The sequence below is a fragment of the Lycium barbarum genome, chromosome 4 (assembly GCF_019175385.1).
Source record: "Lycium barbarum isolate Lr01 chromosome 4, ASM1917538v2, whole genome shotgun sequence".
Lineage (NCBI taxonomy): Eukaryota > Viridiplantae > Streptophyta > Magnoliopsida > Solanales > Solanaceae > Lycium > Lycium barbarum.
The window spans coordinates 26,182,135-26,254,223 of NC_083340.1; the positions used below are offsets into that span (position 1 = coordinate 26,182,135).

The following is a 72,089-nucleotide window of genomic DNA, read 5'->3' on the forward strand; positions in this document are numbered from 1 at the left end:
TTGTTGTACGACTGCCATGGTGGACTCTCCGCCCGTCTTAGATCCTACTATTACACCTCGTAGTCTTGTACGTGAAATTTATTAGGCGTTAGTTGTTTAAGTCTAGACGTGGAGCATTTCCTAGGATATGAGAGATTGTATGCATCTATCTTATGGTTACGAGGGTTTAAGTTCATATAATAAGCTATGGAAGACGCTGGGACCAAGAAAATCAAGGAAAATAAGTTTGTCAAAAATTTGAAATAGAATTTTGAGTCAACTTTGGAGGGGTATATCTCCATGTGTATTAGGAGTTTTAAGGTGTTTCAAAATCCTAAAATGAAGTTCGTCGAGTCTAGTTTCTAATGCAAAAAACCGCTCGGCGATAGGACATCGGAGTAGAGAATTATAGACGTTACAAACTGAGCTGACAAAGCAGAAATAGAGCCGCTACAGTACCGCTACAGTACTGCCGACCCTAGCCACTATAAAAGGGGTAAAAACCCCATTTTTCTTCATCATAACTCTCCAAAATATTCCAGAAATTTCAGCCAACAAGAGGGCTCTTGTGTCACATAGAAGTGAGGATTTTGAGCAAATTTCAAGCTACGGAATATTAATCGAGGTCCGGACAACGTGTAGTCTCGATTATAATTTCATTCTTTGTTGGAGTTGGCTTGGAAACGAAGAAAATATTGAAGATCTTGCTACTTTAGTAATTATAAGGTATGAATCATTGAATCTCTTTCTTTATCAACATTGATTAATGAATATTTGCAAGAATAAAGGTTATAGTTTGTTGTGTTGATGTTGTTGGCTTATGGATTGATGTTTGAAGACAATTTTGGATAAAAATATATATATTTATCTTGTAGAATATTGACGATGTTGTTGTTGATATTGTTGGTATTGTTTGGGATTTGTTTTGGTATTTGGAGGAAGTCGATGATATAGGGGAGATGCTGCCCAAATTAGTCTTCCATAATTAGTGCTTATAAGTTGATGGAAATATGATGAAAGTGTGATTAAAGATGTGTTTCTCGATATATAGGTTCGGGTGAAGGGCAAGCATCGGGGTAAGGAACTCTTTAAGTGGTGGCTTGACAGAGAAGGTATGTAAGGTGTTCGTTTCCCTTTTTCTTTGGCACGAATCCAACTAGAACATAAACATGAGCGTTCCATAACAAATTCACTCCATTCCCATGCTTTGTATTTCAAATCTTAATGTCTCGTTATTTGATTGATTCTTAAAATATTATTTTACTCATCATTAATTACTTCTTTGGACTCGATACGAATTCCATAAGTTATTCGGAGGCTACCGACTTTATGTCACTCCGAAGGACCAAGGTCAGATTATTGACTTCTCATGCATTGTATATATATAAATGTATTGCACTATTTTACTACACTGTGCCGCGCTATAGTCAGCCGGCATGACGCGTATATGCGCACACCACTGCAGTGGGCATGTTATGATATTGCCCCGGACGCGGGCTAATGATGATAACACCGAGCCTTAATGGTCGGGCATGATTTTACACATATAACACCGAGCCTTACGGCCGGGCATGGATACTATCTATTACGTATATATATATATATATATATATATATATATATATATATATATATATATATATATGTAAACATACCAATGATTTTATCATGCATAGTATCTTGTGCTACTGCCAGATGTTCGGTTTTCTTTTGCATTTATTAATGTTACATTATATCTTAATTATGTTGTTACCCTCCCGCCTTACATACTCAGTACTTTTATCCGTACTGACGTCCCATTGCACGGGACGCTGCATTTCGTGTTGCAGGCTCAGACAGAGTTATCGAGGAGCAACTGCAGTAGGATTTTCCCGCTTCAGTGGGTGTTAGCAAGTACCACTACTCCGGGCTTGCTATCTTTTGGTACTTTCTGTTAGTATAATATATGTTCATAAGTGTACTCTTAGAGGCTCATGGACATTGTGGGATATGTAAATATTATGTAAGGCCTTGTCGGTCATACGGGTCGGAGCCTGTCATACTCCTCTTTGGAGGTGTGACAAATTGGTATCAGAGCGGTTCAGTCCTAGGGATGTCCATGAGCCGTGTCCAGTAGAGTCGTGGTTATCGATATGTCGTGCACCATATCTATAGCTAGGATGCTACAAGACATTTAGGAAGATACTTTTCTTCATGATCTAGATCGTGTGATAGAGCCAAGTTAAGAATACAACTATCTAGTTGTCACGACCCAACCCCGTAGGCCGTGACTAGTGTCCGAATTGGACACTCAAATCACCTGTTAACTATAATCATCTACAGCTAGCATGTCGTGATCTTATTCGTATAAAAGGCAAGACGTTATTTTAAAGCTGTCATATATATATGCATATCATAGCCACCTGTCTGCTGAGGAGTTACAACTTTCATATCAATTATATATATATATGTCTATGCAAGCCGACAAGGCTGCCACTACGCACAACATCCCAAAACATATGTATATATATATATATATATACGTAAGCCGACAAGGCTGCCACTACGCACAACATTCCAAAACATATGTATATACACGCAAGTCGACAAGGCTGCCACTACGAATGGGTACGCCCCAAAACATAAGTCATATCCATACAACGAAACAACCACTATGTACAGACCCACAAAAATGTCCACAGACCTCTAAGAGTGCTAACAGTATCATATGACGGGACAGGGCCCCGCCGTACCCCGAATAAACACATACATATACAACAAAAGGGAGTTATACCACAAGCTAGGCTCCGGAACAAAGAAGCACTCCAAAGTAGCTGAATAGATATCCTAGGCTGGCGGATCTCCGAAACGAGCGTCTGTACTTGCGGGCATGAACGTAGCCCCCCGAAGAAAGGGGGTCAGTACGGAATATGTACTGAGCATGTAAAGCATGAAATGTAGTAAATAGAATCATACTGAGACAAGGTGTGTAGGACTCAATGCAACAAACGAAAATCCATAAAACTTACCTTTGAACATTTTTCATATGTATCCACCTCACATCAATACCAATATAGAGTTTAGTAGTCAAAGTTGAATAATCATTCTGTATATAACATATATAACGTGTCCCGGACCTCTAGCGAAGGGTTCGGTAATTAAAAATCATAGCATCAAAAACATGTACATATACGTGTCCCGGCCCTCTAGTGAGGGACTCGGTAAATAATGAACATATGCCCTCCTGGCCGCCATCCCCGTATCATCATGTCATCATATCATCATATCATCATATTATCATATCATCATATCATCATATATATATAACGTGTCCCGGCCCTCTAGTGAGGGACTCGGTGAATAATGTAATAAATATGCGCACGAAAACATGTCCTGGCCCGGGACTCGGTGAAGGATATAGCGGTAAGCACGAGCAGAATAATAAGCAACCACATACATGCAAATCGTCTTTTGAGACTCAATAGATAAGTAACTAACCAGCTCTCAAGTGTCAGGATAATAATCATGTTCAGTTCTTTCTAAATCTCATTACAAACTATAACAAGGAACGTTTCAGGATTCATATACATGTAAAAATTTAACATGATGTAGCTTTTGAAAGTCAAGTATGCCTCTAATTATGCCATTCTTTAAGAGTAGTAGCTTCTATACATCATTTATTAGCCAACCATATAGTAGGCTCGTGACAATGACATTAAGGAATGAATAGAATCATAAGTCATGCTTGGAACTAGAGAGTAGAATTTACCCCAAGGTTCATATCATTTCTTACTTACGTCTAGGACATGCCAAGAAAAGAAGGAATATGCTTTACATACCTTTAGCGTTTAGTCGTATTATAACTTGTACTTGCTGCCCATAATACCTTATCCTATATCAAGATATCAAGAGCTACGATTAGTCTACGAGGGAATTCAATATGTATGTTAACGTTAATAATCCCTTTCTAACATTTAGACGACGTTTCGTTCGTATTCAAACCAACTAGTACTACAAACTAATATTGCTAATCATACTTTCAAGTATCAATCCGAACTTGGTTAAACATGACTTAAGGGAACTTTGGACAGTCCGTACATCATGCAAAACATTCCCCTATTCACGGCCAAACAACACGCACAGCATTACCATTTTCAATTCGCAATTTTCCAACTTCAACTACAACAACTACAACACGTTTACAACATTACTTATACGATTATTGGAACTGTTTTAGCATCATATTTATTCTTACAACAGCCCACAAACCATTTTAATTTCAACTTGAATCATTAAACTTCACTTTCACTATACGTTCATAACAACAATCAACCTTCAAAACGCACTAATCTACTTCTATCATTAAAACAGTCCACGGTTTGGACTGTTTTCCCACTTCAACATAATTCATTTCTTTTACACCTCAATTCATATATTCATAATGCATAAAATACACCACAATGTCCATAACAACAACAATTAAAACATGACACAAAAAAGTCCATAACTTCTCCTAAAGCAGTCCCCTACACGGCTCCAACACAACTACAACAACTTCATGATTTTCATCTATTTATCCATACTACAACACATTCAATTCATTCCCAATACATGTACAAGAAGATTAAGCATCATTTCACCTAGGTATATAGCACACGACCCACTTCAACTTCAAGAAAAACAGTCCAATACCAACATGCACAATCATAAACATTCAATTCACCGTAAAACACATGAGAAGAGATCAATTCTTACCTTGTAACTAAACCCTTCAATCGGCTAGCCCTTCACTTTCACTTCTTGAATTTTAACACTTGTTCTTGCTATACCAATGAATGCTACACGTTATTGTACACCTATAAGGGAGTTAAATTGCTTGAGAAACTGAAATTTTTGGATCAATTTCACTTCACCATTCTCGGCTAGCTCTAGCCGAGAGCCTCTCTTTCTATCACTAAGTTTTCTACTTTGTAAAGATGCAAATGACTTGTTTAGTTGATAATGAATCAGAATTCTTACATATGTATGAGTTGCATGGGTTGGACAAGTGTCCCACTCAATATTTGGGTCAATTATCTTTGACCATTCCATTATAACTTACACGGCCACTATGGCTTATTTAATGGAATGATTTGGTTTTTTAATCCCACTTAATAATCTAATTATGGTTAATTTAATCCCAATTTTCCATTAATGCTTCTATACCAAACGAAATTTATAGGCATTTTGTGACTTGAAACAAAATCGGAAGTTAAAGTCTCTACTTCGTACCTTAAAATAGTCTCGTCTTTAACTTGTCGCGTTTAGTTTAAAAATGTCCCAATGTATAAAAATACGAGATATAACATCCTCCCCCCCTTTAGAACATTCGTCCTTGAATGTTAAATTAATCCCGTCGGGTTTTATAAAAGTCTTGGGAAAGGTTTTCTTTATTTGCCAACATACAGATTGATCAGACAATTAACACAACCAAGCAAAGGGGTTTAGATTACCTGTAGGCGTGGGAAACAAGTGAGGATATTTCTTTTTCATCTCCTCTTCGGCTTCCCAAGTCATCTCCTCCCTGTTATTGTTCCGCCATAACACTTTAACCGAAGCCACGTCTTTAGTTCGCAACCTCCGGATTTGTCGATCAAGTATGGCTATAGGTTGTTCTTCGTATGCTAGCTCCTCTGTTACTTGGATATCATCTGCAGGAAACACCCTGGAAGGATCACCTATATACTTCCGAAGCATTGACACATAGAAGACCGGATGTACCGCTTCTAAATCAGCTGGTAGGTCTAACTCGTAGGCAACTCAGCCTACCTTACGGATAACCTGATAAGGTCCAATGTATCTCGGGCTCAACTTCCCTTTCCTGCCGAATCTCATAACACCCTTCATGGGTGATACCTTCAAGAACACCCAGTCGCCAACTTGAAATTCCAAGTGTCGACGTCGATTATCTGCATATGACTTCTGCCGACTCTGGGCTGCCAGTAATCTTTCCTGAATAAGCTTCACCTTATCGACAGCCTGCTGAACCATATCTGGACCTACTAGCTTAGTCTCACCAATGTCAAACCAGCCTATAGGTGATCTGCCCTTCCTGCCATATAGAGCCTCGTACGGTGCCATCTGAATGCTAGAATGGTAGCTGTTATTATAAGCAAACTCGATAAGCGACAAGTGATCATCCCAGCTGCCCCTGAAATCGATGACACAGGCCCGTAACATATCTTGTAGTGTCTGAATGGTACGCTCGGCCTGTCCGTCAGTCTGAGGGTGAAATGCTGTGCTGAGGCTCACCTGTGTCCCCAATCCCTCCTGGAAGGATCTCCAGAAATTAGCTGTAAACTGGGCCCCTCTATCCGAGATAATAGCTGTGGGAACCCCATGAAGTTTCACTATCTCCTTAAGATATAATCTGGCATAATCCTCAGCTGAATACGTAGTCCTGACTGGAAGAAAGTGGGCTGATTTTGTCAATCTATCAACAATAACCCAGACAGAGTCATATTTTCGTGGAGTGCGAGGTAGACCTGTGACGAAGTCCATTTTGATTACCTCCCATTTCCAGGTCGAAATTTCCATCTCCTGCAATGGTCCCCCAGGCTTCTAGTGCTCTATCTTGACCTGTTGGCAATTCGGACACTGGGCCACGAATTCTCCTATGTCCTTTTTCATACCATCCCGCCAATACAAACACCTAAGGTCGTGATACATCTTTGTTGATCCTGGGTGAACAGAATAACGAGCATAGTGTGCTTCCCCCATTACCTGTTGCCGTAATCCTGCAACCTCAAGTACACATAATCTGTCTCTGTATCGTAGTACTCCATCAGACGACATCTTGAATGGGGTCTCATCCTTCTGAAGTGTTGTATCCCTGTAATGTACAAGAATAGGATCCTCATATTGACGTCTCTTTACCTCTTCTACAATAGAGGATTCAGCAACACCTCGCACAAAAATTCTGCCATCATCAGAATTAGCCAAACGAATTCCAAGACTAGCTAGTTGATGAACCTCACGGACTATCTCCTTCCTTCCTGGCTGTACGCCTGCCAAAATACCCATAGATTTACGGCTGAGTGCATCTGCTACCACGTTAGCCTTTCCTGGGTGATATAGAATATCGACATCATAATCTTTCAGCAACTCTAGCCACCTCCTTTGCCGCAAATTCAGCTCCTTCTGCTTAAAGATATACTGGAGACTCTTATGATCTGTATAAATATCAACATGCACGCCATATAGATAATGTCTCCATATCTTCAAAACGTGTATCACCGCCGCCAACTCCAGGTCATGTGTAGGATAATTTCTTTCGTGCTTCTTGAGCTGTCGGGAGGCATAGGCTATAACTCTGTCGTGCTGCATCAACACGCAACCCAACCCAATACCGGAAGCATCACAGTAAATAACATAGCCATCTGGCCCTTCAGGAAGGGTTAGGACTGGAGCTGTAGTCAACTTATCCTTCAATAATTGGAAACTTCGTTCACAAGCATCGGTCCACTGGAATTTAGCTGTCTTCTGTGTTAGCCTTGTTAAAGGCGCTGAAATTGAAGCAAACTTTTCTACAAATCTCCTGTAATATCCTGCTAGCCACAGAAAGCTACGTACCTCAGTAGGCGTCGTAGGTCTAGGCCAAGTCTTGACTGTCTCAATCTTTTGCGAGTCTACCCGAATACCGTCTGCTCCAACAATATGCCCCAGAAATGCTACTGAAGTCAACCAGAATTCACATTTAGAGAACTTAGCATATAATTTCTGATGCTGGAGGACCTTAAGTACTGTCCTCAAGTGATATGCATGCTCTTCTTTCGATCGTGAATAGACCAGAATATCATCAATGAATACAATCACAAACAAGTCAAGGAATGGCTTGAATACCCTGTTCATCAAGTCCATAAACACTGCTGGAGCATTGGTCAGCCCAAAAGACATCACTTTAAACTCGTAATGCCCGTATCGGGTCCTGAATGCAGTCTTCGGAATGTCTGCTTCCTTTACCCGCACATGGTGATAACCTGACCGCAAGTCTATCTTTGAAAAACATTTAGCACCCTGCAACTGGTCAAATAAATCATCAATCCTGGGGAGGGGATATCTGTTCTTTATTGTTACTTTGTTCAGCTGCCTATAATCAATACCCATCCGCAGCGACCCATCCTTCTTTCTTACAAATAATACTGGTGCGCCCCAAGGTGATGTACTGGGCCTAATGAAGCCCTTCTATAATAGATCTCTCAGTTTCTCCTTCAATTCTTTCAATTCTGCAGGTGCCATTCTGTAAGGAGGAATAGATATAGGCTGAGTGTCTAGCAATACATCTATAGTGAACTATATCTCACGCTCAGGAGGAAGGCCTGGAAGTTCATCTGGAAATACATCTGGAAATTCATTAACCACCAGGACTGTCTGAAAAGTCGGTGCCTCCGCTTTCAAGTCACGCGCACGAACCAGATGATAAATATAGCCCTTTCTAACCATCTTTCTTGCCTTGAGGTATGAAATAAACTTACCCCTCGGCGATGCTGTATTCCCCCTCCATTCTATAATTGGTTCCCCTGGGAACTGAAACCGAACTACTTTGCCTCTGCAATCAACGTTAGCATAACAAGAAGCTAACCAGTCCATCCCCATAATAACATCGAACTCATTCATGTCTAGTTCAATCAAGTCTGCCTTGGTGCAGCGATTACACATGACCACCGAACAATCTTTATACACTAGTCTTGCTAAAACAAAATCCCCTACTGGTGTAGCTACCTCGAATGGTTCTATAGATTCAGATTTTATCCCAATTTTACTAGCAACAAAAGGGGAAATATATGATAATGTGGAGCCTGGGTCTATCAATGCATATACATCTCGGGAGAAAATCGATAGTATACCTGTGACCACATTTGGCGACGCCTCCTGATCCTGTCTGCTGGCTAAAGCATATATGCGGTTTGAAGGACCGCCAGAACTGAAAGCCCCTCCACGGCCTCTGCCACGGCCTGCTGGTGTCGGAATACCTTGCCCCATAGGGCGCATAGCCACCGAAGAGGAAGAACCAGCAACTGATCCGGTAGGCTGAGCTGCGCCACCTGCACCACCCCCAAATCGACACTCCCTCATAGTATGGCCCTGACGGCCGCAAGATAAACAAGCACCAGTAATGAAACGGCATTCCCCTGGATGGCGTCTGCCACATCGAGGACACTGAGGTATAGATGGCCTCATCTGGCCTGAATTCCTTTGCATCTGGAAACCTGAAGTCATGGAGCTTTGACCAGCTCCCGAATACCCCGTGGTATCAAACCTCCTACCAGTAAATCGTGGAGGTGCACTCCTTGCCGGCTGGGAAGGATATCTGCTATGCTGCTGTTGGGGCTGCCCGCCCCGAAACTCACCCGAAGAATACCCATCTGATCTAACTCTCTTATGCTGACCCCCGTCCTGCTCCCTATCAAATCGACGCCCTCTATGTCGATCCTCAACCCCCTGTGTATATGCCTGCACTCGAGCGACGTCTATACCGGGCTGAGAAGCCATTGCCATACAACTATCAATCAAGTAATTATCCAGCCCCATCACGTAACGATGCACCCTATCAGCCATGTCAGCTAGAATAGCGGGCGCGTACCTAGCCAGTGAATCAAATTCGAGACTATAATCTCGAACACTTCTGCCATTCTGCCTCAGGTGTAGAAATCTGTCAACTCTGGCTCGCCTCATCTCCGGAGGCAAAAAGTGACCCAGGAAAGCCTCCACGAATTCATCCCATACTGCAGGTGGAGCATCCTCACCTCTGGACAACTCCCAGGACTCATACCAATTTACCGCTACATCACGCAACCGATATGAAGCCAATTCAACCGACTCAGTCTCGGAAGCTTTAGTCACCCGCAACGTACGCAGCATCTGTCGAATAAAATCCTGTGGATCCTCCGCGGGCTTTGACCCATAGAACTCTGGGGGGTTACAAGTCAAGAAATCACGGACCCTCAAACTATCATGTCTGTCCGCATAATCACCTCCAAACCCGTGTCTGCGAGCCTGCCCCGACATTAACCTGGTCAATAACTGTACTGCGTCCCTCATAGACCTATCCTCCGCCCCTGGCTGGGGAGCTGGAGGCTCGGGTGCTGGAACCCCAGAAGCTGGCGGTGGAGTCGTCCCCTGATCTGCAGCTGTTGCTGCCCTAGGCTCCTCTGATAATGGTGGGGTAGCGGAGCTCGCTGATTGGAGTCTAACCTCAGGCGCAGATTGGGCATAAGCCCTAGTAACCCTCCGGGTCTGGCTGGTCTCTCCAGCTATGGCCTTGCCCTTCTGGGTGGCTGTCGCCTTCTTTGCAGGCATCGCTGTAAACATAACAATCTGTTAGGGAAATATTATCCTGATAATACAGCTCTATCGCACGATCTAGAATGAGAAGGAAAGATGACACCCTAAATGCCCTGTAGCTTCCTGTTTATAAATGTGGTGCATAACACATCGATAAACAAGACTCTACTAGACACGGTCTGTAGACATTCCGAGGATGAACCTCTCTGATACCACTTTTGTCACGACCCAACCCCGTAGGCCGTGACTAGTGTCCGAATTGGACACTCAAATCACCTGTTAACTATAATCATCTACAGCTAGCATGTCGTGATCTTATTCGTATAAAAGGCAAGACGTTATTTTAAAGCTGTCATATATATATGCATATCATAGCCACCTGTCTCCTGAGGAGTTACAACTTTCATATCAATTATATATATATGTGTCTACGCAAGCCGACAAGGCTGACACTACGCACAACATCCCAAAACATATGTATATATATATACGCAAGCCGACAAGGCTGCCACTACGCACAACATTCCAAAACATATGTATATACACGCAAGCCGACAAGGCTGCCACTACGAATGGGTACGCCCCAAAACATAAGTCATATCCATACAACGAAACAACCACTATGTACAGACCCACACAAATGTCCACAGACCTCTAAGAGTACTGACAGTATCATATGACGGGACAGGGCCCCGCCGTACCCCGAATAAACACATACATATACAACAAAAGGGAGTTATACCACAAGCTAGGCTCCGGAACAAAGGAGCACTCCAAAGTAGCTGAATAGATATCCTAGGCTGGCGGATCTCCGAATCGAGCGTCTCTACCTGCGGGCATGAACGCAGCCCCCCGAAGAAAGGGGGTCAGTACGGAATGTGTACTGAGCATGTAAAGCATGAAATGTAGTAAATAGAATCATACTGAGACAAGGTGTGTAGGACTCAATGCAACAAACGAAAATCCATAAAACTTACCTTTGAACATTTTTCATATGTATCAACCTCACATCAATACCAATATAGAGTTTAGTAGTCAAAGTTGAATAATCATTCTATATATAACATATATAACGTGCCCGGCCCTCTAGCGAAGGGTTCGGTAATTAAAAATCATAGCATCAAAAATATGTACATATACGTGTCCCGGCCCTCTAGTGAGGGACTCGATAAATAATGAACATATGCCCTCCTGGCCGCCATCCCTGTATCATCATGTCATCATATCATTATATCATATTATCATATTATCATATCATCATATCATCATATATATATAACGTGTCCCGGCCCTCTAGTGAGGGACTCGGTGAATAATGTAATAAATATGCGCACGAAAACGTGTCCTGGCCCGGGACTCAGTGAAGGATATAGCGGTAAGCACGAGCAGAATAATAAGCAACCACATACATGCAAATCGTCTTTTGAGACTCAATAGATAAGTAACTAACCAGCTCTGAAGAGTCAGGATAATAATCATGTTCAGTTCTTTCTAAATCTCATTACAAACTATAACAAGGAACGTTTCAGGATTCATATACATGTAACAATTTAACATGATGTAGCTTTTGAAGGTCAAGTATGCCTCTAATTATGCCATTCTTTAAGAGTAGTAGCTTCTATACATCATTTATTAGCCAACCATATAGTAGGCTCGTGACAAAGACATTAAGGAATGAATAGAATCATAAGTCATGCTTGGAACTAGAGAGTAGAATTTACCCCAAGGTTCATATCATTTCTTACTTACGTCTAGGACATGCCAAGAAAAGAAGGAATAGGGTTTACATACCTTTAGCGTTTAGTCGTATTATAACTTGTACTTGCTGCCCATAATACCTTATCCTATATCAAGATATCAAGAGCTACGATTAGTCTACGAGGGAATTCAATATGTATGTTAACGTTAATAATCCCTTTCTAACATTTAGACGACGTTTCGTTCGTATTCAAACCAACTAGTACTACAAACTAATATTGCTAATCATACTTTCAAGTATCAATCCGAACTTGGTTAAACATGAACCTCTCTGATATCACTTTTGTCACGACCCAACCCCGTAGGCCGTGACTAGTGTCCGAATTGGACACTCAAATCACCTGTTAACTATAATCATCTACAGCTAGCATGTCGTGATCTTATTCGTATAAAAGGCAAGACGTTATTTTAAAACAGTCCACGAGAGTTAAATTGCTTGAGAAACTGAAATTTTTGGATCAATTTCACTTCACCATTCTCGGCTAGCTCTAGCCGAGAGCCTCTCTTTCTATCACTAAGTTTTCTACTTTGTAAAGATGCAAATGACTTGTTTAGTTGATAATGAATCAGAATTCTTACATATATATGAGTTGCATGGGTTGGACAAGTGTCCCACTCAATATTTGGGTCAATTATCTTTGACCATTCCATTATAACTTACACGGCCACTATGGCTTATTTAATGGACTGATTTGGTTTTTTAATCCCACTTAATAATCTAATCATGGTTAATTTAATCCCAATTTTCCATTAATGCTTCTATACCAAACGAAATTTATAGGCATTTTGTGACTTGAAACAAAATCGGAAGTTAAAGTCTCTACTTCGTACCTTAAAATAGTCTCGTCTTTAACTTGTCGCGTTTAGTTTAAAAATGTCCCAATGTATAAAAATACGGGATATAACACTAATCCTTCCGTGTTTAATTTTCAGCGATACCTCCAAGGAAGAAGAAAGTCAGTAGTATACTGGGCACTGCTGGGGAAGGCCCGAGCCGAGTACCGCCACCTGAGTTAGGGCATAGCGAGGCTCAGAGCGCTACCCCCTCGCAGGATACCTCTACTCCATCAGGTGCAGAAGAGCAAGATAGGGCTCCAGACCCTCCGGCTTCTCAGCCTCCAGCTTCTCACCCCGCTGCTACAGAACAGGACTTGCGAGACGTAGTCCAGTTATTGACTAGATTGGTGGTTGCTCAAACTCAGCGGCAGGCTGGACTTCCGGATAGGGCTGTTAGTTCCCGTGTACGTGATTTTTATACCTTGGACCCTCCGGTGTTCACGGGGACAAACCCGAAGGATGACCCTCAGAATTTTATAGATCGAATGGGCCGCGCTTTGAGGGTAATGCATGTTTCTAACACAGAATCAGTGGAGCTAGCTTCTCATACACTGTGGGGTGTGGCCGCGGTATGGTATGACTCTTGGCAGCAATCGAGAGGGCCGAACGTACCTCCAGCAGTATGGTCAAAATTCACCAGAGCCTTTCTGGATCATTATTTGCCCGCTGAGGTTCGCAGAGCTAGAGCTGATGAATTTCTATTACTTCACCAAAATAATATGAGCGTTCGGGAATATAGTTTGAAGTTTAACTCCTTGGCTAGATATGCCCCGGCGATGGTAGCTGAAATGGAAGATAGGGTACATCGTTTTGTGACGGGACTTGGGCCTCACTTGATTAAGGATTGTATGACGGCTTTATTACAGAGTGGTATGGATATTGCTCGTATTCAGGCGTACGCTCAAAATTTGGAGGACCTTGAACGCCGACAGCGGACTGAGCAAGACCCGAGTAGGGGCAGTTATAAGCGGGCCAGGTAGTAAGAATTGATCCCAATGACCATCAAAGTCTATCACACAAGCCTGAAGCATATCTTCGAGGACTTGAATAGTCCGCTCGGACTGTCCGTCTGTCTGAGGGTGGAAAGTTGTACTAAGGTCCAACCTAGTACCCAATTCCTCATGACAATGCTCCCAAAATCGAGATGTGAAAGTTGTGCCCTTGTTGGACATGATGGAGATAAGAACCCCATGCAGACAAACCACTTCACGAATGTAGATCTTGGCTAATTTCTTCGCGTCATAAGTTATCCGCACCGGAATAAAGTGGGCAGACTTAGCCAACTTATCAACAATCACCCAGATAGAATCAAATTTCCCCAGCAAGTGGATCACCCTAAGATCTCCGAATGGAAGGCCTTGGAATCACTCTCAAGGTCGCGAACTGGATCTTGTCTCAAACTCTGCACTCAACAAAAAGTGCAGCAAAAGTAGTATGAGTACAACACTAGCACCCGTTGGCATCATAGGCCGACAACGATTGCATAATGGATATAAATAGGAAGAAATCAACAAGTAGATAAAAGAAGGAAATCAAGTACATTCAGGAAAGCATATTCAAGTATAAGTGCAAATTGAGTATATAAGATGTCAAGTAAGCAGTCATGAGTAAATGAATGAATGTAATGCAATGTAGTGCCACACAGACCAACTCTCCCCTCTCATACACACATGCTAAAGGCTATGCCTCAAATTCATGACCCATGCGGGAACCCGAATAGTCCATGTACCAAATGCCACACAGGTTGTCATTGTTATCACTTGCCACACAGGCTATCATTGTTACCACTTACCACAAAATCTATCATTATTACCATTTTCCACACATGTTATCATTCTTTCCAATTACTACACAAGCTATCATTCTTTCTCACCATTGTAACCAAGCATATATGAAATGGATGGTATGTAAATGGATGGCATGTTAATGCAAGGGATCAAATTCAACAAAATCGTAAATCATGGAAACAATAGATGCATATCATGAATATCAAACACAACTCAAGTCATTAATATATAATCCTTCCCTTTTCATGAGATAAGTGAGATATCAAATTACTAGGTAAATCAATCAACAATCAAAACTCATTATGGCGATAAGCCCATATAACAACATCCATACCAAGCCAGTGGAGTTATCACCACAACTACGTCTAAAGGCCTATCATGCTTTCCCCGTCAATATCTACCATCTACATACGATACTTTAATCGGAGTCCAACAAAGGTAAGCCGTAACCTACCTCGAAGGTCCAGCGGGAGTCACGAGCAATCAAGTCAATGTGTTCCCTTTGGGGAGAGCCTCTGAACGGTTGAAGTCTATTAAATAAGTACTCTACATTAGAATATGAATATAAGGATACTCATAGTGCTATACTTCTAATTTGAACTGAAAAATAACCTTAAAAAGTGACCCCGGGCCCACAAGGACAAAACTAGATTTTTATTGAAAAATTAACTCACCTAAAGTTTTACTAGTCTAAATACAAAAGACTCAATTAAAAATCCATCAAATTGATCCTCAATTTCAAGAAAAACCCTCTCTTAGAATTTAGGGTCTAAAACCCCCAATTTCACAAACCCAATCATGATTACAAGGTTAAATACGGGACTAGACTAGTAGGAAATACAAATTTCGAGCTTAGAAACTCAACCCCCAAGATGAATTGAAGCCTAACCACTTGAAATCGAATCCATAAGAGTTCTCAACCCAAAATATGAAATGTTGAAGTCTAGGTTCAATTTTGCAAATAAAGGGTTTTTGATCTCTGATAAATCCGCTTCTGTGGCTATTCCTGTAATGACCCGCTAGGTCATTATAGGGGATAACTTAGAAAAACTAGACCTCTGTTGGGAATATCAAGGCCGCGGGTGAGTCTGCAGCGTGTTTTTCTATATATGTGCATGTTTGGTTTGCGTCTATAGGGCCTCAGATTGGTGTTGGGATTTCTGAGTGAAAACTAGTGGAAAAACCCGAGCTACTGGTCAAAATAGACCGCTATAGTGATGGTGGGACCGTTATAGAAGTCCGTCATAGCCGGGCGGGGCTCGCCTGCGTAGGGAGTCGGAGAATAAATGAGGTCCGCTATAGCAGGAGGTTTCCCGCTATAGCGAGACCGCTGCAGCAGTCAACGAGAGGCAGAATCAGTGTTTTATATTTGTTATTCCGAACCCATTCCCCACATAACTCCAAAATAGTTCCCAAGAACTCTTGTGGCCAATTTCTAAGACTAGGGCTAAAACACTCTTGAAAGGTAAGTCTCGACCCTTTGACTCTGTTCATTCCATCATCCTCTTAAGTCCTACATGAATTAAGGGTCCTTTAATGGTGGAAAAAAAGGTTAGAACCCTTGAATAATTGATGGTTTATCGATTTTATTGTTGTTTAATCATCTAGGAGTATAGATTATCATTTTCTAGGGTGAGAAATTGGTTATTAATGGTGGAAATTGTTGACTGAGACTTAGATCGAGTTCCAATAAAAATGGAAGCTTTAGCCAAAAAACTGATTGAAAGGGGTTGAATTGAGTGGAAAACCCATGAATGGGTAGAATATGATTATTAGGATTGATGTTAGTATGAATTCACACTTAGTGGTTGTTCACCCATTTGAAAAAGGGTAGGAGTAGTTGGGTTCTCTTCCCTAAATTGTTGTTTGTTTGAGTAGATGATCCATTACTCACTTAGCGTTATGATTGCTAGACTTTGAACGTTCTGAAGCTTTGTGAAAGGGGAAAGCTATTGCGGAGTGATTACATTGTCCCAGTTCTCCTTTGAGGTAGGTTACGGTCTACTTGAGTTAGATTTTGATTAGTTGATTGTATATGTTATGAAATTAACAGGAGAAGCATGATTAGGGCTTAAACATAAAGTGTGGTTGGAAATTCCTTTATTTGATATTGGTTGATAGATTATGTGATCAACTATTATGATATGATAAAGAAGGAGTTAATGAATACTCTTCTTGTTGACTTGGAGTAATCCCTTGTTCATGCCTTTGATGAATTTATTCCTGAGTCTTGATATGACTTTTGGCATGGTGACTTATGTTCCTTGATATTAATGCATTGATTGTTCACATTCCTAAAGCCCAATTTTCCCAAAACGTCACCCAAATCAACCTCGAACACCTCGAGAAGTGTCTCAACGGTCCCCTTGGGTCAAAAGTGAGCTAACAAGCTCGGGAAAAGGTCAAAAAGTACCGAAATGACTATAACGACCAAGCGGGTCGTTACAAAATGACGCTAAAATTTACGAGGTGTAACAACAAGCCTCCGATCCAACACCCGAAACTCATCCGGAATCCCACAAACACAAACTAAATATGCAAGTTGAGTATAAACGACGCTACGAACTCGCTCGCACACTCAAAATAGTGATCCGACATCATTAAGGTTCTACAAAAATACTCTAATTTTCTCAAAAACCAAAACATAGAAACCAAGCACCCAAAATCATTCTGAACCCCTCGAGACACGAACCAATTACTCGACTAAGTTAAAAATCACACTCTGGACCTTTCGAAATTATCGAAATTCGATTTCGGACACGTTTACCCATAAGTCAATTATTGATCAAAGCTTTTCACAATATCAAAACTTCAAATTCAAAACTTAGGTTTTTCACTCGGATACTAAACTGATTGCCTCGATAACCGCGCCACCCATCCCCGCAAGTCAATTACGCAAAAATAAAGCTAAGGGAAGGATCGTTTGGGCAAAAATAGGTGAATCCAACAAAACGACCTAACAGGTCGTTACAAATCTAAATTTTGGGATTGACTCCAACTAGTATAATTAAAATAGCTAATTGATAGTGTGCGTAGATTGAGGCCGTTGAAGGTCGTTTTTTAGGAGATTCACACATTTCAGGTTTAAAAAACTTGTCAATTTCAACGTAAATGAGTATTTAATCTTTGAATTGCTTGTTTTTCCAAAAACATGATTATTAAGTACATAAATTGCTTTGAAAAGGCTTAATATGTTGTTATGGGGCTAGTGTGTAGTAGGAAATGTATGCTACTTTGAGCTATTTACTCTATGTTCTAATCCCTCACGACTATAACATTATATTATATTGTTGAGTTTCAAAAGCATGACCTAAACCTGTTTATGACAAATTGAGCATGACATCCTAGTATTTCTAGGTAAATTTCATAAATGGTCACATAACTAAAAAAAAAATTCCATCAAAGTCACGTAACCATATTTTCTAACTGTAAAAGCGCAAAACTTTCACGCTGGAAATATAAAAGTCACAATTACCGGAAAATTGGACCTTCTGATGAGTGATAATTTTTATTATTCTATATCTTAGCGCTTTTTATGTTAAATCTAATAATACAAACTCAATCAAAAGATGATAGACTCGACCAGACCCAATATATTTTTTTGGATAAATTGAATTGTATGGAGTAATAGTTATTACTAGTAGTTATCAATAGATCAGAAGTAATAATCTTGTGATAAATTTCTTCTAATTCATTGATCATTTAAGTTGTTTGATTGATTAGAGAAACTTTTGGAATATTTTGCATTTGATTATGAGAAAGACAAAAAAAAAAAATGAAGGTATGAATAAGGAGAAATCATATCTGGTTATATATTGAACAATGACAAATTTTAAATTTAGTTTGTCATTTTGAAAAAGAATGAGCTCACGAGGGGCCATTCCAAGGAGCGATTTGACCTTGATCACCAATGTAAGGATTCTTTAACACTTTATGAGATTATACTTGACTTTAGATGGATTTTAACTATAAAATCGCGAGTTTCAAGAGACTAAACCGAGAGCTTTTGACCTAACTTTTCAATTAGGAAATTAGAAATTTGACATAGCTAATTAAGTCAAAATCAATACCTAATTATAGATTGGCCCGTATTCTTATGGGTAATCTTGTTCTATAATTTTTTTTTGGGGTTTGAATACTTTGATTGGGAGTTGTTTCCATTGACTTTGATCTAGGCTTAATCTAAACTATGGATTGAACCCCGAGTAGTATGATTAAAATTATTAATTAATATTGTGCGTTAGATTGAAGCCGTTGGAGGTCATTTTTACAGGAGATTTGCACATTTCGGGTTTAAAAAACTTGTTGATTTCAAGGTAGGTGAATTTTTAACCTTTTTGGATTGTTTATTTTTCCAAAAGCATGATTATAAAGTACATAAATTGCTCCGAAACGAGTTAATATGTTAAGGGGCGAGTGTGTAGTAGGACATATATGCTACTTTGAGCTATTTACTCCATGTTATAATCCCTCAGGACTATAACATGATATTGTTGAGTTTCAAAAGCATGACCTAAACCTGTTTATGACAAGTTGAGCATGACATCCTAGTATTCGAGGTAAATCTCATAAATAATCACATAACTAAGATTTTTTTCCACCAAAGTCACATAACTATATTTTCTAACATAAAAAACACAAAAACTTTCACCCTAGTAATATAAAAGTCAAAATTACCAAAAAATTCGACCTTCCAATGAGAGATAAGTTTTTTTACTCTATATTTTAATCCATTTTTAAATCTTATTACATACAAACCTAATCAAAAGATGATAGACCCGACCAGATGTAGTTAATATATATTGCAAAACGTTTTATTTTATTGGATAGCGAGAAACTGAATTTTATGAAGTAATTAATAGTTACTAATAGTAGTTATCAATACATCAAAAGTAATAATCTTGTGATAAATTTCTTTTAATTCATTGATCCTTTAAATTGTTTGATTGATTAGAGCTAATTTTGGACTATTTTGCATGAGATTCCAAGAAAAACAAAACAAAAGATAAAAGCTATGGATAAGGAGATAGATACTCGGAATTAGAGAGCTTTGGAGACAATAATTACTATCAATTTGGATGAAAATTTTGAAAATTAGGATGCAAAATTGGAGCAGAATTTGATTGGTGATTTCAAAAGGATGGATAGGATGCGCCATTTTGGATACATTCGATAGACAAAATAAGTGATGTTATATAATTTAAATAAGAAAAATATTATAGTGATGTTATATAATTTAACTAAGGAGTCGTTTGGACATAATTTGAAATCATGATATGAAACCAGTGATTTGAAGTCACGATGATTTCAGTTGAAGTTTTGTTTGGACATGCAATTTGAATTTTTAAGTTATAATTTTTTTTCATAGACATAAAACCCACAAGTTGTGAAAACCATCAAAACTTTCTCAATTCTTATACAATCTTACCAAATGAGCAAATCATAGTTCATAACAAAATTAATACACTATGCCTTTCTAAAAAATACAACATCAAGTGATCGAACTTTAGTTCAATAAAAAGGAAAATTGAACATGAGTTGTGTAAGTAAATGCATTGGTAGGAGTAAAAATGTTATAAATATACGACCAACTTGCAGATCTTTTAATATTTGATATAAATTGTTGGTAAATATATCTACCAACTTATAAATCTTTGTTTACAAAATATAAACTTATGAGTCAAATTTTACATATAAAATAATTTGAAATCATGATTTGGAACCCCAAATCATACCTTTTTTTGGAAAATTTGAAATTTGAAATCATAATATGAAGTTAAAGTTAAATTTTTTTATAAATTACATAAAGAAACGCTGATTTAAAATCAAAATATAAAATTATGATTTCATATCGCATGGCTAAACGTCTACTGAGAAAAAGATTTGGACAGGTGCATTTTCCTTCCAGACTAGGGGAAAGTTCATATCCTGGTAGTTGGGGAAATAATGGGGGAAGAGGGAAAGTTCCCTTTTTGTCCTTCACTTCCGTACATACTTCTATACGAAAAAATAAAACCAAGAGAGTTGACTATATATATGTGTAAAAACTCTATTTATATGTCCAAAAACTCAGACTTCATTTTCATCTCAACTGATCACTTTAATCCATGGAGAATACAAGTCATCTCTGTTCTGAATTCATCAATGTCCTTCGTAGTCATCGTACTTCTCAAGGTCTACTTTTTTTTTTTTTTTTGTTCTCAAATTAATTGTTCAATAGCTACATCTACTATTTTTTTTTAATGATCTTGTTAATGAGTGGATTCAAGTACTGGGGATAAAAGTCAAATTTGAACTTTACTGCTGTATTCAATGTCAAGTTTTAATTTCTTGAATCATAGTTTTATATTTTTAGTCAATTGAGTGCATTATATATTTCCAGCCTTGTCTTTCTTCCTCATAATTCTATTTGATATTTCCCTTATTCTGCAACTTGTCAAAATTAGTTCACCTTTTTTTTTTTTTTTTTTTTTCTTTCTGCATTTTTTGTTCATTCTTTGTATGATTGTTGTATAAACTAACCATTTCCACTCATTTTCTGGGTTGTCGGGTATATTGCTCGGAATCTCCAAAAATATTGCCATACCCGTATCTGATAAAAATGCGCTACTTTTGGAGGATCTGACACACACATGTGACATTTTTGAAGAGTCCGAGCAATGCCGGGGCCGGGGGAGAGCATAATAGCTTAATTTTGTTTGGGTTGAATCTTTAGATATGTAGTGTTATACTTTCTCTTTCTTTTGTATCACACTCTTTACATTTTGGAGGGTTTTAAAAAGAATAACACATTATCATTATTTATATATAGCTTTCAAAACTTTCAAAAATTTATTTATTTGTATTTTGTTGTTTGATTTTGTAACTGAACTGGGGAAGAATTGCTATAGAAGGGGTTGTTTAGAATGCAACAGAGAAGTGTACCAGCTGAATGATCCAGGGGGTATCATCTGTTTAGTAAAGCTGATCTAAATCTAATTAGACGGTCGCAAATCTGTAAGATAATTAGTCTTGGTTTAATTGGAAACTAAAATTGTGAGAGTGGTGGAAAGGTTTGTTCTATATCTTTTTTTGGGCCTTGGAGGACAGAGAAAGTAAAATTGTCTGTCAAGAAAAAATTAGTAGTTTACTTGGCAGTATGAATAGCTGGAAAACCACCCAGAGGAGAGAATTTAGATGGCCGAGATCCCTTCGCCTTTTTCCGGCCAGAGGTCTGAAGTTTGAGCCCTAATGGGTAACTTCTTGGTAGGAAGCACTTTACTTCTTGGACCTACCCAACGTAAATCCAGATAGCTAGTAAATTCTGAATACTAGATGCATAACAAAAAAAAAAAGAACGGAGATGGAATAATGAAAAGGAACAGAAACTGTTTGGTGCCTTGTTTGTAATATTGGATATTATTATCCAAAATCAACAGACTGGAAAAGAGACATATAGTTACACTTATCCTAAGAAAGGATATATATTTGCATTTGTTGTATTTATTTATTTATGTGAGCTTGTTGGCATATTCTTTCAAATATTTGTTTCTTCTTGTAAGGTTTTTAACTTATAGAAAGGAAAACAAGAAAAATTAACCCTGTAAACCCTGTAAAGGGAGTTGAGTCAGTTTTAGCTGACTGGGCAGTTGAAAGGGAATATTTCTGTAAAATCATGTATGGGCTTTGAGTTTTGAAGGTTATTAAGGAAAAGCGATCCTAGAAGGTAGATTTTAAGTGATCTGGATTGAAGAGTAAAAAGATGTCTAGAGTTTGAAGACCAATTTCCTCAACTAATTATGGGATATTGTATCCGTTTGTTTCCATAACCTGAATTCCATGGTAATAGACTCTTACACAGCAATGGTCCTGTAGTTGGCCTTTCTGGTAGGAAGAGTGCATTTTGAGATCATCATTTTTATCTCGTAGTAGATTCAATAGATTACTGTCAAATTGTGTCTTTTTTATTTAATTTCATCTAAACACATAGATAGCCATCCTGTCTCTTGGATGGTAATTCTTGTCTGCTGTAGTTCCTCCCTGTTTCCAACTTATATTTTGGATGTCAATTAACAAGCTTGTATTTGTTTGGTCTAATTCCTTACAGTTCCACTATCTGTGGTACCTGGGGAACCTGTGAAGGATCCTTTCTTTCAGGAAAATCCAAAGCCAAAATTCAGTGAGGTACAAAACTACTTCAATTTCTTTCCATGGATAATTCTCTACTCCGGAGACTTCATTGTGACATTTTTATCTAATAACAGGCAATGGCATCATGCCCAAAGGAAGATATACCCAATTTTAAGGAACTGCTTCAAGAGGAAAATTTCTACTTGACAACCGAGGTGATAGGATCTTAGAAGTTTAATTTCGTTGATTAATCTACTAATTACTATCGAACCAGATTCTATTTATTAGACAATGTACCTCCTGAGTAGCCGAATAAGAATTTAAGATGATAATTGCCCGTTTCTTCTGACTTCTGAGATGTGATGATTTTTGTAACAATCAATATGAAATATGATTAAATTAGGTAGCTGTGTTTGACTGTCAGAAGTTTTTTGTTACTTCTTTCATTTTTCCCCTTGTCTAATAGTTGGTTCTTCTCCCCCCAGAAAGAAAAACCCTAAATTAGCAACAAATAATACTTTGGCAGATCTCTTTTTCATCATATTTGAAATAAAAAGTACTCTTTGTCTGTCGTCTTTATAGGAATTTTAGCGTCTATTCTGTAGGGACTCTAAAGAGAACGAAGAAGTAGTATTCTTCTTTTTTTCTTTTTTCTTTTTTTTTTAAGGTAAACTATTACTAGTATCAATATGTAATACATTTTAACTATAGTGTTTGAGAAGTATAAAAGAATCTCTCACGTGGGTTAAATGGTCTTAAATCAATGTTTCAATGACAATAAAATTTCTTGTCAAGTATAGGAAGTCTAATGAAATTGGTTTGGCCCACTGTAGTTCTTTTAATTATGAGGAATCACTTCACAGGAATGATCCAATATGAATGGATATTCTCCAAGTCTATAGCAATTAGTTTCAGACATCAACTCTCTTACTGTTTCCAGGAGGGAGGGCAAGGTCTCTTGCCTGTATTGGTATTGAGCATGAAAGAAAGCGAAAAGAAGAGGCGGCCTACTATTGTTTTCCTGCATAGCACACACAAATGCAAAGAGTGGTTGAGGCCATTGCTTGAGGTGACATTTGTTGTTTTCTTGAAAATTCTTGAGTTCTCTATAAAATGGAGTATCAAAGATAATTTTTTCTTTTAGGGATATGCTTCAAGGGGATATATCACTGTTGCAATTGATTCTCGATACCATGGAGAACGTGCAACCAGCTTGACAACCTATCGAGATGTCAGTATTTTTCTCTTTGCTTAAGTGTATATTCAATTAGCTTATACAGAAAAGAACTTTCCTCTCAGACCGCTTATGCAACAGTGGTCTGTCCAAAATTTGTAATACTCTTGGCCTTTGGTTGTTTGATGATGGAGTTTCTTGTTTATGAATTTTAGCCATGAAAGGCCTGAATATAGACAATTAGGAGTAAGCTAAATGCAGGAGATACCTTCTCTCACAATTGGCTTCATAATAAGAATACTCTCTTATGAGTGGTTCTTTAATGACAATAAGTAATGCCGATCCAACCAGTTATTCTTGAATACTACTGTACATAGTTGACTTGATCTTGCTAACTTCTTCATTCTGTGGTACAGGCCCTAGTGTCATCATGGAAAAATGGCGATACGATGCCGTTCATATTTGATACGGTAATTATTGAAAAAACTAACCTGTTTCTACCATTTGAAAAACTTAGTGAAATGTGGTTATGCTGCCATAGTCATTAGTTGATATGGAGCTCTGACCATACCTTTGCTGAGCTTTGAAGGTTTGGGACTTGATAAAACTGGCTGATTATCTTACTGAGAGGGAAGATGTTGACCCATCAAAGATAGGAATCACTGGCGAATCTCTTGGAGGTTTGACAAGTGAATTAGGAGCTTTACATAACAGTATCTTAAAGAACATCAAGTTCAAATACATTCTGCCTTGCAGGCATGCATGCTTGGTTTGCCGCATTTGCTGATACTCGCTATTCTGTGGTTGTCCCCATAATTGGTGTTCAGGTACCTGTGTTACGTATAATAGGATCAATGATAGATTTTGATTGATAGAAGATTATGATGAGATATTTAAATGAGGTTGTAGGGTTTTCGATGGGCCATTGAGCATGATAAGTGGCAAGCAAGAGTTGACAGTATCAAGGCTGTCTTTGAAGGTGAACACAACTCCAAGAACCTTATTAGTTGGATCAGCTAATTTACTGCTGTCTATATGGTTCCTAGCACATCTGTCTTGCTTGTTTGTTACCAGCTACTTTAGTGCTGCATATACAGTTCTTAGCTTATCTGTTTTGGTTGTTTTCTTTTCAGAAGCACATGCTGATTTAGACAAGAGTACAATTGATAAAGAAGTAGTTGAGAAGGTCAGGTTTATGACTTTCGTGTTTAATTTCTTTTTCCGTTCATGCATGGTGAGCAATTCAAATGCTGTGGTCTTCCCGCTCCTTCTCAAGATTATTTAAGAATTGGCATTCATGTGATGGGAGGTTCGTCGGACTCCTACCTATATAAGGTATAGGATCGGATGTGTACCTTACCAATTAAATTTTGTTAAAGGGGGGGGGGGGGGGGTATGCGGTCATATAATATCACATTCTAGGTAGGCTGAAGGAAGTTTTATTGGAGCAAATCTAAATTAGATGCAGAGGTTGCAACTTTGGAAAGTTAGTCACCTCTGTTAAAAATTCAAAATAGAAAAGCTCTTCCTCCAGTTATTGTCTTTCCGACAGCATTATAAACATTCGCAACTATTTTAGTAGGCATTCAGCAGTAGAAAGAAGAAACAATCATTTAATCTGCTAAAACAAGAAGCAACGAAGAGTAACTAAGCAGCTGTAGAATAGGCAGAAAGAAGTGAGATCAGCCATATAGTTCAGACTTTTCTGGATTTTGATGAATCATAAGATATAAAAGGCGTTTTTTCTAAACTTTTTCAATTATTTGATAATTATTAATACCATTTTTAGGGCCCATAAGAAATTGTAGAGCCACCCCTGATAGTAATAGAACTTTTGCGCAAAGGTTCCCCCTGAGATATGTGCTACGAAGATCTCAAAATGATTTTCAAGCTCGGAGGGAGTTTACAAAATTGCGTTCCATTGAGAACTGAATTGATCTTTCCCATAATTTGACCTGAGAATCTAAAGGAGACATTACTGTGGATTTTCTGACAACAAAATCAGACAGACATCACATATAGTGTTCATTGTAAGAGAGATTTGAGTGAGACCCAGTTGACCACAATTAGAGATTCCCTCAGATTCATCATTTCTTTCATTTTCATTCTTCACAGTTACAGAGATTTGAGTGAGACCCTGTTGACCACAATTTAGAGATCCCCTCAAATTCATTCTTGCTTTTAAGTCCCGAGATTGAATTATTTTGCTTCTTTACCTTTGCTTCAGCTGACATATCTTCAAGGCTTGGCATCAGAGGCCTCTTGCCTTAGACTCCCTTTGAGCTGAAATGCACATCAATTTTGTAGTGATTAGAGCATAAAACCAGCATACCCTTATGGCTTTGGACGTTGAATCTTTCCAAATCTCTAGAGAAGTGAGCCTTTAGAAATCTTTCTAGGTACATCAAGGAATATGTCATGATCCATCTCTCATGCCTGGATTGAATCTATGGTTGCCCATCTCCATTTCTCTCCGTACGACGTCCGACAAGGTTAGGCTAACAGGACAATCATCTATAATCACCCTTTTCTTGGGTAACAAAACTTTCATCATGAGAAAAGACTGTGAGAGACTTAACCACTCTATTAATTAGTAAAGTTTCAGTCATAGGAGTTACACGAACTGATTGATCTAGAGTTAGAAAAGATTGAGTTTATAGTCTCAATTATCATACTTGTGATGCTGTTTGCGATTTTCTTTATAAGTTGAAAAGCATACATTGCTAAAATCAATAGTAAGCTTCTCAAATGTTGTATTTCATGGAAGTATCTGATGTTTAGTAGCATATCTCACCAGGTCTGGGACAGGATTTGCCCGGGTTTGGCCTCTCAATTTGATGCACCATACACAGTTCCAACTATTGCACCACGCCCTTTTCTGATTTTAAACGGTACATAATCTACATATCTTAAATAACGGAAAAGAATTCGTCATATTTGTTACCCATCAATCATCAAAATAAATGTGATTTTTTTATCCTCTTGGTGTCTAAAAGACAATCTACTTTTCCAAATATTATAGGGGAAGATGATCCTCGTTGCCCACTAGGTGGCCTGGAAAGTCCAGTATCAAGAGCTCGCAAAGCTTATGAAGAGGCTAATTGTCCTCAGAATTTCGAGGTACAAAGCTGACCTCCCCTAGCCTGCTTTTCTGTGAAAAGAAACAGAAAAGCTTTTTTCCTTACTTTGCTAATCATGAGTTTTGAGTGATTATGGTATGAATTCCCCAATAATTGATTATGAAGTGGATACTGCTGCAATTCAATACTCGAATCTATTAATAATCTATTTAAATTTCGTCTTTCAAAAGTTTTTCCCATTAAACAGGGGGTTAAGGGGACAGAGAGCAGTGTGGAACTATTGTTTGGGGAGACTCATTCTGATATCATTAAACTATAAGCCTTGGTGGTTGACCTGATTCAATTACTTTTGAGGACCATTTAATTGTTTCCTTTTCCATTCACTTCATCTGGGATAATCCAACTTGTTCTTTCGGGCATGTCAGACTCTTACTTCTATCCACTCAGATGTTCTTCACTGTCATTTTGTAAAATTTTGACGATATTTGTTGGTCAAACACTAGAATAATGGTTTTCCTAAGACCAACTGGACTGTTAGTTCTTGGATTTTACTTCTCTGTTGCAAGTCAATATCAATTTCTCGAAACTAGCATTGCTGGAAAGAGCAAGTCCTTTTATTTTGATACCTTACTATTATTTGAGTTTTTCTTTTTTGGGTGATCAATCTTCTTAGTTTCTGAATTGCTTGTTTTAATAAATTTCAGCTGATAGCGCAACCTGGAATTGGGCATCAAATGACGCCATTGATGGTAAAAGAAGCTAGTGACTGGTTTGACAGATTTCTTATTAAGTGTAATACCAGTGCTTGAATCTATTTCCTGTAATAATTTTGAAGGATAACTGTTAAAGATTGCAAGTTGTGTCATTGGCTTGTATTTGGTCTTCCATTTCTTTTCATTTTACGGCAACTATGTTTTTCATGGTGGGTCGATTTTTGCCCCAAGTTGGACGGAAGAACTATTCTCCAGAGAAGTTGAATATAAGGAAAATGAATGTCTACAAACCACATTGGTCTCTATTACAATGACATGTTGTCTGATCTCAAGATATTCAAACTGCATTATTTATGGAAAGTTATTTCTTCGCATCCGGTACATGCACCAATTTATAAGTACACGACGTGTGTCTTTTACGTAATTTATCATTTAACTATGACTAGATGATATATATTTTCACTTCAATTTATTCATTCAACCAATTGCAGCCTCTTTATCTTATTTCAATAGATTGTGTTATTAATCAACCGGCACTAATTTACTCGTAAGTATCTTCTAAGTTGCTGACAAACCTGTCTACCTTGACTTACTCTCTATATTTCTAAGAGAGCAATGTCTATGAAAAAGCTTTAGTTTCACGATCTAGTTGTAGTTCCATAGAGCAAGTATAGTCCTATTCTAGCACTCAAATTAATTCACCTAATGACTAGTTGTTTCTTGATATTACACTATTCAATCTTAACGTACTGCTACAGTTTTTTTTTTTCCTTCAATATTTAGAAAGTTGAAACAAAGTCCAGTGGTGATCAAGCAAGTTATACAAGTTAGCACGAGATTGGATAAATAACCCCACATTCATTGCATCACCTAGATCTTGAATCTGTTAGTGTCAAGTTTTTATAATGACAATTTTACTTGTGCAGGTATAGTAATTAAATCACACAAGGAATATATGTGAGCTCACAAAACAACCCAACAAATTGGAAGCCCACAGAACAGCCCCAACGAGCTAGGGCTCACTCGACAAATTGTTTCCCAGCCCTAACGTGCAAACAGCTGTATAAAATCCTTCAAGAAAGGAAAAGAATATCTGCCAGCAGCATCAAATCGTTTCAAGAAGGAAAAGCATCAAAGGCATATCTCATGAAGGTTAATAAATCTGCTGCTGCCTCAACGCAATCTGCTGCTGCCTCAACGCACAAGGAAAGCAGTAAAAAGCTCAGTCTTATTCTTGGAAATAGGATCTCTGATTTTATTTCCAAGGATCAAATCCCTTGGGTTGATCTCTCTGCGTGAAGAGCCTAAAACACTATAAAAAAGGGTTGCTTCACAAACGCAAGATTTATGCAACTGTCTCATTACCTCCATTGCTTTGCTTTACTTTCAAATAAACATTGTTAGTCTGAGTGATTCATAGTGTAATAAGAGAGAAAGGAGAGTTATAGTTTGTGAGGCTTTGTATCAAAAGAATAAGAGTGTTTTGAGTGTAGACGTAGGAACTCCATTCAAAATATTCATTGTACCAAACCTTATTAAAGAGTTGCAGAGATCACCCTTGCAACCCAAGGGGACAGGACTAGGATTCACATTGAATCTGAACCAGTATAAAATACGTGTGTCATTTATTTTCTGCATTACTTTAGTATTCACTGAGTAGGTAGTCGACTAACAGATCGAAAATTTTAACAATTCACCCCCCCCCCCCCCCCCCTCTTGCACTTTCAATTGGTATCAGAGCAAGGTCTCACCTTCAGTGCTTAACCGCACGTGAGAAAAGATCAAATGGCTGGATATCAAATTCCTGGAGCAATATTGCAAGATGGGCACTCCACAACAAGACCACCATACTTTAATGGTGAACACTATGGCCACTGGAAGGAAAGGTTTAAAATATTCGTGCAATCAACTAATTATCAAGCGTGGGTCGTGATTAAAAAGGGACCTAAACCCATTCCCAGAGCGGACACTGAAAACAAAGAAGATGCAGAAACTTCAACAATTGATTTAGAGTCACACGACATTACTAAAGAACAACAGAAGACACTGCAAATAAATGCAAGGGCAATAGCTTTGCTCTACTGTGCAGTGAGTGGGGAAGAGTATGCAAAAATTTCAAATTGTGATACTGCCAAAGAAATGTGGGATAAACTTGAGGTCACTTATGAAGGAACATCAAAAGTTAGAGAAACAAAGATTGATGCTCTAAGACACGATTATGAAGCTTTCATGATGAAAGACGATGAGAACATCGAATCAATGTTTACAAGATTCAGCAAGATTATAGGAGAACTCAAATCGCTTGGAGTAACCTATACCAACTCACAACAAGTTAGAAAGCTTGTTAGAAGTCTGCCAAAGACTTGGGAAACCAAAGCCATTGTTCTTGAAGACGGAAATCTGGATAAGTTCACCTATGATGAATTAAGAGGAAATCTTATAGCTTTTGAAAAGAATCATATTCAAAGATACCAGAAGGACGAAAAGAAGAAAGTGGTCGCTTTCAAGGCTCAAGTTGAAGAATCTGATGATGATTTTAAAGAAGAAGAAGTAGCTATGATTTCGAGGCATGTGATAGAAGCCATGAGAAGATCAAGGAGTAACAGAAAAGGAAGCTCAAACTTTATAAAAGGCAAGACCCCTACTGGACAGCAAAAGAATGACGAAAAATGTTATGAATGTGGAAAATATGGCCATATTGCGTCTGAATATCCTGAGATAAGAAAAAACCCAACCAGAGGCGATCAAAAACAAAGAGCCTTCAATAGTTGGAGTGAAGATGAGATCTCAGATGAAGAATATGAAGAAGGTGAAAATATGTGTTTCATGGCTCTCGAAGAAGGCAGTAAGGTAAGTTCTCATTCCTGTGCTAAATGTGAAGAAACTCAAGAATTACTAGATCAAACTCTTATAGATCTAAATAACGTCTTTGATGAATATAGAAAACTGAAGAGAGAGAAAAAGGAATGGGAATCAAGATTAGAAATTTGTGAAAAAGAAAAAAATTCTATTCAAAATGAAGTTTACAATCTACAATCTAGATTAGATATTTTATTGAAACCTTCCAACCATAACCGTGTCAAGTCAAACCAATCAATTTGTACACATAAGTTCACTGGAAAAAAGGTTGTGCAAATAACTAGAAATTTTGAAGGAAAGAAAACTGGTTCTTTGAACACTGATAAGTCGACTAGAACTCCTAAAAGAACTGAAAGGAAATCTGGAATGCGCAGTTCAGCCGATTCCTATATTGTGGAAAGAAAACCTTTTCAAACATGTTTTTGCTGTGGAAAACTCGGGCATAACTATTATAACTGTAGATTTCATTTTTCAACTGCACCTGGTTGGATATGGAAACCCAAGAAAATTAAATATTTTGAAACTAACCATCAAGGACCCAAGAACTCTTGGGTACCTAAACAAGAATAAAAGTTTTGTCTTGCAGGAACACCACAAGAAAAAGAAAAAGGGAAAATGGTATCTAGACAATGCGTGTTCAAGACATATGACAGGCGACAAAAATCTATTCAAATCAGTCGCTGACTTTGATGGAGGATTGGTAACTTTTGGAGACAATTCAATTGGAAAGGTAATTGGTATTGGTACTATTGCTTTTAATAATTCCTGTGACATTTCAAATGTTTGGTTGGTGAAGGGACTTAAGTATAACTTGTTAAGTGTAAGTCAGCTGTGTGATTCAGATCTTGAGATAAGGTTTAGTAAATCAGGTTGTGTCATAGAAGACTCCTCTGGAACAAAGATTCTTCCTGGAAGTAGAAATAAAAATGTGTACACTCTGGACTCTGTCAGAAATTCTAAAGGTCATATATGCCTGGCTTCAGTGGGAGAAGATCCGTGGATGTGGCACAAGAAGCTTGGGCATGCTAGTATGCGATTAATTGAAAAACTAGCAAGACTTGATCTTGTAATAGGATTGCCAAAACTCAACTACACAAAAGACCACTTATGCGATTCGTGTCAAAAAGGTAAACAAACTAGAAACTCCTTTAGTTCTAAAGATATTGTATCTACATCAAAGCCCTTGCAATTACTTCATATGGATTTAGTTGGTTCTACTAGAACTGCTAGCATTGGAGGAAAAAGGTACGCATTTGTTATAATTGATGACTTCTCTCGTTTTACTTGGGTAATATTTCTTGCTCATAAAGATGATACTTTAAAGAATTTTAAGTTTTTTTGTGAGAAAATTCAGCATGAGAAAGGATATTACATCACTTCCATTAGAAGTGATCATGGAGGAGAATTTGAAAATAAAGCTTTTGAGGAATTCTGTAATGATCAAGGATACACACACAAATTCTCCTCACCTCGATCTCCGCAACAAAATGGTGTAGTTGAACGAAAGAACAGAACCCTTCAAGATATGGCAAGAACAACGATCGTACAAACAAGCCTACCACATCACTTTTGGGCAGAAGCTGTCACACCCCGACATACCACTTCTGTCACGACCCAGCTAGGGGCCGTGACGGGTACCCGGGGCTAGCCACCGAGCACCACTCGTTCTAATACTCATCTTACTCATTTAATGCCCTTTTACCAATTTTATACACGAATTGTACGAAAATCATATTTTATATAGAAACATAAATACTTATATACATTTGCCTCTCGGCCATCAAAATAATATATACATAATAATAACATCTTGTGAGACCATCTGACCCACACTGCGTATCTACGAGCCTCTACTGCCATACTAAACATATAGACGGAACAAGACTCCCTCGTGTCCAAAATATGCATATATACCAAAGAAGAATCATAAGCACCTCCGGACAATGGAGTGCTCTCAATCAGCTGACAGCTACTAAGGGTCTGGACCAAGCTCACCTCCCTGCCTACCTGTGGGCATGAACACAGCGTCCAAAGAAAACGGACGTCAGTACGAACATTGTACTGAGTATGAGAGACATAAATAATAAAGAAAGACAGTGATAATATAATGTGATCATCAATATGAAACATCTGAATCTGAATGACAATCATAAAAGAAGTAATGCATGCTGTCTTACTCATACTCATCATAATTTCATATATGTATAATATGCAAGCTGCCCGTCCATATCGGAACGGTGTGATAATCAATAACATTAGCCCGCGTCCAGGCCTCCCGCGTCCGGGGTACCATCTCATGCCGCCCACTAGTGGTGTCTGCCCATGCCAAAAAGTCATGGTGTATCCGTATAGCTGCCCGCCTTGGCGGTGACTGCCCGGCCAACTAGGCGCGGTGTAATATGATCATGACATGCTCATCAAAAATACTTGTAATAATATGCTTATCAAAATATGCTTATCATAGTACATGCATAAGACTCAAGATCAACTATACTCTGTCGGGGTGGCGTAAGGTCGTGATCCCCCGATTTCATTATGGAGCAATTATTGACATTCTGCCTCACCTTGAAGGAATTAGTACATAAGGTGAGTGTAAGAAATAAATAGCATCATTATCAATATGGCATCATCATATCATATCTCTTATCTCTTATCTTATATAGACATTTATGGACTTAGGCTTCTAGCTTTCCGGAAAATAGGAACTCATGAAGAGGAAAAGAACTTATGCTATAGGATTCATGCCATTAGAAAGAAAGGACTAGCCTCACATACCTTTGTCGTTTAGCTATGTTATCGTTCACTTGCTCTCCCCCAATGTCACGTCGTTACCTTCACGGGAGAATTTGTATTAACATTAGTTAATCGACTATAAGAACGCGTCGTAAATTCTAGAGAAAATTGGGCAACATTTCCCCTGTAAACTTAACAATCCTCGAAATTCCAACTTAGCCAAACGTCAATCAAAATACTAACAACAACAATACCAACAATTTCATATCAAACTAGAATTAAATCCATTCTTAAATCACTTCCAAAACAGCCCATAAAATCAATACAAGTTCTAGCATGACTTAAGTTTTCCTTTCACAAATTCAACATCCATCTAATTGTATAAAGACCAAAACCATCTCTAGAACATGTAGGAGGGAATAAACCTTACCTCAACAACTGGAAGAAAAACCTTACTAGCAAGCTTGACCTCTTAAAATTCTTGCTGTAAATTATAATCTTTCTTTCAAAAAAAATGGCGCTTAGCCGAGGGCTCCAGATGAGCTACAACCGTAAGCAACTTCTATCAATTTGCTTATTCAAAGTGCATAAGAATTGATAGCAACGTTTTGCACTCTTCCAAAGATGAACATTGATTCTTGAAATAGAAAATGAAGTGGAAAGTTGCTGAAAATGTTTGGTCCTTTCAATGTTAACCTTCCACTATGTAAACAAATTACTGGCCTAACGTTTGGCTCATTGTATCCTATAGGGACACGTTAGCATACCATGTGGATTTATTAGAAGCTTTCCATGTGAATAAAAATAATACACGTGGACTCCTACCACTTTACTAGCTACTCATTTGATTAATTAGTCACTATTATAATTTAACAAGGTCACTCCCCAAAAGCCACATTTATCTATACTTATAATTACACATAAAAAATGATCTTTCCCCACATGGGACCCACATGGACATATTGTCCCCTAAACATTACCTAAGTGTTTTTACTTTCCAAAACAAGATTGCTAAGTTTGTAAACTTTTTCATGGAATAATCGTTACTGCCCCCATATTTTATTTGAATTGTTTCTCACTAAAATGATCTCTATATAAATCCTTTTATAATAGGTTTTGGGGTCCACTTAGCTCATAATGACAATGATCACACTATACCAAAATATGTCACCCATTATATAAATTTACATAGTCATATGCTGACTTCCACGTAGAATGGTTGGCACATAGCATTATCAATATTTTTGCAACTTTTATCACATTGTGTACATAAATAATAAGATAAGGGAGGCTATGTACTTTCCCATTAAGTGGACCGTGGGGTCCACATGCCTTTAAGCCATTTCAACTAGCCGTTTACTACATAAACAAAGATGCCACCTCCTCATTCCTAGAACATAGTCACTACACTTTCATCTTCCATGTTCCACGTGGAAATGTCATATGTGAACACTCACCTCCTATTGACCAGCTATATTCCTTTTGTCTCACACGTAATTAAACTTATCTAATTAGTTAATTCCTGATCACCAATAAAATCCCCACCTAATAATCTGATCATAGTTAATCAATCCCTAATCTTCACTAATGTTTCTACACTAATTGTAATTAATATGCAAACCGTGCACTATTAAAATCAAAAATAAAAAAAAAAATCTTGTCTCATATCTCAAAAATAATCTTGTCCTTGAACTTATGTCGATTAGTTTACGGATAACCCAACATACAAAAATACGGGATATAACATTCTTCCCCCCTTTGGAACATTCGTCCTCGAATGTTAAACTAGTCCTGAATTCCCAATACTTTCTCAAGTGTTCTCTTATTTAATTATGCCCTTCCAAATTTTCCTAGCATTTCTTTTTATCATATCGATATCGATCTCATAATTACTATTACCATCAATTCAACAGTTAACTTATTTTTCGAAGTCAACCATACTTTCAACTTAGTCAAATCTTATCATTACTGTTGACATGACCTTTCAAGACCTTTTTACGAACCTATATCTCATTCTCTTTTATTTCTAGGAAAATTTTGGCAGAGTTTCCTCTGTATTTCTTACTATCCCAAAACCTGCACGCAGGAAATACCAACAATGCCTCACAGGGCCAGTATATATATGTATATATATATTTATCATATCATAGCCACACAGGGCTCCCAATATCAACAACCATATATAAAAAAAAATGATGAACTTACCTCGTATGTCCAACTCAAACTGTACCCGTTATACTTTTCGGTCTACTTTCCCTTTTAAATCGTTAGAGACATTTCAATCATACCTGCAACATTCGCACCATATCTAACATATACCCTGCTTACTTTTTTTTTTTTTTTTTAATTCCTTCAACTTCTTCTGTTCGCACTTTATAACTGAGCTTATCATCAATATATATACATTCAATCAATTTTCTTACTATATTCACAATTACTAACCTTGATGATGACCAATCGTCATCCTGTGTTTACAATTTCTGATAACGTAACCTCAATGAAATATTAGCCTCTATAACTTCCATTAGCATTATTTACCTTCACTTGTCGATACCACTCTCCTACTTAAATCAAAGGTCAGTACAGAAGAAGAAGGCTATGATTATCACACCGTACCTGCATGGACGGGCAGCTTATATATGTATAGATACATGACATGATAAAGATTATGAGTAAGTCAGCATGCATTATTTCAGTTATATTCGATAGCCAGTACAGATTGCTCTTTCTTGATGCCTTCTTATCTCATTGATGCCTTCATATTTCATTGATATATTGTTACTGTTTATGCCTTTCATACTCAGTACAACATTCGTACTGACATCCGTTTTCTTCGGACGCTGTGTTCATGCCCACAGGTAGACAGGGAGGTGAGCTTGATTCAGATTCTTAGTAGCTGTCAGCTGATTGAGAGCACTCCATTGTTCGGTGGTGCTTATGTTTATTCCTTTGGTTCCTTTATGTATTTCGCGCACGACGGAGTCTTGTTCCGTCTATATGTATAATATGTCAGTAGAGGCTCTTAGACGCGCAGTGTGGGTTAGATGGTCTCACAAGATTACTATGTTATATTTGTATATGTTATTTTGATAGCCTAAGGGGCACGTGTATATAAAATTATTTGTATTTTCAAACGAAAAATGGTTGTCTTATGATTATGAGATTATGAATGATAAAGAAATGTAAAATGGTTATAACGAGTGAGGAAACGAGCGGTGCTTGGTGGTTAGCCCGGGTGCCCGTCTTAAGGTGGAATCGGCCGGTGAAAAAGAAGGAAGCGTAATACAGTTCTGGGATAAGAGTAAGTTTGAATAAGCGTTTGGAAATGTTTTGTGAGCAAAATGGTACTAAATGCATAAGTATGCATATGATATCCCGTTTATGACTGTACCAATCGGCGGTGGGCCCCAACATCCAGTGTTGCCAGATGTAAAAGACATTAGCTGAACGAAATTCAAGAGACAAGTAAAGGGTGTGGTATAGATGTTATAAAATAAACTGATACTGATCTCACTACAATAAGGTTAGAAGATTCTGATACAACGATATTTGGAAAGAAAAGAAAAGTAAGTAAATGGAAGACAAGAAGATAGCAATTGTAACGTTTGAAAAATTTTGAAGGAAAGAAAGAAACCTCCCTGAAGTATTACGAAACCCCCCTAAGGTCAGTTGAACATTCGAGGACGAATGTTCTAAAGGAGGGAAGATGTTATATCCCGTATTTTTCGTTACATCTCGTATTTTTCATATGCTGGGATGCATCATATTAAACCCATACAAGTTTGAAAGTATTAAGATCATTCATGAGGTCATAGAGGGTTTATGATAGTGTTATTGTGAGACCTTGTCAGTTTGACAACCTTGATGTCGTTAGATATTATTTTGATATGGTATTTCCTTTTAAGTGAAATATTTTTGTAAAGGGTGTGATAAATATGATTTTATATAGTTATTGATATTACTACTTTTCTTTCCAGATAATTCTTTATATTATATATATTACATGAGGAGATTTATAAATGAGATTTTTATTATAAGAATAGAAATTATTTTCTCATAAGAAAAGAAAATTATCTTTTAAAAAAAATGAATGATACAAAAATTTGTACTCTTGATATTAGCTTGGGGAAATTTAGAATTTGACAAGATGGAATTTTATCCATGTCTTGATCTTTATGAAATATTAGTATATGTTTTGATTTTATAAAGTACGTATAATTTATTGATGATATATTTATCACATTAGAAGATTGGATAACTAAGGGGATATTTTTCATAATACTAAAATAATAATATATGGATAAGGACCAAAATGCTAAGTGTAAAGTGTGATACACGTGCACAAAGCTAAGTACACTTATTGTGACTCATGGTATTAAAATAAAAATAAATTCATAGTTTAAGTGAAGCCTACCATTTTGTTCCACGTATTTTTCTATGATGCATATATACACACATATCTTCGTACATATGGAAAGAGCAACATAAAGTTGCTGAACCTCGTTTTCTTTCCCCTTTTGTAACTAAAGCACATCAATTTCAAAGTTATTCTATACGGATTATTGTTAAAGAATTCATAAGGTGCATTTAATTTCAAGCTTAAACACGGTTATTTCTCTTATGATTTTCCGATTTAAACATTGATTCTACCGGATCCTTGCACGTCAAAGATTACCTCGTAGTGAAGTAATCTTGAAATTAAAGTGTTCTTGAGCTCTTGAGGTAAGATTCCATTTTATTTCAAAGTTTGTACAAATTTTTGGATGAAGGAAGTTGTGGGAAGAAGTTTCAATATATGTTGAATGATCTTGAATTAGTAATGAATATGTGAGCATTGGAATTAGCTTGAAAATATGTAGTGAATTGAGTGTCGATGAATTATGTAGAGAAGAAGGTTACTAATGTTAGAATATGTCTTAAATTGATTGTTGGTATTATTGTTGTTGTTGTTGGTTGCTGAATTAAAATTCGGGCTAGGCATATAAACAGGGGAGATGCTGCCCGATTTTCGGCAGAATATAAAATAGTATAATTTGAAGTATGGTACAAGTGTACGATGAAAAGGCTAACATTAGTGTGAATTATCTTAAATGTAGACTTACAAGCTCGGACACATAAGCGTAGCTAATAGGACGTGGAACAGGTATGTTAAGGCTTGCCCCTTTCTTTCAAAGGCATGATTCCTGCGCTATAATTTTGTAAATGTTCCCATATTTTCCTTGTTTTCAAAAGTTAGATGTTTTGGATTCTAAGGCATGATTCTATCCCTGATGACCCGTAAATATTTTCCAAAAATGTCTACACTGTTTCAAAACAAGGGTTTATGATTTTGTAAGCTTTCATAATTATGACGACGGACATGTCTTGTAATGAAAACGATCTTGTCAAAAATGAGAATATGTCTATAATGATTATGATGAATATGGTTCATGGTTGCAAATCTCAAGTTATGGATTCAATATGAATATGAGAATATAGAGTAGTTCTTGATCTTCAACTTTATTCCTTGAATATGACTCTACTTCCTAAAGACTTCCACGAATATAAATTGACGCCTTATGAGGTTTATGATTTTATTATGTGTTTTCTCTTAACGCTACCCTTTATTGATAGTTTCGCCTTATAATTATCGTTCCTTCAAGGTGAGACAAAGAGACCATGGTTATTCCATAATGTAATCGGAGGTTACCGACCTTACGTCACTCCGATAGATACATAACCCTCTTCAGGCTCTTATGCATGCTGTTTATATGATGTATGTATACGACACCTGGACATGATATATGTATATGTATATGGGAAAAAAAGAGGCCAGAGCGCTATGGACGCTGATATATGTACATGACACACGTATATGTATATGGGAAAAAGGGCCAGAGCGTTATATACGCGTACCCACCTGATCAGTTGGCATTATATGACATGATATCGTCCCGGACGCGGGATACCCGGACGCGGGATATATGGCTAAATGGATCGGAGCCGACGCCTCGGCAATATGATATGTTCTATTTTCTATATATATGAAAAGAAATGTTTTTCCAAGAAAGTAAAGTATTATATGCACATATGGATCGGGCTGCACGTTCCGCAGCAATATGTTATAGTATATGCACATATGGATCGGGCTGCGCGTTCCGCAGTACTAAGCATGCATGGTACCGCCAAAAGGGCATTCACACATACAGGTTACTCCTTCATCTCATCATATGCTCTATGTTTCCTTTGTGTTATTATCCATGCTATGTATTCCTCATATGTTATTATTCATGCCTTACATACTCAGTACATTGCTCGTACTGACCTATTTTTCTTCGGGGGCTGCGTTTCATGTCGCGCAGGTACACCCAGACGAGTTGAAGCTATTATAGAAGACGTTCCAGCGAAGTTGGCGAGCTCCATTTGGCCCTGGAGTGTAGCCGAGTCAGCTTACTATGCTATGATGTTCTGTTTGAAGTTAGAGACTTTGCAGACAAAGTCGTGGGTATCGGGAGTCAGTTTGTATTAAAAGTTACAGACTTTATTTGATTTGAAAACAACAAAAGAATATTTCAGTAAACTCTATTATGTATACTTGATTTAGAGGTTCAAAAAAAAAATTAAGTACGTAATAAAGGTCAGCGGGTTCGCTCGGCTCCAGATATGGGGTCGGGTGCCCATCACACCCCAGTAAAGTCGGGGTGTGACAGAAGCAGTAAGTACAGCTTGTCATATTTTGAATAGATGCCTAATTAGACCAATTCTTAAGAAAACTCTGTATGAGCTATGGACGGGTAAGAAACCGAATATTAGCTACTTTCATCCGTTTGGATGTAAGTGTTTTGTTCACAATAATGGGAAAGAAAATCTTGGTAAGTTTGATCCTCGAAGTGATGAAGGTATATTTCTTGGTTACTCTCCTACTAGTAGATCTTATAGAATTTATAACAAACACACTTTATCTATTGAAGAGTCTATTCATGTTGTATTTGATGATACTAATCACCTGGCCGAGAAAAGGAAAATTGCAGATGAAGAAGACAGTCAAATACTTACTGTAGTGGTTACAAAAACCACTGAAGAAAAGGCATCCTGTGAGTCGACTTCTGATGAACCTCAGTCGACTGATGCTACTATTGGAACAGTTCCAAATGAATGGAGCAGTGAACCTGACTATCCAAAGAAATTTGTTATTGGAGACATCCATGAAGGGAGGAAAACTAGAGCATCTACTAAAAATAATGTAAATCTTGCTCTTATTTCTCAATACAAACCAAAGAAAGTTGGTGATGCCTTAAAAGATGAATACTGGGTCAAGGCTATGGAAGAGGAACTTGATCAATTTGAAAAGAACAAAGTGTGGAATCTAGTTCCCAAACCTGAGAATGCTTCAATCATTGGCACAAAATGGGTATATAGAAACAAGCTAAATGAGGCTGGAGAAGTAGTTAGAAACAAAGCCCGACTCGTTGCTCAAGGATATTCACAACAGGAAGGTGTTGACTATGATGAAACTTTTGCTCCTGTTGCCAGGTTGGAATCCATTAGAATTTTGCTTGCATATGCTTCTTTTAAAAAATTCAAACTTTTTCAAATGGATGTCTAAAGCGTCTTCTTAAATGGGTTCATTGAAGAAGAAGTGTACGTCAAACAGCCACCGGGTTTTGAAAACTTAAAATTTCCCTATCACGTTTTTAAATTAAGTAAAACCTTATATGGTCTTAAACAAACACCTAGGGCATGGTATGATTTCTTAAGCTCCTTCTTGGTAAGTCATGGATTTTTTCGAGGAAAGATCGATACAACTCTTTTTATTAAACGATCCTCCTTAGGAAATCTTATTATACAAATATATGTTGATGATATTATTTTTGGAAACTCTAACCCCTCTATGTGCAAGGAGTTTTCTGATCTTATGCAAAGCGAGTTCGAAATGAGTATGATGGGAGAATTAAAATTCTTCTTGGGACTACAAATCCATCAAACTGACACTAGAATATTTATATGTCAAGCTAAGTATGCTAAAGAACTCGTCCAAAAATTTGGAATGTCTGACTCTAAAGCTATGGGAACTCCCATGAGTCCTACTTGCTCTCTTGATAAGGATGAAAAAGGAAAACCTGTTGATGAAACCAAGTATCGCGGTATGATTGGATCACTACTTTATCTAACTGCTAGTCGACCAGATATTATGTTTAGTGTGTGCAGGTGTGCTAGATTCCAAGCTGCTCCAAAGGAATCTCATCTTACTGCTGTTAAACGTATCATTAGATATCTTCATGGAACAACTAACTATGGTTTATGGTATCCTAACACCACTGATTTTACGCTTGAAGGTTTTTCAGATGCAGACTTTGTAGGTGATAAGGATGATAGAAAAAGTACCAGTGGTACTTGCAGCTTCTAGGAAAATCTCTTATTTCCTGGAATAGCAAAAAACAGGGATCAGTCTCTCTATCTACTACTGAGGCTGAATATATAGCTGTTGGTCAATGCTGCACACAGCTAATTTGGATGTCTTATCAACTAAGTGATTATGACTTGTTTTTTAAACCTGTGAAAATTTTCTGTGATAATTCGAGTGCTATCTATCTATCCAAAAATCCTGTGCATCATTCTAGGGCCAAGCATATAGATATTAAGCATCATTTTATCAGAAATCATGTTGCTCAGGGAGATTTTGAAATAATTTTTGTTAACACTGAAAACTAGCTGGCTGATATTTTTACTAAACCCCTTCTTGAGGAACGTTTCTGCATGCTAAGAAGCTCTTTGGGAATTATTGATAAATCTGTCTAAATTCCTAACAATCCATGCCCAGATTTTCGGCTACTTAAATCTTTGCCATAATTGTTTTCCCATCATATTTATGACATTCCCATCTTCCCATATTTACTTTTTACCCTTTCCATAAAACCTTTTGTTTTTCCATATCCCCATAAACCCTTTTCATCTTCATCTTCACCTTTCCCTTCCAAACCTTCCGCCCATCCTCTCATCTTTTCAATGGCGAAAAATGCGAAAACCCCTACTCCCTCCACCCGTCAAAGCTCACGGCTTCAGGAAATGAGTAAGAATCTCCCCTCTATTCCTCATGACCCCGTCATCTCCGATGACCCTGCTTCATCCGATGACTCCGACTGTGTTCCCATTTGTAATCTTGGAAAGCGAGCCCTTTCTGAGGCTGCATGCTCCACCTCCTCCAAGAAACTCAAAACAATCTGTGATAAACCTCTTGATCTTCGGAAGAAATTTTGGGATGACCATCATCAAGCACTGTTCTCGTCTCTTGAGGACAAAACCATCGTTTCTGGTAGGAATGTCGATCTTGACCTTATTCTCTCTCTAAGTTGTAAAGTCAAACAATTATTTGTCTATCAAGGATGGGAAAACTTTTTTAAAACCCCTCCTCATGTCTATGAAATTCCTGTCGTATGTTCTATGCCAATCTTAGGTCTTCTAAAGCTAATGAACTTGAAACATTGGTTCTTGGTACTCACATTGTGCTAAATTGTTCTGTCCTTGACTCTATTTTTAGTTGCACCTGCTCTGGTTTTTCGGAATTACCAAAAAACTTTTGGCCTGAATCTCTTGAAATGTCTTTTGATGATGTTAAGAAAACTCTCTCAAATTCCACCTCTGTTCCTACTCAAATTGGTCCGACCAATATCTCATTTGAGGCTCATGTGCTTGCTCATATGGTTGCAACTACCATTGTTCCTCGTGCTGGGTCCTACTCTACTATCTCCCAGCGTGATGCTATTTTTGCATTTTGCCTTTTGTCCAAGACAAAAATAAATTTGTCCTCCATCATTATTAATTACATGACTGAGTGTGCTTCTAATCCTTCTAGTCTTCCCTATGGTATGCTTATCTCCCACATCCTAGAAGTCCACAAAATCGACTTAGTCGACTATCCCGTCACTCCTGTTAAGCAATGCTACAACTCTAGGGCGTTTGGTAGCATGGGATATGTTTTGAGCAATGATTCCTGGTTGTTAAAGGACGTCTATGACGCATCTCAGCCTGGTCCCTCCACCAAAGGGAAAAAATCAGATCCCTCTGTTGTTTCCACTGAATGCTATGAAGAACTTCTCGCCAAACTTTCTTCTATGGATGAAAAAATTGAGTCCATCAAGGACTTAATGGCATCCACATTGTTTCAAGTAGAGAAGATTCGTGATGTGACTAAGGAAACAGGTGCTGATGTCTCTAAGCTGAGGCTGAAACTGGATGCTGTTATTAAGGAAGCGGTCAAACTGTCCACCAAGCTTCAAGCCAGTGTTGCCGCCATGCCTGAACGTCTTACTACCCCGTTGATGGAAATGAAGGATGCTATTGTGAATACATTAGCCTACTTTCTTCGTCATCCAGTCTTCCACCGTCAAGAATAGTTTTTAGTTTTTTTTGAACTGTTTAAACAATGTTTTTGTGGGACTTGTGCTTGGTTGTGCTGCTAGTTGCCTTTTGTTCTTTGCTATGTGTTCCTTGGTTTAGCCGGTTTTGTTGTGTTGATGCTATTGTGAATACTTTGCTATTTTTCTTTTGTTGTGTTGTATTGTTGTGTTGTTTTTTTTGAGTGATGCCAAAGGGGGAGAAGGACAGTCAACTGCTCAGGGGGAGCCTACAAGGACTAGTCAACTAGTCAGGGGAAGCCTCCACCTATTCAGGGGGAGCATCCACCTATTCTGGGGGAGCATCCGTTACAGGGAAGTTGACTACACTTTGTCTAAAATTGTCATCCTCAAAAAGGGGGAGATTGTTAGTGTCAAGTTTTTATGATGAAAATTTTACTTGTGCAGGTATAGTAATTAAATCACACAAGGAATATATGTGAGCCCACAAAACAGCCCAACAAATTGGAAGCCGACAGAATAGCCCCAACGAGCTAGGGCTCACTCGACAAATTGTTTCCCAGCCCTAACGTGCAAACAGCTGTAATCTTCAGCTGTATAAAATCCTTCAAGAAAGGAAAAGAATATCTGCCAGCAGCATCAAATCGTTTCAAGAAGGAAAAGCATCAAAGGCATATCTCATGAAGGTTAATAAATCTGCTGCTGCCTCAACGCACAAGGAAAGCAGTAAAAAGCTCAGTCTTATTCTTGGAAATAGGATCTCTGATTTTATTTCCAAGGATCAAATCCCTTGGGCTGATCTCTCTGCGTGAAGAGCCTAAAACACTATAAAAAAAGGCTGCTTCACAAACGCAAGATTTATGCAACTGTCTCATTACCTCCATTGCTTTGCTTTACTTTCAAATAAACATTGTCAGTCTGAGTGATTCATAGTGTAATAAGAGAGAAAGGAGAGTTATAGTTTGTGAGGCTTTGTATCAAAAGAATAAGAGTGTTTTGAGTGTAGACGTAGGAACTCCATTTAAAATATTCATTGTACCAAACCTTATTAAAGAGCTGCAGAGATCACCCTTGCAACCCAAGGGGACTGGACTAGGATTCACATTGAATCTGAACCAGTATAAAATACGTGTGTCATTTATTTTCTGCATTACTTTAGTATTCACTGAGTAGGTAGTCGACTACTGGTTTAACCCAGTCGACTAACAGATCGAAAATTTTAACAATTCACACCCCCCCCCCCCCCCCCCCCTCTTGCACTTTCAGAATCAACTAGTATCACATCAAGACATTGGCATTAATCAGTGTCTGAGTTGAGAACTAAGACAACCCGCGCTGTCTGTTACAATTACAATGAACAAACTGGAGGAAAAGAAACTCAAAAGCTAAAGGGACTAGCATTATAAACTAATTTATTGATATAATGGGAACTTCAATCTGACTGCAATTGACCAACTTTCCTGCCTTATTTCCAACCTCAAATTCAGTATGTTTACATTAGCAGCTTTTTGCTCCAAGAATGTTTAGCTTTGAGTATATGTACTCAGATCCAATTGTATCAGCCCAAAACATGACACCTCCACTGCACAAAATATTAGTCATTATACAAGAACCTGTCTGGAACAGACAATGACTGACTGCATAGAGATTCCTTTCAAGGAATTAATTGATTATTTGTATGTTAGCAGATTTCATCACTAAAATGAACAGCATCGGTTTGTAGGCTAATGCATTTGTGTTCATAGTTCAGGCAACACCAGTTGGAGCTAAGTACAGAAAAAATGTAAAAATAGTTAATTGAAGAACACTAATAAACAGCCTAACTTTTTATTACTTAATACTTACCTTTCTGAGGGAACTTTAAACCCGTGGACAGATGCAATGTCGATATCAGATGCTCGGACAACTATTCCTTCCTCAATAACTCGACAAGCCTCGTTCACCACTGGGAAGAACATCATTTCCGGAATTTCTTCATCGGTCACAGATATTGGCTGCCAAATCACACGCAACAAAATCATGTTAAAGACTTGTATCACTCAGACATGCACAATATAGCATTGGCTGTAGTTACACGTGAATGTTTGCAAGAATTCGGATTAGAAGAAGGATTCACCAGTAACAAACCTTTCCACCAGGAGCAATATTGGTTAATTGCATGGACTCCCCAACAATTTGTATCACAGAGTGATCAGCTTCTGGCTTGCTTCCTTTCTTGTATGTGTAATATCCTTTTCCATTCTTCTTACCTACGGTTATTTAGAAATAAAACAAACACAATGAATAGCAGTCTCTTGGTATTCAACTAGTATTAATATTCTTCATGTAAAGGTCATTAACTTCTCAAATTGAAACTTTCATCTCCTTCAAGATTTCGATTTCCTTAATTTGAATAAAAAAAATTCTGGGCCAGTATTTGCAGGCCAAGAGTTGAGTGGAAAATAGAAATGTCTTCGGTACCTTCCCGGGCATTGTCTACCATTAGTTGAACCAAAGGCGACTGAAAAGCACGGTCTGGAAAAGCAGCAACAAACTCTTTTACAACAGCCAAAAATATGCCATAGCCAGTAAGATCCTGAAGCCTGCATATCATAATATACCAAAATGTTAACATGAACAAACTTGTATATATATGCAGAAATGATTTTGGTGTAAATACTAGCAAATGCTGATAAACAATTAAAGTGCCGTGCAAGCATAAAACATGCCGGTAATGAACAATTTTTCAGGCTAGAAAACAACTTACTGAAAAGGGCCAAGCCGCATGCCAAACTCAGTGATCACCCGGTCAATTCTGAAGATATCAACACCTAAATTTGCCAACAGGTCTGCTTCTTGCATATAAGGGAAGAAGCTCCGGTTGACAGCAAAACCAGTACCATTTTTTACCATGATGGGTACTCTCTTCATTATCTTAGTGAATCTTATAACATCAACGATTACTTGTGGAGAAGTATTTTTTGTCCTCACGATTTCCACCGAAGGCATCACATGGTCACGACTTCACCCGGAAAAAGAGAGAAAAACGAAAACCAGGAAAATTAGAATAAAGACATAGCGTAATGAAACAATATTCTCAAAAAATCAATAACTATCTTCATGTTACTTGCGTGAGAAGATAAATTATGTTAAATCAAGTCAAGAATGCATTTATCGCATCATCTCGTGAGTTTAGGGAATGCATTTTTCTGTTGTAAGGGAGTATAGATATATTCAGTAGGTGAATAAACTTATATAAATAAAAATTCCCAGCAAATCTGGCAGAGTCCTCAAGGGACCAGAAATTCAACTGCCTATTATAGGTCTTCTAAACCTCCATGGCTAATTGGCAGAGTGGTGGTGAAAGTGCTTGTAAAATCCAAGATGTTGTTCCTACTTTTACAATTAGGCCCTTGCATTGTTTAACAACGACAAACTAGACTAACTAACCTTCTCTAATTTTAGCTAAAAGTTAAGCAAGAACATTCTGATCAAATGCTCGTTAAACCTTCTTATAAGGATGCTTAAAAAATTCCTTTGAAACTAAATTTCTTGTTTCAAATGAATATGCTCTTAGAACATCTCTTGTTTGTGATAAAACCGATTAACATATATAGCAATGTTTATTCTCTGCTCAACTCGGTGTAAACATTCGGGCTAAAATCTGGTATAAAATTAAACCGGACCTGAATAACTGTATCCCCAAAATGCGATCTTGACTACTTGTTCTTTCACCAATCACATCAAGACTAATTGCAGATGTGTTTGATGCAAAAATGCACTCTGGAGTACAGATTTTCTCAATATCTTCAAAAATTGATTGTTTTAGCAAAACTACCTCATTAACAGCCTGAGAGAGAGAGAGAGAGAGAAACATATTCAGGATGCTGCTATTAAAGAAGGTGAGGTGGCATACTTTTAAAGATTTAATAGCACAACTTGCATAATGTTAAATTACACAAAAAATATTCAGGATATTGTACTAACCTTCTACTGATTTCACAGCTTTCTGTAAATATTCGTGGTTAATTTCTTTAAGTATGACATTAATGTTGCAGATAATGAGAGCTGTAGCAATGCCAGATCCCATTAAACCACCATCAACAACAGCATTTTTTTCTATTCTCCGAGGCTTAAGCCCAATGTCAGTAACACCTGGTACCTGTAAATTGTGTTACCACATTGTTAAACTAGTTTTAAGAACTCAAAGCTGTCTCAAAAGTTAAAAAATGCTTAACATTCTAGATTCTCTTGCACAGAACGCGATTATTAAGCTTGACTGTTAAGTACAAGGCATGAAGAAGTATTAATATGCCCGCCTTAATCATGCATAATATGTAGGGAAAAGGGTCAAATATACCCCTCTACTTTAATTTAATGGTTAAATATACCCTCCGTTAGTCAAAGTAGATAAAAATACCCCTTCTGTTAGTCAAAGTAAATAAATATACCCCTTCTATTAAGAAAGTAAACAAATATACTCCTGAGTTGATAAAATCTCTAATTCCACCATTAACTACCCGGTTTAACTTAAAAAAAACCCATGCCCGACCCGCCCCGACCTGCAAATTAAATTCTTTCCACCCAAATATACCCACCACCACTACAACCGACCCAACACAACAATCATCACCCTTTCCGCCACCACCGCCACCACTCTTTAGCACTCCCCCTTCCCCCTTACCCCTTAAACAGTTCCGGCAACAATGGTAAGCTTCTCTACTACTATTTTTCTTTCATTTTTTTTTTTTTAATCAACCTTGGACCTTAGTTATTGAAAAGTTAAAGAAAAAATGAAAAGAAGTCATGACGTTTTTCCTAGAAACGGACAAGAAAGTATAAAATAAAAAGATTAAAGAAAAAACAGAAAAAGGTAAAAGAAAGAGAAAGGAGGAATATTACACAAGAATTTCATGCAATTCGATTTCGTCAATTTGGGGTTGATAGATTCTTTTTTCTTTATTGTGACTGGTTTTCTATACATTCTTTTTAGATTTTAAAGGAGAATAACTCTATTTTGAATGTATTTTAATTCAACTCTCAAACAAATGGTTGTTCTCATTTTACACATTCAGTGGTGGCGGTGGTGGTGGAAGTGGTGGTGGTTGTTGTGTTGTTTTATTAAAGAAGGTGAGGTGGCATACTTTTAAAGATTTAATAGCACAACTTGCATAATGTTAAATTACACAAAAAATATTCAGGATATTGTACTAACCTTCTACTGATTTCACAGCTTTCTGTAAATATTCGTGGTTAATTTCTTTAAGTATGACATTAATGTTGCAGATAATGAGAGCTGTAGCAATGCCAGATCCCATTAAACCACCACCAACAATAGCATTTTTTTCTATTCTCCGAGGCTTAAGCCCAATGTCAGTAACACCTGGTACCTGTAAATTGTGTTACCACATTGTTAAACTAGTTTTAAGAACTCAAAGCTATCTCAAAAGTTAAAAAATGCTTAACATTCTAGATTCTCTTGCACAGAACGCGATTATTAAGCTTGACTGTTAAGTACAAGGCATGAAGAAGTATTAATATGCCCGCCTTAATCATGCATAATATGTATTACCAAATAAAATTCAGGTGTAAAAACAGTTCTAATTTTTGTGCGTTCTCAATTAGACAATGAAAGAAGCAGAATCCGTGACATAATATATTACTGGCTGCACGTTCTGCCAGAAATACGTGAAGAAGTCCTTTTGCAGTATTTGAAAGTACCATCTCATTAAATACTTTATCCTCCAGTAATCAGTTACGTAGATTATAAGCAGAAACCAAAGACAGTGTTTGAGAGGAAACATACACACCATCCATCTCTACTAATACATCGTGAAAGCAACTATAAACAATATTTGTTACTAAGCAATATTATCAATATCTGAGTCACGCAATATGTAACCATTGAGATATCAAAGAAAAACATATATATACACTTTTGTGTCATAGGATTGTTCACCTTAAGAATACCAGAGTATCCTCCAGATATGATGCCTCTTCGATCACATCAAGACAGGCTTTGTAATGAGGTGCATTAGGAGAAGTCCTAGATACGCATTGTCTAGCACTTTTCAGTATCTCAAGTGCTTCTTCCTTAGATCCAAGTTTATCTGTCTTTTCAAGAGAATTACAATGTGGCTTACGCCCTTCAAAAATGTCGAGTGCCCAGCACCGAGCAACTGTCAAGAGCTCCTCCGAAGAAACAATGGCATCAATAAGACTGTTTACCCCGAATTTGGATAATCAATTAAATTCGTGGGTGAGGTATAGGATATGTGGTCATGCCTTGAATCCCTTTGATAGAGAGAAGAAATATATGAATGTATTATGAAGAAGCAACTAATAATTAGCGGTTTGCTATGGACTTGAATGTTTACTAACAAATGTGTGTTACTTGATTGAAGAAATGTAATAGAGATGAAGACAATGAATTCGGATTGCACACGATAATGAGAGAGATTTGTACATATTTTTAGTACAAAAGAGTGTTCTTAATGTTAAAGAGCCAACTCCTTAAGAGGAGGACAATGCCCCTTATTTATAGTAGTGCCCCATGGGCTTCATACAACATGAACAATAAAATAATAATGAAAAAACTCTGAGTTGGATTAGGTTGGGTTAGGTTGGCCGTACGGTCTGACACCCGTACGATTGGCAGTTGAGCATGGCAGGACGTTATCGACGCGTGTCAATCTCCCAACGGATCTCCCGGACCAACGGCCACGAACAAACGGACTAACGGCAACGAACAAACGGACTAACGGCAACGACCAACTCGGCCATGAAGGAAACTGGACCAAATAATGCCCCGACCTTGCCCCGGTTCGGGCGTTCCTCCGGTTCAGAACGAAAATCTTTATGCACGTTCTTGTCCCCTTCTTCCCCCGGTCTCGGGTCTTCCCGGTTCAACGCATATCCGGTTTTTACCGCATACAGATAGTCCCCACACTTCCCGGACCGTAGATTTATCGGAGTAACGGGAAGTGGATGAATTGATAAACTGGTAACCCCATTTGCCCGTTGCTATCTTTTCGTTTTTGGCGGGAACAGTTGCGTCACGTCCTATTTTCTTCGGCCACGTGTCTTATTTCGAATGGTCAACTCTGACAACCGCCGTAACGTACGTCGCATCAGGTCACTCCTCATTAATTATGGGACACGTGGCTCCCCCTGATTGGCCGGCATTGGTAACCGTTCCATTCCCATGCCTATATAAGGCTCTTCACCTCTTCATTCTAACATTTTTACGATCCATTCCTCTCCATTTTCACTCTTTACTGCACCTCTTCATCTTCACCATATATAGTTATCCCCCATAGCAAGTCTGCTGCTGATTCACCCCTTATACCACATGAAAAGAAGCAACCTTGTTACCATCTTCGCTAACTGCTCTTGCTCGAGTGTCGCTGTTTCTTACTCTGTTATTTCTTGAATCGTCTGTTCCCTTACTCTTTTTTAACTTCCTTTCTGAATCCACTCAACTTCTTCTTTCCATATTTCCAAAATGTCTGAAACCACTTCCCATGATATTCCCTCGGTTTCATCTCAAGGAACCGACCCTGCATCTCCAATTAAAGAAAAGAGCACCTTCGAGCCCACTGCCTCGGACATTATATCGGCCAAGCCTAACTTCAACAAAGACCTCGAGGTCGAAAAACCTTCTTCGGTATCCGATAGGGGGTTCGATGTGAGGCGATATCCCTCATCCATTACTGAGGAAAAGCTCGACTTAGTCCGAGCTGATTGCGGGTGGGACACCCGTTCGGTCCAAGTTTTTTCCCCCGGGCCAAGTGAATCAGTCACCGACCACCGGGAAGGATTTTTATACGTATACACTTACCCTTTCACTCTTAAGCTCGACCCTCCGATCGATCCGATCATCTTGGACATATGCTGGACTTACGACATGACCTTGGTATGCCTCCGGTTGTTGGCCAACAATGCCGGGAAGGAGCTCACGCTGGCCCACTTGATACGCTTATATTCCCCGAGGGTGTTCCGGGGTGGCGTAATAAAACTCGCCAAGCGCAGCTGGAATCCATTTTTCTCGAAAATGGACGAGGATAGAGACAGGGACTGGTTGGAGCGATATGTCCGGGTGAGGACCTCGGACATCATTCCGGATAGTCACATGCCTTTTCCGGAAGCGTGGAACAACAAGCGTAAGCCTCAACTCTAAGTAATTGCCTTTGTATGTTTTGCCAAACCTCGATCCCTCTTTCTCACCACTTTTCTTGTTTATATTTAGCCAATGGATAGATTCCTCCGGTCGTTCGGAACCTGAACGAATGGGTTAGCACACTCCTTAGCCAGCATGCCCACGATAACCAGACGTGGGGCCACCTGTCACGTAGCCGATGGGTCGCCCAGAACCATGGTAGTATTTTGCTTCTTCCTGTGTTCACTGCACCTTCTACTATCCGTATTCATTGTGCCTTTGACTTTCAGGTTTACCCAAAGGCTCGGTGGATCCCAGGACGGAGTCGGCACCCGAGTTTGATCCAGCGGGTGCATCTCGTACCCTTGCTGCTGCCGCTGCTGCTAAGAGAAAAAGGCCCTCCGACAAAGGGCAGAAGTCGAAGAAGAGGGCGAGGCGCGTCACTCGGACCCTACGGGACGAAACAGAGCCCGATATTATTATTCAGAGAGTCGATGCCAATCCTTCCGTGGCTCCGATCCCGGAGAAGGTCATCGCCATTCCACCCCTTCCTTCTACCGGTGAAGGACTTTTGGTTCCGGCGTCACACACAGGTGCGGAAGAAATTCTTTCCCCGGCTCCTCCAAGGTCGATTGATTTCGTCGACATTTCAGGTGAAACTTCTTCCCGCAACCGACGAAGCTGCTGGTTTCGGACATCTCTAAATCCCTCGAGCCACGAGGGCGGCTAGTTGGACCACCGAATCCGGTGCTAGGGACAGCTTGGTCCGCATATTTTCGGCCCCAAGTGTGGAACCGAAGAGGACAAGGTCGGCTGTGATCATCGTTCCCGAAGATTGAAGCTTTCTTTCTCGCCCGGTGGGTGTGGCGAGCTACCTGAGGCCCCTTGTCTCGGACTCGGACAATCGAAAGATGAACGGGGTCCCCTGGCAGTGTCTCATCAACGAGGGCATACATGCGGGCAATCGGGTAAGTTTATCATCCGTCTTCGCATAATTTCATTTGAGTATTTTACTCTTACTCATTCAAGTTTTTAGCTTCATCTGCAGAGTGTGGTGCTCGTCAATGAAGCTTTTATCCGTGCCCAGCAAGAAGTGGACGACCTCAAAGGCCAGCTGGATGCTCAAAGCCGAGAAACGGAGAAATATCTGCACCTTCTGCGGGTGAAGGAGGATGAGTTAAACCAAGCGGTTATTCTTTCCAATCTCCAGCCCGAGCTCGATGTAGCAAAGGCCGAAAATAGTCAGTTAAAGGGTGAGCTGGCCGAGATGGTCGGGTATAACCGGAGTCTCGAAGCGGACAAGATCGGCCTTAGCCGAGACAACGCTCAACTTTCCTCGAGGCTTGGCGAGCTCGAAACCACCCTCTCTCAACTCCGGGGGGAGCTGGATTCGGTGAAGTCTGATGCTACGAGCTTGGCCGAGAAGAATCGACTGCTTGAATCTGAGAGTGCCCGGGACAAAGAGCGTATGAGGGTGCTCGAGAAGAAGGCGGAGAAGAGGGCCCAGATATGTGATGATCTGAAAACCGAGCTCAAGGAGACGGTCGATGCCAATGACGCTCTTAAGGCCGAGCTCGAGTCGGCCATCCGCATGTAAGATTTCCTTGGAGAGGCTCGAGATGTTCTGGCGGCAAAGTTAGCCCAGGCCGAGGCCGATTTGGAAGAAGCTCTGAAGAGCGTGGAGGCCGTCGAGGCTCATGCTACTATTGCTGCTGAGTACGAGAAATGGAAATCTCGGAGGATCACTCTTGAGCAAGCCGAGCATGGATTTACGGATCTTACGACCCTTATTCTCGAGGCTAGAAGAATCGAGAAAGAGGCTAAGGGTGCCCTCGGTTCTGACTCCGACGACTCTGAGCGGACAGTGTCCGAACATTCCGGCTCCAGCCATTCCGGATAGATTAGGGCCTGTACTTAGCTTTTTATATTTCGCCTTTGTAGAGGTCTCTGATGTAAAAATCCTTCGTATAAAATAAAACATGTATTTTTCTTTGATTCTCTTTTGAACGAATGTCTGTTATGACTTCGCCCTAATTGTCAATTCGTTTAAATAGTCGTTATTTCTGACTGTGCCTATATGCCGGCTTTTCTCCTCGTCTGGTGCATGTCGTCCGGGGATGTTATGGAGTTTTTGCCCGTGGGACTCATCTTACGCTTTGTGAATTCGGACGTCTCCGAATCACGACGGGCGTTTTTTAGGGCCGGTAATGTTCGACTATTTTTCAGGGTCGGTGTATTTCAGCTACTTTCGGGGCCGGTATATTTTGGACACCTGAGTCTCGGCCTTAGCCGAATTTTGATGTAAAAGTCCCCGTTTGTGAGGTCAACAATTTGGCTCGGTTCGGTATGACTTTGTTGCCTTTGTCTAATTTCGACCGCAGCGCCCGGCATCGGGTATGCGTGAATGAAGTAGTGCCGAAATATGGCAGTAACCATCGAGGTAAAGTGATTTACCATCATCGGGGTAAAGTGTTTTACCAGTAAGACATCTCGAGATAATGTTATCCAAACTTTCGATAACTTTTGCATTGCAAGTATTTTTATACATGAAAATGAACTTGAACTTTTTTCCTCATGCCTTTGCCGTAGCAAATACTAAATGGACACGATTCATTCTGATCGTTGGTCCTTAAATCGTGACCTAATGCAGGAGGTCCGATTCTTTGTTTTGCCGTAGCAAATATTGTGTGGACACGATTCATTTTGATCGTTTGGTCCTTACATCGGAACCTAATGTTAAAGGTCCGGTTTTCCTCCTGCCTTTGCCGTAGCAAATACTAAATGGACACGATTCATTCTGATCGTTTGGTCCTTACTTCGTGACCTAATGCAGGAGGTCCGGTTCTTTGTTTTGCCATAGCAAATATTGTGTGGACACGATTCATTTTGATCGTTTGGTCCTTACATAAGAACCTAATGTTAAAGGTCCAGTTTTGCTTTGTTGAGGGCGTCCTCCGGTTTCATCTAACAGGGGTAAACTTCGAAGTGGGTGTGATAGTCCCCTAGCTCTTATCCGAGCTGCAAGATCGGGTGAGAGCTATTGAGTCCCCACTCGTTGGGTGTGACCCCGAGTTTTACGGGCGTCTGTCTTCACCTTCGTTGAGTAACACGTTGTACTTATTGCCTTATTAAAAATCTTGTCGGAAAACCCATTTTGGGACAAAACTATACTAAGAAAAAGAGTGCAACACGAGTTTTCAAATTTAGATTCTTTTCTTTGCCCGACACTCGATTTCCTGCAAAAAGAGAGGTAAAAATGAAAAAACACTGGGAGTACATACCTTAGCAGTAATATCTTTTTAGATGAGCCACATTCCAGTTATTGTGCAACCGTTGCCCGTCCATGGACTCCAGTTGATACGATCCTTTACCTGTTACCTCGGTTATCTTGTACGGCCCTTCCCAGTTCGGACCCAGTTTTCCTTCATTGGGATTCTTGGTGTTCAAGGTAACCTTTCGAAGTACCAAGTCCCCAACTTGAAAATGACGAAAATTGGCTCTTCGGGTGTAGTACCTTTCCACTCTCTGTTTCTGAGCAGCAATGCGGACCAATGCGTTTTCGCGTAGTTCATCTGTGAGGTCGAGTTTTACGGCCATGACCTCCTCGATCGACTCGTCGGTCGTATACCTGAACTGGAGGGTCGGTTCACCAACTTCCACGGGGATAAGAGCTTCAGCCCCGTAGACCAACGAGAAAGGGGTTTCCCCCGTGCTTGATGTTGATGTGGTTCTGTAAGCCCACAACACCTCCGGTAATATTTCCCTCCAGTGATGCTTTGACGCGTCAAGTCTCTTCCTCAGATTTTGGATTATTGTCTTGTTAGTGGATTCCGCCTGTCCGTTCGCACACGGGTGATACGGGGTTGATACAATTTTCTTGATCTTCAACCCGTCGAGGAAGTTGTTGACTTTGCCACCCACGAACTGGGGTCCGTTATCACAAGTTATCTCAGCAGGGACGCCGAAGCGACAGATGATGTGGTCCCATATGAAGTCAATGACTTCCTTCTCTCTAATTTTTTCAAAGGCCTGCGCTTCAACCCACTTAGAGAAATAATCAGTCATAAACAGAATGAAACGGGCTTTACCTGGTGCCCATGGTAATGGGCCGACAATGTCCATTCCCTACTTCATGAAAGGCCAAGGTGAAACCACCGAATGCAGCAACTCCTCGAGCTGGTGAATCATCGGAGCATGTCTCTGACACCCGTCACATTTCCGGACGAAATTTTTCGAGTCTTCATCCATTCAGTTCCAGTAATAACCGGCTCTGATGATCTTTCGGACCAGAGCTTCGGCACCGGAGTGGTTGCCACAGGTTCCTTCGTGCACCTCTCTCAACACATACTCCGTTTCTCCGGGACCCAAACACTTAGCCAGGGGGTTGAAGAAGGATTGTCGATACAATTGACCGTCTACCAAGCAGAAAAACGCAGCTTTGGTCCTTAATGACCATGATTCTTTTGGGTCATTCGGGAGCTTTCCATCACGCAAGTTGTCGATATATTTGTTGCATCAATCCCAAGTTAGACCCATTGTGTTTATTTCGGCATGCCCGTTTTCTATCGCCGTGTTCAACAAGTGCACCATAGTCCCGGGGTTTATTTCTTCCCCTTCGACCGAGGATCCCAAATTCGCCAATGCATCGGCTTCGCTATTCTGCTCCCTCAGTATATGCTGCATCGTCCATTCTTTAAACCGGTGTAGTATCACTTGGATTTTTTCCAGATACCTCTGCATCCGTTCATCCTTGACTTCGAAGACGCCGTTCACCTGGTTTACGACCAAGAGCGAATCACATTTTGCTTCGATTATCTCGGCCCCCATACTTCGGACCAATTCCAAACCTGCAATCATAGCCTCATACTCGGCTTTATTGTTAGTCAATTTAGCAGTTCTAATAGACTGTCGAACGGCATCCCCGACCGGGGTTCTAAGGACGATCCCTAGCCCGGAGCCTTTGAGGTTCGAGGCTCCGTCCGTATGCAGCGACCAAACTCCCGAGGCTTTCCCCGAGGTCAGCAGAAGCTCTTTCTCGACCTCGCGGACCATAGTCGGGGTAAAATCTGTCACAAAATCGGCCAAGATCTGGGACTTGAAGGTCGTTCGAGGTTTGTACTCGATATCATATCCGCTAATTTCGACGTCCCATTTAGTTAGTCTACCCAATAATTCCGGTTTATGCATGATGTTTTTCAGGAGGTAAGTAGTTACTACACATATTGGGTGGCATTGAAAGTAGGGCTTGAGCTTCCTAGAAGCACTTACCAGTGCCAACGCCAATTTTTCCAAGTGGGGATAACGGATCCCGCATCCCCTAAAGTTCTACTTACATAATAGATAGGGAATTGCGTACCTGATTCTTCTCGGACCAAAACGCCACTTACCGCTACCTCGGAGACAGCGAGGTAGAGAAAAAGCGGCTCGTCCGCCTTTGGCGTATGCAACAGCGGCGGGCTAGACAAGTATCTCTTTAATTCTTGTAAAGCTCTTTGGCACTCTGGTATCCAAACGAAGTCATTCTTCTTCCTTAGTAAGGAGAAGAAACGATGACTCTTGTCCGAGGACCTCGATATGAAACGACTCAACGCCGCTATCCTTCCGGTGAGCTTCTGTACTCCTTTGACGTTATTCACCACCTCGATATCCTCGATGGCCTTGATCTTGTCCGGGTTTATTTCGAACCCCCGGTTTGACACCATGAAACCCAAAAATTTGCCAGACCTTACCCCGAAGGCACATTTTTTCGGGTTGAGCTTCATGTTGTACTTGCGGAGCACGTCGAAGGTTTCATGCAAATGTTTTAAATGGTCCTCTGTTTCCAGGGACTTGACCACCATGTCGTCAATATAACTTCTATTGTTTTTCCTATTTGTTCTTCGAACATCTCATTAACTAGGCATTGGTAAGTTGCACCGGAATTTTTTAGTCCAAAAGGCATGACATTATAACAATAATTCCCATATCGGGTGATGAAGGATGTTTTCTCTTGATCCTCCAGGTGCATCCGAATCTGGTTATACCCGGAGTAGGCGTCGAGAAAACTTAACATCTCATGCCCGGCCGTCGCATCGATCATTCTATCGATGTGAGGCAACGGGAATGAATCCTTCGGGCATGCTTTATTTAAATTCTTGTAATCAACACACATTTGAAATTTGTTACCTTTCTTGGGCACCACTACCACGTTAACTAGCCAGTCCAGGTACTTTACCTCCCGGATAGAACCTATTTTCAAAAGCTTTGTTACCTCGTCTTTTATGAAGGCGTGTTTTGCTTCCGCCATAGGCCTTTTCTTCTGCTTCACCGGGGGAAACTTCCCGTCTAAGCTGAGCTTGTGAGCTGCTACCTCTGGTGATATTCCTGTCATATCTATGTGGGACCATGCAAAGCAATCTGCTTTAGCTCGAAGAAATTCAATTAATTTGTTCCTGAGCCCCGGGGTTAACCCCGTGCCCAGGTGTACCTTTCTGTCTGGTAGATACTCGTATAAGATGATTTGCTCCAGCTCCTCTACTGTTTACTTGGTTGCGTCTGAGTCATCCGGCATGACGAATGATCTGGGCACACCGAAGTCATCCTCTTTGCATTCCGGGTCCAACCCTGTACTCTGTGATTGCTATTTGGTGTTCGTTTCCCCGGTTGAGTCCTTCTCCTTTTGATCTGATTTTTCGGGCTGAGGTGTCGTTTCCTCGACCGCGAACATCTCCCTGGCAGCGGCCTGTTCGCCTCGGATGGTTATTATCCCCTCCGGTGTCGGGAATTTCAGCAACTGATGCAATGTCGATGGCACGGCCCTCATGCTATGTATCCAGGGTCTGCCCAGTAATGTGTTATACTTCATGTCCCCTTCGATCACATAGAACACCGTTTAATGGATAGTGCCATTGATGTTGACCGGCAGCGATATCTCCCCCTTTGTGGTTTCGCTAGCCATATTGAACCCGCTGAGTACCCGGGCCATCAGTACAATCTGATCGAGTAGCCCTAGCTGTTTGACCACTCTCCATCAGATGATGTTGGCCGAGTGTTATACCCCGTACATTTATACGTCAAATTATCCACAAGCAAATCGACTCAAGTTAAAGGCGGAATTATTTTCGGACATGAAATAAGAGCTTTTAATTTTCAACTTTGATTATTACAAAAAAAAATTATAAATTTTATTTGGTGTAAAAATATTATTGGAGATTAGGAAATAATTAATTATGATTAAATTATTAAGTAGGAATTAGTGATTAATTAAATTAATTAAAGTTAATTATACCAGTGGGCTCCACCCGATTTAAAAAAAAACAACACAATTAAGTGACACATAAGAGAGCACGTGTAACACCTAGGGAGAAAGTATATAAGTTAGAAGGTGATTCATAACATGTAGCATTTCATTTGGAAATTAAAAAAAAAATGGAAAGAAAGGCAAGCAACCTCTCGGCCATAGCCATGGCTGGTCGAGATTGATTTTGTGTAAGGAGGAGTGTGGAAGCTTGGATTTTAAGCAATTGAAGGTGTTCAAGGAGTTGCAACGTGAATTGGATTTTAAGTCGGAGAAGAAGAAATTGCGAAATTGGAGCAATTAAGAGTAGAAATTCCTTCGAGAAAATTAAGGTAAGATTTTCTTGTTTTAGGATGTAATTGTGTTGATAGTATTGTAATGGAATTATTAGAATTGGATTGGACGAAATTGGAATTTAGAAAATGCATGAAATCGATGTTATAGGAAATTGTGGGTTGAAATGGATTAAGAGAATTGTTGGGTTGTCAGAATTGTTATGGGCTGAATTGTAAGAATTTTATATGTATATCATTGTTTTTGGTATTTCTGTGTTGACAGGAGGACAATTAGAAATTCGAGTTAGGCGAATATATAGGGGAAATGCTGCCCGATTTTTTGTTAAGTCTTTAGCTAATAGAAAACCCTAAACGCGAATGTGTAAACTAAAGGATAAGTCCTATAAGAAATGGGCTATAGATTTGCGAACTAGAAAATATAGTTACTTACGATTACGTTACTCTTATATTAAATAGGCTAAAAGAGCGACGAGGCGAATGGGTTGCAAATAGTCGCTAACAAGTATGTAAAGCTGTCCCTTCTTTCTTTTGGCATGTCTTAGATTTAAGTGATGAAGGATATGAGCTTTGGGGTAATCCTATTCATAAGTCTTGAGTGTGTTTCATGATTCTTATTCACTTCTTGATGTTAGAACTCTTAAGTGATTGAGCTCCCCTCTTCAGTTTCCTATACGATGGATAATAGTCGATATATATATACGCTCCTATTCTGTTCCGAAGGGAACACCCATAAGGTGCCAATTGAGTTGTGTATATGGTTTTACTAATGATTTCGAGGAAATTAGTTTTATACTAAAGGAAACATTAAGTTTGAGTTTCAAAACCACTCCGAAGGGGGTGCGAGATTTTACTATTTCATTTCATTTACGATTTATGTTTACATTCCATAGCATCATCTCTTTGTATGGGTATTTGTGGATTAAGTTGTGTTGATATGGTTTTGATATTAAGCCGGAAGCGGCTGCCCGAAGGGGCCATCATTATTAAGCCGGAAGCGGCTGCCCGGAGGGGCCATCATTATTAAGCCGGAAGCGGCTGCCCGAAAGGGCCATCATTATTATGCCGGAAGCGGCCGTCCAAAGGGACTATTGTGTTATTATGCCGGAAGCGGCCGTCCGAAGGGACTATTGTGTTATTAGCCGGAAGCGGCTACGAGTAGGATATTCTATATTTATATTGTGTATGCTAGAATTTGTGTAAGGGACCACATGACATGGTTCAAAATGCTGTTCCAGGTTACTCCCGGGTTGCTTTCTAAACTTGTTTACTGCTGTGTTTTCCTTGTTTTATGATTCAGTACTGCTTTATATACTCAATACATATTCCGTACTGACCCCCTTTCTTCGGGGGGCTGCGTTTCATGCCCGCAGCCCCAGATTGTTTGGCAGGTTAAGTGTATAGCTAGAATGCTTGGACGTCAGCTGGGATTGGGAAGTTTCACCTCATTCTGGAGCTGTGCTGAGTCATGTCTAGATATGCGTGATTATGGGTATGTCAGGGCCCTGTCCTGACTTATAATGTTCAGTTCACTTCTTAGAGACTTCTGCAGACAGTGTCCTGTGGTATGTTTGTCGAGATGTCGACAAAATGATGTCAGTTGAATCATTTGTAGATATTAAAAGAGTATGTATTTTAGATGATTTCAATTGGTTTAAAGTACTTAATTGATTGAAAGTTTTCATAATCATTATAAAGATAATGATTTCTATTTGGAAAAGTTTCATGTTTTTAAAAGTTTTTGAAATGACAGGTTTTGATGGAGCGAATGTCTAGGGGTTCGCTCGACTCTGATAAGAGTCGGGTGCCCGTCATGCCCTACCATTGCTAGGGTGTGACACCGAGCTACCTGGGTCAATCAAAATATGTTTAATCTGAGTTTTAAAGATAAGAATAGAAATTACCAATGCATCATTGTGTGGTTGAATGATGCCTTCAGCATCCTCGTTGCTGAAAGAGATGGAAGCCTCGGGTAGATAATCCCGGCTGCGCTTTTCGCGAACAGCAGAAACCTTGGCCCGTTTCATCACCGGCCCTCGAGGGGCATCGGTGCCCCCAACTATCATGTTGATTACATGCTGGGGTTCTACTGGCTCGGCCCTTCGATGAGCCTCCGTTTCCTTGTAGTGATTTTTGGCTCGTTCACTCAGCAACTCTCGGAGATGACCAGTTTTTAGTAGCCGGGCAACCTCCTCTCTTAGCTGGCGACAATCCTCGGTTCTGTGACCATGGGTTCCATGGTATTCATACACCATGCTCGGGTCCCGTTGGCCCGGATCTGACCTTAGAGGTCTCAGCCATCTTACATCCGGGACACGGCCAATGGCCGAGACAAGGCCCGAGGTACTGACGTTGAAATTGTACTCCGATATCTTCGGTAAATCCTTGTTGCTGGCAAAGCTTCCGGCATCGCTCCTGAACGAGAGACCCCGACTGTTCGAGGGGCGCTCGACCTATTTATTACCCCGACCGGAGAAATGGCTTAGGCTAATCCTTGATTTCTCCGATCTAAAGCTTGGCTTCTCCGAATGGGAGTATGGCCGATACCTTTCCCTCGACGACTCGGCCTTCGTCTAGTAACTTTTCCTTGGTCTCTCAAAACTTTTGTTCACATTTATTGGCCCCAAGGGAAGTTCGAATTGATCATCCTCCACCCGAATCTTTGACTCGTATCGGTTATGGACATCAGCCCAGGTCACAACCTCGTACTCGAGCAAACTTTCCTTTAATTTGAACGAAGCCGTTGAGCTCTGAACATTGAGCCCCTTTGTGAAAGCTTGTGCAGCCCATTCTTCTGGAACCGGGGGGATCTCCATTCGTTCCCTTTGGAATCGGTTGACAAATTCACGTAGTAATTCATCGTCTCTCTGGGTTATACGGAAGATATCTGCCTTACGGGCCTGCACCTTCTTGGCACCGACGTGAGCTTTTACGAAGACATCAGCGAGCATTTCGAATGAGGTGATCGAATGCTCGGGTAGATGGTCGTACCATGTCAGCGCCCCTTTTGACAAAGTTTCCCCAAACTTTTTCAGCAATACCGATTCAATTTCGTCTTCCTCCATATCATTGCCTTTTATATCGCAGGAGTATGAGGTCATGTGCTCGTGCGGGTCCGTTGTGCCATTATATTTCTGGATATCCGGCAATTTAAACCTCTTCGGGATTAATTTCGGGGCTGCACTCGGAGGAAAAGGCCTTTGAATGTACCTCTTCGAGTCCGGCCCCTTCAGTAAAGGCGGAGCCCCCAGGATCTGGTCGACCCGAGAGTTGTATGTCTCGACCCTCTTTTCGGTCGAGTCTACCCGCTTTGCCAAAGTTTCGAGCATTTTTAGAACCTCGGTGGAAGAGCGAGCTCCGAATCCATTGCTCTCAATAACCCGTGCCTCATCCCTTCTGGGTTCAGTAACGCCGCTCGTCTTCTCCGGGGTCGTTGTATCCCCTAGGGTTTGCAACTGGGAAATTGCGATCCCTTGTTCGGCAATCGCTGTTCTATGTTCCTACAACATTTCAAAGATTAAACGTAAGTCAATATTGTCATTAGGTGTATCCGGTTCTTTCCGGACCAGTGTACGGGACAAAGTAACAGAATTGTGGGTATTTAGAGGATCAGTGGCCGGCAAGGCGACATTCTCCTGGTCCATGGTGTTTTGACGATTGAGGCCCTCCCTCGAATTAACGGGGTTAGGGTCAGCAGGGTTTGGCAATCCTCGTGGCCCGCTGCCTTCATTTTCGATCACGATTTCGTTGTTGTTGACGTGACCAGATTTCCCACTGTCGACCATTTAGTCCGTTTTTTCAGAACAGAAGATGTTTTTGATTTTGATGGGTAAGGTAGAGATCAAGATAAAAGACCACTATTATCCTAGCCCCACGGTGGGCGCCAAACTGTTTACCCCGAATTTGAATAATCAATTAAATTCGTGGGTGAGGTATATGATATGTGGTCATGCCTTGAATCCCTTTGATAGAGAGAAGAAATATATGAATGTATTATGAAGAAGTAACTAATAATTGGTGGTTTGCTATGGACTTGAATGTTTACTAACAAATGTGTGTTACTTGATTGAAGAAATGTAATAGAGATGAAGACAATGAATTCGGATTGCACACGATAATGAGAGAGATTTGTATATATTTTTAGTACAAAAGAGTGTTCTTAATGTTAAAGAGCCAATCCCTTAAGAGGAGGACAATGCCCCTTATTTATAGTAGTGCCCCATGGGCTTCATACAACCTGAACAATAAAATAATAATGAAAAAACTCTGAGTTGGATTAGGTTGGGTTAGGTTGGCCGTACGGTCTGACACCCGTACGATTGGCAGTTGAGCATGGCAGGACGTTATCGACGCGATAGGACATCGGTATAGAGAATTATGGACGTTACAAGTTCAACTAACAGAGCAGAAACGCGTGCTACAGTACTGCTACAGTACCGATCTGATACCGTGCTGCTACAGTAAAATGCTATAGTGAACCCTGCCCGAATTTGACCCTTATTAAAAGGGTGAGAAACCTCTTTTTTCACCAGATTTGCCCAAAAAATTCTAGAAAATTTGAAGAGGGAGTGAGGGAATCAAAAAGTAAGCAATTTTCAAGTGGGAGTATTAATCGAAGCTCGGATAAACGCAAAAATGTGATTTTGGTATGGTTTTGCGGCGGATTCAAGGTGGAAAGTGAAGATATCGATGTTTTAACAAAACTAAGGTATGAATCACTCCTTATTAATATTACTTTTGGTTTATTTACGAAGATACAATGATGAAATGGTTGTATAATAAAGTTGTTGGTTGAGAAATTGGACAAACATCGCGTGGGATGTTTTATGGAATATTTTGGTATTGATGATGATGTTTTTGATGTTGGTGCTGTTGTAGTTATTTTTTTGTTGGTATTGTGATTTCGGGCTAGGCATATAAATAGGGGAGGTGCTGCCCGAATTTCGGCAGATTATAAATGGATTTATTTGAAGGACTAAGACAGGCGTATAACGATGAGTCTAACGATTGTGTGAATCCTCTTAAATGTAGACTCACGAATTCGGACGAATAAGTGTGGATAACTGGAGGTTGAACAGGTATGTTAAGGCTAGAACCTTTCTTTCCAAAGGTATGATTCCTTTCTTGTGAACCCATACATGTTTCCTAAAATGACCTTATTCTCAAAAGCTAGAGATTCATGATTCTTAGAGTTATTATGAGGCTAAAGATAAGTATGTTTTATGATGACAATGATCCTATTTCTAGAAACTCCTATGTTATAATTCCCTACATATGTTTCATAACCTCCTTCCTTCCAAAAGTTAGAGTTCATGATTCAAAGGCATGACTTCTTTCTTGATAATCCATAAATATTTTCCAAAATGTCCCTATTTTCCGAGCCAAATATTTATGATTCTATAAGCTTTTATGACAACAACAACGGACATGCTTTTACAATGTTAATGACGATGCTAAAGATGAGAATGTTTCTATGATGATTACGACGATGATGATGATTTCATGTTTAAAAGTCCCAAGCTTAAGATTTCAATGTGAATATGAAAATGTTGAGTTATTTTCGTGATTTTCTTGATTTTTATTCATTGTTGTTGAACTCGCCTTATAATAATTGTTCCTTCAAGGTGAGATAGAGCGATGATAATTATTCCATAATATAATTGGAGGTTACCGACCTTACATCACTCCGATGTACTTATAGCTTTTATTTGGCTCTCATGCATGCTTTATATATTTGTATGTATTTTCTCAAACCGCGCCGCGCTATAGTCGGTCGGGCATGGCACGTAGATGTGCACACCACTACAGTGGGCATGTTATGATATTGCCCCAAACGCGGGCTATTGATGATAACACCGAGCCTTAATGGTCGGGCATGATACTATATATATGACACCGAGCCTTAATGGCCGGGCATGATACTATATATATGACACCGTGCCTTAATGGCCGGGCATGATACTATATATATGACACCGAGCCTTAATGGCCGGGCATGATACTATATATATGACACCGAGCCTTAATGGCCGAGCATGGTACTATGTATATGTATAGAATGTTTTTTTTAAGGCTAAGCATGCATGGCATCCGCCTTATGAGGCATCCAGATGCACAGGTTATCTCTCATATTCCATGTTACCTTTCATATCTATATTATGTTATTATTCATGCCTTACATACTCAGTACATTATTCGTACTGACGTCCCTTCTTGTGGACGCTGTGCTCATGCCCGCAAGTAGGCAGGGAGACGGATCAGACCTGTAGGTCTTCTATCAGCGGATTCTCAGGAGCACTCCACTTTCTTCGGAGCTGCAGTATATTTGGTATTGTCCTTATGATCATTTGTATTCCATGTAGAGACTCGTAGACGCGTGTGTACAGTTAGATGTTTTGTAGCTCCACCGGTTCATATTATGGTATAATATATTGGTGGCCTTGTCGGCCTTATTTTGAGCTCTTGATACTTTACTGTTAGCCTTGCCGGCTTTATGATATACGTTGTGTTGTGGCGACCTTGTCGGTCCGCATATGTTCCTATTTGCTTAATGATCGGATATTCCTATGTTGGGCCTTTTCTGCGTGCAGGTGTTCTTTGAGTTATGGTTTATAATGTTCAAAGTAACGGATAAGTCAGGTGGTTCCCGGCCTACGGTTCGGAGCCCGTCATACTCCTGGTAGGGGTGTGACACATAGCTCACGTAAGGTTGGCCAAGGGTAGACAGTGATGGCATACGACAGTGGACTTGGGATAGAGATGCGATATAAAGGAAACAAGACGAATATACGAGAAATAAACATACATACGAGCAAGCTATGGTGTCGTAAAGGGAAATAAGAAATGAACGAAGGAAGAAAGAAAAGGGTGTATTTTACTAAAATTTCATGATGAGAATAAGAATCGGCGGGACATTAGAAGGATTATGACGCATGATTATGATACAAACAATTAGTTAAGAGAAACTATGGGACACTATGAGCTAAATTAAGAAAAGGACGAATCGTGAGAATATGAGAGAAAGTATCGACTTTTACTGGTATGATATAAACCCAACTCGGAATCGAGAACCAAGAGTAAGAGAAATCTCAAGGGTACTGGGGAAAGGATGTCTATGAAGAAAAAAACAACTTACGGCTGAAGGAGCATGGTATAGTCGAGTATTCTATAAGGAGCCTAACGAATTTCGATATCACCATTGATTCATTAACCTAGGGGACTATTAGGCATGAAAGAAGGAAGTAGTTTGAGTTGTGTCCAATATGTATGGATGACTTGATACAAGAATCCAGTTAGCAAAAGAGAAATAAGTCAAACCAGGTGATAAAAGTAACTCCGACAGTATATGGACTAGAGGAGTTGAAGGATCGCAAGGGTCGGCCAATTGACTACCAAAGACGGTCAATACTCGAATGTTACTGGTATATGAGGACATTCTTAGACGAATTAGAATATTCCCAAGTACAGAAGAAGGAAATGTACCGGTTGAAGGAATCGAAATTCGAGATGAACTAATACAGCAAGGATGTGCTAAAGAAAAGTAAAAATGGACTAAATTCAAGTATATTATGAGACAGACATGGGAAAGGAGGCATGACAAGATAATGAAGGTTTAGCAAATCAAGGAAATAAGTTTTGTCAATGCAATACGTTGTGTTCCGGGCTATGATTCGAATCGCTCGTACCAGAGAAATTTTTTGTTACAATTAAATAGGCAGTAAATGCACCCCAAAAAGGTAACAGAAGAAGTGAGAAGGCAAACAAGTGATCAAGGATAAGTATCAGGGACAGTTGGGATTAGTAAAGAGAAATTGTGGCATTGTAAGAGGTGAGAGTTTTAAAAGAGGAATATTTTTAGGAATTTCAATGATCGTCAAAAGAAAGAAAGACAGTATGCCTATGGATAGAATGACAGCAGTACTACCTGAGACTAGAAAATATCTCCTGTGTCATGAAATCATAAGTAACCATTTATATTAAATTGCGAAAGCATATGTCATAGGACCATATAAATAACCATCGTGATGAAATGGCTAGTAAAATGGTGTGGGGACGACAATAAATATTTGTAGAAGAATGGAAGCTAGTTAAGTCTCAATTAGCCGCTGGTATAGGAGAGCTAAGGACTTAAAGAGGGAAGCACACTCGTATTGAAAGGAAGTTATGATTTTATTTTAGTCTCAAACTTATAAGTTAGTTTGTAATGATGATAAGATTGGAGGAGAGAAAATTGGAGGAAAGATTCAAACATGGATTTGAAGATATTTTGAACAGTAGATTAGCTTCAGATATGATCATTAGTATGTTGTAAGTATAATCTTGTGATGGGAGATAACAACGATGATAAGAAAATACTATATACAAGTGTATAAGGAATGGTGCTGAGGATTGTTGTATGGGTCGAATTGAGTCCCATTGGAATATAAATCCCTTGGCTATGGTATTTTGACACATTGGATGAGTAATCTAAAGTAGATTAATTAATGAGAATAATAAGCCATTAGCAAGGAAATGCTATGACAAACCATCTGGGCACTACCATAAGTGGAACTATGATGACAATGCAAGGAATTAAGGAGTCCGACCAAAGAATTAAAAAGGAGATGAGATGATATGTATGTAAAATCGATTAGTACTAAGATCATAATCTAAAGTAGCACTAGAGAAGCAAGCAAGAAAAAGTGCCACAGCTAAATAAGAAAGTTGTCCACTAGTAGAGAAATAGAGGGTTGCGAAATAGGAGGGACTAAGTCAACGGAAGGTGAAGTCATGGAAGTAGATGAAGATAAGATAACAGGAAAAGGATTCAAAGATATAAATAAAGGAGATGGACATTTAAGGAGTTAAGAGATCCGCTTGATTGATAAACCGAAATGACAGATAATTGCGTCAAACTATGGGAAAGACTTATTCGGTGAGAATCGGGCAAAGGTTAAAAGTAGAAGGAGAACCCCAAAGGAAATAATCAAAGGATATCACATTTGATTGGAACAAATGGCTGACAAAGAGACCTCGTGGAACAAGAAACATGATGGATCTTATTGGAAAAAGGGATGAATGAAGGTTACAGACAAAGGAAAGAATGAAAAGATTCGAATTCGCCGCATGACTAGAAATCTTGGTTATTCTTGGACAAATTTCTGAATTCACCCCTAAGTTATTAGCCGAACTAAGGATCGGAAACTTTAAGAGTAAATTGAAGGAAAGGAATCATTAAAGAAGAGGCTTGAGATGTTTTTGATATAAGTACAAGAATTATCGTTAGTTAGCCAACTGCCAGAAGTCCAATTGAAGGAAATAGAAATTAAGTGAGACATTTCGGTGTTAAATTAGTTGAAAGATAAAGTACCACAAAGATTAATTCAACTGCTATAGAAAGCAAAGGATGCTAAAATGTGACCAGTCTTGAGGTTATCTTTAAGGGAGGAAGAACAAGAATAAGTAAACTCCAAGAAGACAAAGGCCTGGGACATCTGTAAAATGTAAGAAAGATACGTGGAGATCGAAGAGAACAAGAAATTCTAAATAAAATAAGATGGGATCAAAATTGGATAAAAATATATGGTAAGTACTGGATAAAAGAGTATATAAGAATATAAATTACGGGGGCTGACGAGACAACGAGAAAAGGGACAACCTTGAGTACGGGCATAAATTTTGGCTACAAAAGAAGCAGGATAATATGCGTAATTCGGATAAGTTCATTTTAAATGAGAAAGTAAGACTGCAAGTAAGTAAAGGAAATACCGACAAATACAAGTAAGAACATTGACATCTACCTCAGAGCGAACTCTACCTCAACATTCGAGGACGAATGTTTTTGAAGGGGGGGGGGGGGGGGAGAATGTTACACCCCACACTTTCAGAGCATGAGCATGCCATGCGCATCACCGTAGTAATGGAGTATCGGAAACGTCCCATGATGTTTTGGAAGGTACAAGCCATGGAAAGTATGTAACAATAAAGTAAAGGATGAATTACGATCTTGTAAGTCGTAATCGGGAAAGACTATTTTGAAACACAAGAACATGGCCATTATCAAGAATAATAAATGATAAATATCATGCAGGGGGAGTAGTACGACTTTGGAGAAAGGATGGGTAAAGTTTCGTATGAACATTTTAGTCCAAATCGAGGGAACAAATATCTCTTAGCATATGAACTGTTTTGGAGTGAAACAAAAGCCTAAAATGAAGTTCGTCGAGTCTAGTTTCCAACGCAATAAACCTCTCATCGATAGGACATCGGTATAGAGAATTATAGACGTTACAAGTTCAGCTAATAGAGCAGAAACGCGTGCTACAGTATTGCTACAGTACCGATCTGCTGCCGTGCTACTACAGTAAAATGCTACAGTGAACCCTGCCCGAATTTGACCCTTATTAAAAGGGTGAGAACCCTCTTTTTTCACCAGATTTGCCCAAAAAATTCTAGAAAATTTGAAGAGGGAGTGAGGGAATCAAAAAGTAAGCAATTTTCAAGTGGGAGTATTAATCGAAGCTCGGATAAACGCAAAAATGTGATTTTGGTATGGTTTTGCGGCGGATTCAAGGTGGAAAGTGAAGATATCGATGTTTTAACAAAACTAAGGTATGAATCACTCCTTATTAATATTACTTTTGGTTTATTTACGAAGATACAATGATGAAATGGTTGTATAATAAAGTTGTTGGTTGAGAAATTGGACAAACATCGCGTGGGATGTTTTATGGAATATTTTGGTATTGATGATGATGTTTTTGATGTTGGTGATGTTGTAGTTATTGTTTTGTTGGTATTGTGATTTCGGGCTAGGCATATAAATAGGGGAGGTGCTGCCCGAATTTCGGCAGATTATAAATGGATTTATTTGAAGGACTAAGACAAGTGTATAACGATGAGTCTAACGATTGTGTGAATCCTCTTAAATGTAGACTCACGAATTCGGACGAATAAGTGTGGATAACTGGAGGTTGAACAGGTATGTTAAGGCTAGAACCTTTCTTTCCAAAGGTATGATTCCTTTCTTGTGAACCCATACATGTTTCCTAAAATGACCTTATTCTCAAAAGCTAGAGATTCATGATTCCTAGAGTTCTTATGAGGCTAAAGATAAGTATGTTTTATGATGACAATGATCCTATTTCTAGAAACTCCTATGTTATAATTCTCTACATATGTTTCATAACGTCCTTACTTCCAAAAGTTAGAGTTCATTATTCAAAGGCATGACTTCTTTCTTGATAATACATAAATATTTTCCAAAATGTCCCTATTTTCCGAGCCAAAGATTTATGATTCTATAAGCTTTTATGACAACAACAACGGACATGTTTTTACAATGTTAATGATGATGCTAAAGATGAGAATGTTTCTATGATGATTACGACGATGATGATGATTTCATGTTTAAAAGTCCCAAGCTTAAGATTTCAATGTGAATATGAAAATGTTGAGTTATTTTCGTGATTTTCTTGATTTTTATTCATTGTTGTTGAACTCGCCTTATAATAATTGTTCCTTCAAGGTGAGATAGAGCGATGATGATTATTCCATAATATAGTTGGAGGTTACTGACCTTACGTCACTCCGATGTACTTATAGCTTTTATTTGGCTCTCATGCATGCTTTATATATATATATATATATATGTATGTATTTTCTCACACCGCGCCGCGCTATAGTCGGCTGGGCATGGCACGTAGATGGGCACACCACTGCAGTGGGCATGTTATGATATTGCCCCAAACGCGAGCTATTGATGATAACACCGAGTCTTAATGGCCGGGCATGATACTATATATATGACACCGAGCCTTAATGGCCGGGCATGATACTATATATATGACACCGAGCCTTAATGGTCGAGCATGGTACTATGTATATGTATAGAATGTTTTTTTTAAGGCTAAGCATGCATGGCATCCGCCTTATGAGGCATCGAGATGTACAAGTTATCTCTCATATTCCATGTTACCTTTCATATCTATATTATGTTGTTATTCATGCCTTACATACTCAGTACATTATTCGTACTGACGTCCCTTCTTGTGGACGCTGTGCTCATGCTCGCAAGTAGGCAGGGAGACGGATCAGACCCGTAGGTCTTCTATCAGCGGATTCTCAGGAGCACTCCACTTTCTTCGGAGCTGCAGTCTATTTGGTATTGTCCTTATGATCATTTGTATTCCATGTAGAGGCTCGTAGACGCGTGTGTACAGTTAGATGTTTTGTAGCTCCACCGGTTCATATTATGGTATAGTATATTGGTGGCCTTGTCGGCCTTATTTTGAGCTCTTGATACTTTACTGTTAGCCTTGCCGGCTTTATGATATACGCTGTGTTGTGGCGACCTTGTCGGTTCGCATATGTACATATGTGCTTAATGTTCGGATATTCCTATGTTGGGCCTTTTCTGCGTGCAGGTGTTCTTTGAGTTATGGTTTATAATGTTCAAAGTAACGGATAAGTCAGGTGGTTCCCGGCCTACGGTTCGGAGCCCGTCATACTCCTGGTAGGGGTGTGACACATAGCTCACGTAAGGGTGGCCTTGTATTGGGATCATAAGTACTTTAGGTCTTATATTTGATAAGGGGAGAATTTTAACTCTAGAGAGTGAAACTTTACGGCAATAAATTGGAGGAGTCAAGTTGCTTGAGATTTATTACCTTGTTCAAGAAGGGGAATAAAAAATGGCATTTCCAGGAACTAATTTAAAAAAAAAAAAAAAAAAAAAAAA

The 72,089-nt window shown here is 39.3% G+C and overlaps 1 protein-coding gene and 1 pseudogene across 1 annotated transcript; one reads left to right on the top strand and one right to left on the bottom strand.

The window, feature by feature from the left end:
* Positions 1-20,677: 20,677 nt before the first annotated feature.
* LOC132635642 (uncharacterized) lies at positions 20,678-28,032 on the top strand. The gene is made up of 13 exons (XM_060352118.1): positions 20,678-20,837; positions 22,750-22,826; positions 22,907-22,987; positions 23,713-23,841; positions 23,917-24,003; positions 24,363-24,416; positions 24,536-24,626; positions 24,703-24,773; positions 24,856-24,925; positions 25,080-25,132; positions 26,744-26,837; positions 26,969-27,066; positions 27,731-28,032. The coding sequence occupies exons 1-13, from the start codon at positions 20,771-20,773 to the stop codon at positions 27,833-27,835; spliced, it is 1,077 nt and encodes a 358-aa protein (XP_060208101.1). The 5' UTR covers positions 20,678-20,770; the 3' UTR covers positions 27,836-28,032.
* Positions 28,033-45,023: 16,991 nt separating this feature from the next.
* LOC132637328 (peroxisomal fatty acid beta-oxidation multifunctional protein AIM1-like) lies at positions 45,024-55,399 on the bottom strand (annotated as a pseudogene).
* Between the last annotated feature and the right edge of the window lie 16,690 nt (positions 55,400-72,089).

Coding starts and splice junctions, on each gene's coding strand:
- LOC132635642 (XM_060352118.1), top strand. CDS start 20,771: ATGGAGAATACAAGTCATCTCTGTTCTGAATTCATCAATGTCCTTCGT. Junction 20,838..22,749: donor TAGTCATCGTACTTCTCAAG/GTCTACTTTTTT, acceptor AATTCCTTACAG/TTCCACTATCTGTGGTACCT. Junction 23,842..23,916: donor GGTTGAGGCCATTGCTTGAG/GTGACATTTGTT, acceptor TTTTTCTTTTAG/GGATATGCTTCAAGGGGATA.